This window comes from Protomyctophum bolini, assembly GCF_963924005.1.
Source record: "Protomyctophum bolini genome assembly, chromosome: 7".
In the NCBI taxonomy this organism is placed as follows: domain Eukaryota; kingdom Metazoa; phylum Chordata; class Actinopteri; order Myctophiformes; family Myctophidae; genus Protomyctophum; species Protomyctophum bolini.
This window is the reverse complement of record NC_137868.1, coordinates 44,846,048-44,918,136: the sequence shown is the minus strand read 5'-3', so window position 1 is coordinate 44,918,136 and position 72,089 is coordinate 44,846,048. Positions and strand designations below refer to the sequence as shown.

Below are 72,089 nucleotides of genomic sequence, written 5' to 3'. Positions count from 1 at the left end.
TGAGAGAGAGTGAGTCCCAGGTTGCAGACCTCCATACAAGGCTGAATGCTACAGAGACCAGGCTGGATGCTACAGAGACCAGACTAGATGCTACAGAGACCAGGCTGGAGGCTACAGACGTCCAGGTTGCAGACATGGAGAAAGAAAGTGAAGGTACTTTATTTGAGGGCAGCAGTGGATCAGTGGTAGAGTGGCTGGTAGAACAGATGGGATGGGAACCGAGAGGTTACTGGTTCGATCCCTGTGGGCTCCCCCAGAGTTAGTGTCGAAGTGTCCTTGAGAAAGACATTTCTCCCGATGTACAGGTTGGAGCCTTGCATGGTTTCCTCCTCCATCGATGTGCAGGTTGGAGCCTTGCATGGTTTCCTCCTCCATCGATGTGCAGGTTGGAGCCTTGCATGGTTTCCTCCTCTATCAATGTGCAGGTTGGAGCCTTGCATGGTTTCCTCCTCCATCGATGTGCAGGTTGGAGCCTTGCATGGTTTCCTCCTCCATCGATGTGCAGGTTGGAGCCTTGCATGGTTTCCTCCTCCATCGATGTGCACGTTGGAGCCTTGCATGGTTTCCTCCTCCATCGATGTGCAGGTTGGAGCCTTGCATGGTTTCCTCCTCCATCGATGTGCAGGTTGGAGCCTTGCAACCGAGGTTTGAAACAAATTACGTTTTTATTGGTCAGTGGCACAGAATGAGTTTTAACATACATTTATTTCTCTGTGATCTTGTTTACAGTAATGGCTGCCAAAGTGAGTGAGAGTGAGTCCCAGGTTGCAGACCTCCAGACAAGGCTGAATGCTACAGAGACCAGGCTGGATGCTACAGAGACCAGACTAGATGCTACAGAGACCAGGCTGGAGGCTACAGACGTCCAGGTTGCAGACATGGAGAAAGAAAGTGAAGGTACTTTATTTGGCGGCAGCAGTGGTTCAGTGGTAGAGTGGCTGGTAGAATAGATGGGATGGGAACCGAGAGGTTACTGGTTCGATCCCTGTGGGCTCCCCCAGAGTTAGTGTCGAAGCGTCCTTGAGCAAGAAATTTCTCCCGATGTGAAGGTTGGTGCCTTGCATGGTTTCTTCCTCCATCGATGTGCAGGTTGGAGCCTTGCATGGTTTCCTCCTCCATCGATGTGCAGGTTGGAGCCTTGCATGGTTTCCTCCTCCATCGATGTGCAGGTTGGAGCCTTGCATGGTTTCCTCCTCCATCGATGTGCAGGTTGGAGCCTTGCATGGTTTCCTCCTCCATCGATGTGCAGGTTGGAGCCTTGCATGGTTTCCTCCTCCATCGATGTGCAGGTTGGAGCCTTGCATGGTTTCCTCCTCCATCGATGTGCAGGTTGGAGCCTTGCATGGTTTCCTCCTCCATCGATGTGCAGGTTGGTGCCTTGCATGGTTTCCTCCTCCATCGATGTGCAGGTTGGAGCCTTGCATGGTTTCCTCCTCCATCGATGTGCAGGTTGGAGCCTTGCATGGTTTCCTCCTCCATCGATGTGCAGGTTGGTGCCTTGCATGGTTTCCTCCTCCATCGATGTGCAGGTTGGAGCCTTGCATGGTTTCCTCCTCCATCAAAAAAATGAGCTAAAATAAATAATACTAAAAAAGGTGGCTGTGTAAAATCATAATCGTAATCTTAGTGTTTAACTCATTCTGTGCCACTGACCAATAAAGACGTAATTTGTTTCAAACCTCGGTTGCTAGGCGACCGAGTAAACATGCAGGAAATAAGCGGAAGTTAAATTCAACTTGTCGTCTGCATTCCTTCCTCCAGCAGCTAAATGTTGAAGTTAAAGTCATCTTGTCGTCTGCATTCATTCCTCCAGTAGCTAAATGTTAAAGTTAAAGTCATCTTGTCGTCTGCATTCATTCCTCCAAAGCAAGCTTTATTCATGGGCCATACAGCGCCGTCGCTACGCATATACGCACAAGACAAACTATGTGTAGGGCAACACGCCGAGGGTGGCAGCACAAACATTATTCGTGGGGCAAGTTGGGCAACCAAATCAGCAACGTCCCCCGGCCCAGAACGACAGTCTTGATGTTTCACGCTTACAAAATGTTTCGGTATGTTTCGGGTGAATTTAACATACATTTATTTCTCTGTGATTTTGTTTACAGTAATGGCTGCCAAAGTGAGTGAGAGTGAGTCCCAGCTTGCAGACCTCCAGACAAGGCTGAATGCTACAGAGACCAGACTAGATGCTACAGGGACCAGACTAGATGCTACAGAGACCAGGCTGGAGGCTACAGACGTCCAGGTTGCAGACATGGAGAAAGAAAGTGAAGGTACTTTATTTGGCGGCAGCAGTGGTTCAGTGGTAGAGTGGCTGGTCGAATAGATGGGATGGGAACCGAGAGGTTACTGGTTCGATCCCTGTGGGCTCCCCCAGAGTTAGTGTCGAAGCGTCCTTGAGCAAGAAATTTCTCCCGATGTGAAGGTTGGTGCCTTGCATGGTTTCCTCCTCCATCGATGTGTGAATGAAGCGACGATGGAGGGCTTGTCTGAGTGTCCTCTGAGCGTTCATTAATTCATTTGAGCTCAGAGAATAGACAGTGTGGTAATTTAAGGTCATTTACTGTATTCATCATACAATCCACACATGAGAGAGCACATTAAAATACATGTAATGATTGTGATTATGTAATGACTATTATAAATGATTAAATTGATTTAATGGTACTCTTGTGTCGATTTCAGCTCATGCTGCTCAGCTGTCCGCCGTAGAAACACACCTAACCGCTACTGACAACCAAGTGCAGGATCTGAGGAGTGAGTAGATTTATGCTATAATGATCCGAGTAATAGGTGGTCACTTACAATTTACAATGTAGACACTCTTAATCCAGAGTGATTTACAGTAAACAAGAACACATGATAAATACATCAAATATATAGAAAGTCATCTATAGGACAAGGATATAAGTAAGCTAAGAACCTAACAGTGGAATATCTATATAATGAAACCATGCATTATACATATAGTGCTATGTCTACATAAAATGCTATCTAAGTTACATAAGTTGAGCCTTTGCATACACCTGTAAGGTCAACGAGGCTAGGGCAAGTGCTACGGGCTATAAGATGCAGTCTGAAGAGGTGGATTTTCAGACTACGGCGGAAGATTTCTCCAACCAAATGTTGGTTGGAAAAATGCACCTCAAATGTACTTCAGAGTACATTCTACTACAGATACTAGACTACTCTGAAGTAGCCATAGAATGATTAAGTACTATAGAATACCACTATAGATACTAGAATGTACTCTGAAGTACTGCAGGATACTATATTGACTCTGAAGTGCTGTAAACTAGTGTAGAATACTATATACCAGAATGTACTCTGAAGTACTGTAAAATACTACAGATACTGTACTGCAGGACAATACATTTGATTGGTGCATTATTGAAATAATAATAGTAAACCTATAATATGCTTTTATTAATAGTAAGCGACTTTAAGCAACGGCGGCTACGGCAGTCGGCTATACGGCAACCGGAAATGGATCAGTGCTCGATACATAAACCTGCTCTCCGTCGCAGCCCTTTCTACTATACGGCAGAACCTACACTTACACGTATACTGTATAGTGTCTACAACGCCATGTCATAACCATGATCATTGAAATGATAGCTGCCATACATTTACACCCATTGCACCATCACCTCTCTTATGCTGTGTAATGTGTTGGCATGCTCTGAATGAAGAAATAACACTAGCCTACCATAAATATGTCATATGATTAAGTACTATAGAATACCACTATAGATACTAGAATGTACTCTGAAGTACTACAGGATACTATATTGACTCTGAAGTGCTGTAGACTAGTGTAGAATACTATATACCATAAACCATGTTTATGGTTAATATGGTTGCTTAAAGTCCCTAACGTCTCTGTGTTGACAGACCCGCCGAAGGTGGCGTTCTCTGTTGGCCTCGGCGATGGAACATTTGGACCGTATGGTTCTACCACCACTCTGATCTACAAGAGAGTCATCACAAACGTGGGCAACGCCTACAATCCATCTACAGGTTGGTTAGGATTCATTTATGTTAATTCACTTCATAGAATACATTATAGTTTACTATTTAAACCAATAGACAGGATGAGAGGAGTGACGTTTAATCATGTCATTGGTTGTGAGCTTGTAGATCTGCTATTTCTAACAGTTAATCAATTAATTATACAATATGGTGGGAGGGTTCATTCACACCGTTTTAATCTGCGTTTGTGTGTTTACTCTCTCAGGTATCTTTACATCAGATGTGAAAGGTGTTTATCAGTTCAGAGTCACTGCAGCTGGCATCTCAGCAAGTCATGTGTATATTGCGATGTATAAAAATGATCAGCAACTCTTTCAGAACCATGCATATAATCATCATAATAATTGGGTATATGTGTCTAATGGAATGATCGTAGAGCTGGAGCAGGGAGACACAGTTGACATGCGTTTACCTAATGGGCAGAAGCTCCATGATGGCTCAGGCAACAACCATAATGTGTTCAGTGGTTTTCTGCTCTATGCTATGTAACTCTGTTACTACCATTACATTAACACTGTTACTGTGCCATTACATTAACACTGTTACTGTGCCATTACATTAACACTGTCACTGTACCATTACATTAACACTGTCACTGTACCATTACATTAACACCGTTACTGTACCATGACATTAACACTGTTACTGTACCATTACATTAACACTGTTACTGTACCATTAACACTGTCACTGTACCATTACATTAACACTGTTACTGTACCATTAACACTGTCACTGTACCATTACATTAACCGTTACTACTGGTACCAGTACATTCTATGTAACACCGTTTGTGGTAACGTTACATTAAAGAGAGAGTATTTATACATGTCAATAATAAACACTCTAGAAGACAGTCATGACGTGTTTTTGTCTATAATTACAGTATTGCTGTCGAGAGGAAACTACCTAACTCCATTTGGGAGTTTTTTTATCGTTGTTTGCATGAATTAGAGCTATTGAACACCCTTTACGTCTGTGTGTTGGTTACAAAAATATTAGGCCAATAGAAAGTAGTAGAAAGCACTTCGGACAAAACCTCTTAACTCCATTTGACCCTCAAACTGTCTGCTAAAGCAGCCAACTCCACCAACTCTCAAACTGTCTGCTATAAAGCAGCTAACTCCACCACCTCTCCCACTCTCAAACTGTCTGCTATAAAGCAGCCAACTCTTCTTTTCACCTGGTAATCATTTTTCCATTATGAGTGTGAGAGATTACAGTATGTAGCTGTAGCATGCTGCAAGCTGGATTTCTACTCTACCAGGGAAACTCTATTTAGTAGTATATGATGATATTTATTTGTGGAGACTTCTTTTGAAACCACACTAACAAATCAACAGATTACTTCATTATAATAGAATGTACAGTATTAATTTATTCCCTTTAACATCCAAACCTAGTAGAACAACAAGAACCACAGCGACCTTAATTGACATTTCTTTTAAATTATGTTTTTATTTTGGTCATTGTCCAGTAGGGCTGACCTTCGATTCCGTATTTGATGATCGATTCAAAATCGATTCCCGCGTTTCGAACGTCGACGCTTCGAAACGTCAACGGGGGGGGGGGGGGGTGCGAGTCGCGAGGCGGGGGAGGCGCGCGGCACGCGCGATGCGAGCAGTGACTCTTTGGCTTAAACAACGATATAGCGGAGAGAAAGGCATGCTTGTATTGGTCTCATTTATTTTAAACAATAAGCAACAACAGTTGCAGCCTTCATGAAAGCAGTGACGCACAAATAATTAGGCTTAATAAAACATCCGACCGTAACAAGTCAACTGCCTGAGACAGGCATTACCTCTCCATCAAATAAAAATATATATAATCCAAACTCCTCTGTCAATTGTAAACGAACGGTAACATGAATTAACTTTTCAAGCCTGACACTTGTCAGAAATAAAATCAACCACGGTTGATTTGATTGATCATAAAGTTAATGTGACTGTGAGTGTGTGTATGGGAAAAAATATATAAACTTCACAGATTATAGATCACTTGGAATTATAACAATCTGAGTATTGCCTGAATAATGCCACTAGTGAAATCCCATTTTTTTATCGACATGCGATGCCGATGGAGAAATCCCACATAGTTAAATTTACCTCATAGTCATGCTGCATGCGCTGTTGGTCGATGAAGAATTATAATCCAAGGTTTGTCAATCATATTATGGTTTATGGTTGAAAGTAAACCATAATATTAAAGTAAACTCTAAGAAGAGATCTGCAGACTGCAGTGCAGAATGCATGCAGCTCCGCTTGCTAATTGAGTTGACATTTGCGCAACTTCACTGCATTACAGTAATTAGTTATTTCCCAGCACCTGCTCCAATATAGGCCTAAATCAAACTTTATTTATATAGCACATTTAAAACAATAAAAGCTGACCAAAGTGCTGTAGGCCTACAGGCTGAAACAAGTGGAGCATTGCATCACCATTGGCGCACAAAAAAAAGCATAATTAAAAGACAAAACACAGGCAAATAGTATAGGCAACATAATTACAATAATACGATCAGGTGCAATTAAATGCCAAAGAGAAAAGGTGTTTTGGTTTGGGTCTGTAGGAGCAAAAAAAATCAATTCTTCGGTGCACTGAGCGCACTCACCATGTGAATCCAAGCAGCGCAATGGCTCATCGATAAAAGTTGAGATTTTATAGTGTCATTATTCAGGCAATACTCAACAGATTGTTATAATTCCAAGTGATCTATAATCTGTGAAGTTTATATTTTCATTTTCGTGTAAGTAATGTTTTTATATGACTTATCAAACATGGTAGCCTATATTTAATGTCCACTGAGCTGTGGTGCATGCGCTTGCCTTCCTTGTTAACACGGGGAAAGAGGAGGCGCTGCGAGGCGCAAGCATGGCTCGCGGACCAAATGGGGCCGTCTCGCGGACCAAAAGCGGCCGCTTTTTTTTAATGACTATTCGATTCAAAATTTAAAAATCGATTCCCGTGCGTATCGATTGAACGTCGATTAATCGATTTTTTTGGGTCAGCCCTATTGTCCAGTGCATTTAAACATTTTGCATCATATGGTACATTACATGTTATTATTGTTCTTAAGTCTAACAGGTGTGAATTTATAAAATAAATAAAAGAAAGACAGCTTTTGGGTAAAGAAAGAGTGAGGAGACGCTTTCACATAATTACACTTGTTTGAAAACAGATACAAGGTCAACAATGAGCAAGACACCAAAAATAAAATAAAATAAAAGATAAGGGGTAGAAAGAAACTTGGAGAAAGTAATAGCAACAGTTTATTTCCCTCTTTTTTTAAATAAGCATATTCAGTCCATTTAGTCAAAATCCAGAAGATCTTTTCTTCCTGAGTTCCAAGTGAGTAAGACAGTTATTTTTTCCATTTTGTAAATATCATGAGTTCTCAATCCATTGTTCAACTGTAGGCGGCTGTGGTTGTATAGCCACTTTCTCCCCACCGGGAGGAACAGAATTATGTTTTCATCATTGCGGTGTCAAATATGATTTTTTTTTCCAACTAAATTCTCAACATATTTGAACATGTTGATTCCCATAAAAAAACCTTACAAGCTTTCTCAAGGCAAAATTGAGAGGCTTATTAATAAATGACAGCCAAAAAAAACCAACATGCATATTCAAATGCTGAAATCGCCCCATGGAAGCCCTCAGAAGGGATCTCGCTAGGCAGAATTGGAGCGGTGTACTGAATGAAAGGGACGTAAAGTATAGAACACATTCTTAAATATACTCAGTATTGTATATAATAATTGCCCAATTAGAAAATATAAAGATAAGCCTGAAACTAAACCCTGGATTTTTTTATACTGAATTTATAGATACCGAAATTAGATAGAAAATAAAGTTAACTATTATGAGAGCCAGTAAATAGAATTATTATAACATATAGAAAATAATACCAAAGGACAATATTAAATGGGATCGTAAGGAAAAATAATACCCAATAAGTATTTCCAAAGAAATTCATTGACCAAGAACGAAAAATAGACAGAAATAGACAAAACGGTTTCAACATTTTTCTTTTGTAAATATAGGAACTAAACATGGCAACAAAATACACAAAAAACATGACTATAGGCTTTACTAATCCATGTTCAATATACTTGAGATGTGGAGGAGCAGGACGTCCTCGAAATAGTGGCCAAATTAAAAAATAAATTGATACCAAATTAAATAATGGACAACATTATTAAACCGTTCCCTTGCATTATGCAACTTGGCACCGTCCCTGATGCTATGAAAGTGGCAAAAAGTACCCCGATTTTCAAATCCGGCAATTCAACAGCATTTCACCAACTACAGACCAATTTCTCTGCTACCACAAACTCTCAAAAAATATTAGAAAATACTTTGTCGGTCTGGAATATTTCATCAAAAAAATACAAACTGAAATCTTCAAAACATCACGTGTGGGTGGGGTACCGCAGGGATCAATTCTGGGACCGAAACTATTGATCATGTACATCAATGACCTGTGTACAGTATCAAATATAACAAAATGTTGTCGATCTTAAGCTTGAGTTCTTTGTTTTTGTTAAGTTCAAAGATTTATTGTTGTCGAACCACTGTGGGAGTCAAGATAGCAAAGAGCATTTCTGTTATTAACAAGGCAAAAAAAACACATCCTCAATCCCAAATCACTACATATCCTGTACTGCACCATGATATTACCATACCTCTCCTATTGTGTAAGTAGTATGGGGAAATGCATACATGACAGCAATTCACTCACTTTCCATTCTACAAAAAAAAAAAGAGACGTACGAGTCAGACAATGCGGGATAACCTGAACACACAAAACATTCTCTTCTATAATATTCTCGCACCCTAAAGTTCCCATATCTAGTCGAATTCAAAACAGCCCAAATCAATGAGCAGAGGAAAATATAAATTACTTCCATCCAATGTACAAAACAGATTTTTTTTGACCTAAGAAACCCATTGGACTTTGGGCAGTCGCTGGTCTGAACTACCCTCAAATCAATGGAGCGAGCTGGCTGAGGATGTAGATCTCATCTAAAATAATTATATAGATTATACCACTAGTGTATAGGAGCCATTATGATGGTGCTGGATTATTGGTTGGGTTGGCATATTATTTTTGAACACTTGGTGGCGGGCTTTGGATTTGGCAGCACTGGGTGTGTATTTAGAGGGCACTCCGGTTGCAGTGATTCAGATCACTAGACACAGGGAACCAGGGAGCAAACCGTTCTTAACTTCTTACCAGTAGCAGCAGCACAGCAGCAGCAGAACAGAGACTAACTTGTAAACTAACTATCTACTAATAACATCACTGGTATGTTCATGTCCATGCTCACTTTCAATTCTGATAAATAAATAAATAACACTCAAACTGGATCAAAGACTGGACATCCGTCTATTGCAATATTCTGTGTGTGTATACTGCGTAGGGTCACTCCCATACCTGTGAAGTAACTGCAAAGGGGTCCGCGTCAATATGCCGACGGTCCATTGGTCCGATCGACAACCTACCTCAAACCCTCACCCTAACCCTAACCTCCCCCGGGGCAGACACCTAAACCTAACCCCAACCCTCTCCCGACCCCCAGCGCACCTCGGACCAATGGTCCTTTGGAGCAATGGTCCTTCGGATCATAGGGTGCTTCCCCTGCAAAGGAGAATGGAAACTAGAAAAATGGCAGTTACATTCAAGTAAGAACGGTGTGAACTGTGAAGCAGGTCGGCCACAGTATTGGGCATCAGTCCTGTGAAGCTGGTCGACCACACCATGGTTGATAACTGCACTACCACAGATTCTCTATTGAATGCAGCCTGGAGTCTCAGTCCAAACAAGAGCTGGAACAGAGGCTAAGGTCCTCTACGATCATGGTGGTGGCCCTGGTACAACAGCCAGGCTAAACTGGTGCTCTGCTGCCAGTACAGGCTCTGACATCAGGGACCAAATGGTGCAGGTAGAACACACTGAATTCAGCCAGGTTCAAAAGGAGCTGGACCAGGAGATTGGAGATCTGAAACTACAGTTGACCATCATGACCCCAGATATGTGTGTGCTCCATGAGAAACTGAGTAGGAGAGAAGAGAAGCGATAGGGTTTCTATAATATAGATAATGTTGATCATACCGCTAGTATTATATGGTAGTATTATACAATATGATATTATTGTAGTATATAGATTACCTTTGTACAGTATCAAATATATCAAAATGTGTACTTGCATTATACCACTAGTATTATAAAATGTGATATTATTAGAGTATTATAGATCATACCACTAGTATTATACAGGATATTATTGTAGAATTATTCAACATATTATCTAATTATCCTATAGATTACAATTAATTAATACCATAGTAATTTAACCTCTTTCTATACACATTATTATTAAACTGTTGTTATACCTCCAGTGAGAACATTCCACAGTGACTCTCCTTATTCTCGGTCCTTGATTTGATTCTTTATTTTGAACCTTCAGGTAAAACAGTAAAATAAAATAATAATAAACAATGGTGTAATGCTGCACGGGTTGTATCAAGTCCTCAACCTCAGCTTATCCTCGATAATCGAGAAATTCTCCAAATACTGCACCGTTGCTGAGATGGTTGTCGAAGGTTTGCTGCAGGCCACCATCTCATCTCCTGCTCCAGCTCACCGTCGAGGGCGATGACTTCTGGGCCGTGCTGCTCAAGAGACACTTGCAGAGCCTGGGGAGGAAGAGGGTAATTTTTATTGTGGGGTACATATAGAATAGAACCACAGCCTGGGGAGGAAGAGGGTCATTTTACAGTGGGGTACAGGCAGAGATGGGCAAAATACATTGAAAATGTATTTTGATACAAAATACAAATACTGGGTCAAAGAATGTATCTAAATACAAAATACATCTTCCATCCCAGCGAAATACAAAAAAGTATTTCAAATACGTATTTCAAATACATGTATTTCAAATACCGGTACTGCCCATCTCTGATGGGCAAAAAACATTGAAAATGTATTTTGATACAAAATACAAATACTGGGTCAGAAAATGTATCTAAATACAAAATACATCTTCCATCCCAGCGAAATACAAAAAGGTATTTCAAATACGTATTTCAAATACTGCCCATCTCTGGGTACAGGTTACATATAGAATAGAACCACAGCCTGGGGAGTGGAGGGTTATTTTTACAGTGGGTTGGGGTATAGGTACCACTCATTTGACACGTCACATGCTATTTGAAGCATAATTAAAATGTTTTATATTTGGGAAGTTATAGCGTGCTGAAATAGAAGCCACTGTTCTTGAGTTTAACACATTCTGGGCGGGAACCCCTTTTGGTGTTAGCATTATGCTATGCTTTAGCTATTGAAAAATGATCAGTTCCTAAACAATATAGCACAATATGTAGAATAAAGAATTATCACGTTCTTAAAACTATGTTTTCTCTTTCTACATCCAACCAGGTGAAGAACTTTCAGATTCAGGCTCTTAACCTTTGCAACTTGGTTTTAATGGAAGAGGACTCTGAACATGCATTATTCTATCCTTTGACAAATTGAAATACTATCAAGCTTCCAATGCCAAACGCTCAGTGTGTCTCAATGTGACGCTTGTAGATGGGATTAGTCTTTGAAAGGCTGCATATAGACCCATTCAGAAACGGGTCTCATGGTCGCAGGCAACGCATTTCATGTAGGTGGAGACGACATAATTGCGGTTTAAACTACAGTGAATGGAAAAGTGACTGATGTTAGTCTGCCTCAAACGTTACTCTTTTACCTGCTTTTTACTAACACCAACATTATACAAAGATGCCAAGAACATCGGGATGAACCTGTGTAGTTTATGGCAACATTAGTGGCAACAGTCAAAACAAATAAAAAATAAAAGTCAAAATATCAACCGTGGTGGCTGAGACCAGAGCCATAGAGTAATGGTTGAGACAAAACAGGGAAAGGTCCTGAAACATACATAACAGTCTTACCCAACACCCAATCTTTCTGTTTTAGGAACACAAGGCTGCTGTACTTTATACCTCATATGAGGTATATCTGATTAATATTCTGATTTGAGCAGTTGGTGGAACTCACTCTGCGATTGGACGGCGGTGCGCGGGCAGGTGTTCCTCGTCACCGCCGGAGGGTCTGCCGGGTGTAGCGAAGAGCTCTGTGGCCACGCCCATGACTCTTAAAGGGGGAGGAGTCTTGTAGCTGCAGTACGGCCAATCCCTGATTGTCCTAGTGATTAGGAAGGGGAGGGGGGGACCCAGGCCAGGCCTGACTGGCTGGCTGACCAGAGGCCTGGCCTGTGTGGGTCCCCAATTTTTGAAGGGGGGGGGGGGGGGGGTAGCCTGTAGCCTGGTGTGGTGCTCGGTCCAAATGTGGGGGGGTTGTAGGCTGGTGTGCTGTAGGCTGTTGCTGTGCTGGGCTGAGTAGTTTGTCACAACACCCCCCCCCCCCCCCATAGCACCACCAGTCAATGTTCTGGAGCCGTCGCTGATGTGCACCTCTACACCAGCATGCCTATTAGACGACCATGGGCCAGACAGTATTATGAATGAATGAATGAATGAATGAATGAATGAATTTTTATTTCCGTGTCTTGTCAATTAAGACCCATCCCTTACGGGATTATAAGACACCAACAACATAAATAAACAATATCACGTTCACTTCTCACACAGAAGTTACACAATTGATCAAAACAAAAACAGAAATATACATTATCATAAAATAAAATAATATAATAAATAATACATCACATATAAGTTTTCTTTGTCCTTATGTCCCAAAGCTTTCTCTATATATTCTGCTAATGCAAATATCTTTTGTTCAAAAATCCATCTCAGTCGCTCTGCATCACTTAACCACATCAAATCTATATTTTTACATCTGTTAAATAACTTTTGGCGTAGCTCATGATACAACGGGCAATAGAAAAGAAAATGGAACTCATTCTCAATATCATTTATGTCACAGTAGGTGCAAATACGTTCTTCTTCTGTAACTCCTCTATACCTCCCAGTCTAAAGGTGCAAGGGCAAGATCCCAGAACGAAGTTGGGCACATAGGGATCTTTGTCTTTTGGATAATGGGGCACAGACGTACTTTTCACTAGCATAACAGCTTTTTATCATTTATGTATTAATGTGTTACAATTATTTATTCAGGCTTTGCAGATATATATGAAAACTGAAGTGACCAGGTTCGGCCAATATAATGACGGGGGGGGGGGGGGGGGGGGGCTAGCAGAGTAATATAGTAAGAGAGTGGCCTTGAAGGGATAGTTCAGATTTTTAACTTAAGCTGTATGAAATGCTTTCCATTAATATAGTGGTTGCAACTGTATTAATTGATTGCCCGAGTCCCGTGGTGGGAGTTCTGCTCTGGTTTTGGTCAATATTAAGTAGTTCCGGTCATTTTGTGTGGGGCACTGGGGGCCACGCATTAAAAGTAAATGAATTCACAAAACTAAAAGTAATTTGTATTGTTGTAGACCCATTTCTAAAATATTAGCGCAATTTTCGTTCAACTTTGACCCCTCTATCACATGGAACTATTTTTTTGAGCGTAGTGATATGGACACACGGAACATAGTTCCGTGTGATAGAGGGGTCAAAAATGAACGAAAGTTGCACTAATATTTTAGAAATAGGTCAATGAATTTACTTTTAATGCGTGGCCCCCAGTGCCCCACACAAAATGACCGGAACTACTTAATATTGACCAAAACCAGAGCAGAACTTCCACCACGGGACTCGGGCAATCAATTAATACAGTTGCAAGTTTGCAACCACTATAGTAAGTGCTCACTGCGTTCGCAATGAGACCTAGCAGATCATGTCTGTGTGTCCGTCCGTGTGTCTGTGTGTCACGCTTTTGTGCCCATCTATGGAGCTGCTTTGGGGACTCCTTATATGGTTACGGCTGAGTCATGGTGACATGAGTGTGATGGCGTGGGCCAACTTGTGACCACCACATATTTATGGTGTTTTGAATAAAAAGCAAACACCTTGGAGCAAACCTGTGTGCGGACTCTCTTCTCTTCACTGTATGTACCTTAGTCCAGCACCAGACAGGAACTGGATGTGTGCTAGCCACCTACCTTTTTATACTGGTCCAACTTGTGCCCATATATATGGAACTTAACTTCAAAATAACTTAAATATATGTACGAGCTGCGTTCGCTTCCCGCGTCTTACTGGTGGTAAGTATTTCATACAGCTTAACTTTAAAAAATCGGAATTATTCCTAATTTTTAAACACAGAACTAATAAACAAACAAACAATATTGTCATGGTTGTATTTCAGTTGTCTTAAAACACATCCTTTAAGTATTTGTGTTGAATTGCTGGTTAAAAACAAACAGAATGTTGTAATTCTATAATTACAATTTACAATTTACAATTTAGGCATTTAGCAGACGCTCTTAATCCAGAGCGACTTACATTAAGCAAGAACAAAAGCATGGGAATACATCACATAAAAACATTCATCATGAAACATGCGTAAGCTAAGAAAGTAACAGTGGAATATATTATCTATATAATGAAACTTATATGTATAAACTATACATATATACTACTATGCTATACATATGTACTATGGCGTGCTATGACTATATACAATGCAATTCTAGTGCTGTCTACATAACATGCTATAAGTTTTAAATGCTATCTAAGTCTACAGAAGTGCTATCTAGGGTAGAGTAAGTGCTATGGGCCATGATGGAGTCTGAAAAGGTGGGTTTTCAGACTACGGCGGAAGATTGGGAGTGATGCTGCAGTTCTGACTGCCATGGGAAGTGCATTCCACAGTTTTGGAGCCAGAAGGGAGAAGAGTTTGGGACGTGTGGAGCGTTGTCCCGGCGTTTTTAGTGAGGGTACTTCCAGCTTCCCTGCGTTAGCTGATCTGAGTGCGCGGGAGGGTTTGTAGGGTTCAATCATACTTGCAAGATATGGGGGAGCCATACCTTTGGTTGCTTTGAATGCCAGCATCAGAGTTTTGTATTCTGTGCGGGCAGCGACCGGGAGCCAGTGGAGGGAGCGGAGCAGGGGGGAGACATGTGAGAATTTTGGCTGGTTGAAGACCAAGCGAGCTGCGGCATTTTGGATCAGCTGGAGAGGCTTAAGTGCACATGCTGGTAGGCCAGTAAGGAGGGAGTTACAATAGTCAAGTTTTGACAAGACTGTTGTCTGGATTAGGAGCTGGGCTGATTCCTGGGTGAGGAACGGTCTAATTCGTCGTATGTTATAGAGTGTGAACCTACAGGATCGAGTGACAGCTGTGATGTGAGCTTTGAACGAGAGCTGACTGTCCAGGACAACACCAAGATTCCTGGCTGTTGGGACAGACGTTACCAGGGCGTTGTCTACGGAAATAGTTAACTCCCGCATAGGGCAGGACTTAGCTGGGAAGAAGAGAAGCTCAGTCTTGTCTGGGTTCAGCTTGAGGTGGTTGGAGGACATCCACTGTGAGATGTCAGCCAGGCATGCCGTGATGCGCTCTTCCACCTGAGTGGCAGAAGGGGGGAAGGATAGAAACAGTTGTGTGTCATCGGCGTAGCAGTGATAGGATATATTGTGGGCAGAGATGATAGTGCCAAGGGATTTAGTGTACAGTGAGAAAAGGAGGGGACCAAGTACAGATCCCTGTGGGACCCCAGTTTGGAGGGTTCGGGGGGATGATAACAGACCTTTCCAGGAAACCTGGTAGGTCCGTTCGGTGAGGTAGGAGGAGAACCACTTTAGTGCCGTTCCACCGATGCCTAGATCCGCTAGGGTGTCTAGGAGCAGCTGGTGGTTCACTGTGTCAAATGCTGCCGATAGGTCTAGGAGAATCAGTACTGCAGAGTGGGAAGCAGCTTGGGCAGCATGTAGTGCTTCTGTGACTGCCAGCAGGGCAGTTTCTGTGGAGTGGGCCTTCTTGAATCCGGACTGGTTGGGATCCAGCAGGTTGTTCTGTGAGAGATGGAGAGAGAGCTGGTTGGAGACAACACGTTCAATGGTTTTAGAAATAAATTAGAGGAGTGATACCGGTCTGTAGTTCTTGACATCTGAGGGGTCAAGAGTTGGTTTCTTGAGGAGTGGTGTTACTCTGGCTGACTTGAGGGCAGATGGGACGCCTGAGGTTACTGAGGTGTTGATGATGGAGGTGATGAAGGGGAGCAGATCAGGTGCGATGGTCTGGAAGATTGGAGACGGGACGGGGTCAAGAGGACAAGTGGTAGGTCTAGAGGATGTTACTAGTTGTAAGACCTCGTCTGGGGAAAGAGGAGAGAAGGAGGACATGCATGGTATGTTGGGGTTAGTGTTGGTTGAGTCAGATGCCACTTTATGTGGGAGGGGAGGAAAGGAGCTGCTGATATCATCAACCTTCTTCTCGAAGTAGTTGACAAAAACATCAGCAGTGAGGGATGATGGTTGAGTGGGGGGAGGGGGTTTAAGGAGGGAGGAGAAAGTGGAGAAGAGCTTCCTTGGGTTAGAAGTACAGGATTGGATTTTGGTGTGGTAGAAAGAGGTTTTAGCAGTGGTTAGTGAGAGGGCGAAGGCAGAGAGGAGTGAGTGAAAGTGGGAAAGGTCATCTGGTAGCATTGTCTTAAAACACTATTTACCATATGGTGTGGAGTCTAGCTGTCACTGTGCTATAGCCTATAAATAAAATGTACTTACTTACAAGTGGTTTACTTGTGTTCAACATAAACCTGCAAAACAAAAGAAAAACAATTCGATTTATGTTGTGTCCACTCACTGTCCAACCAAACCAGCTGCACTGCACTCACACCTGAGCTATTTGTACCTAATGCCCACGTCACATCCGGTCTAACGGTTCTAACCACTGTTCTAAAACCTAATCTAAAATGCTTTCCTGGTTTAAAGTTGCCGTTTGTGTGCGGACCCCTGCAAAAATGCTTTATAATAAATGCTGTTTACTTAAAAACAATGAATTTCTAGGACATACTACTACATCTACTTACGCAAGAGAACACAACCAACCCGTGTGGACGGCTATCTGTGGCTTTAGGATTAAACACTTTCTGTCGTTATTGTGTTCATTTATGGAGATTTACGAGAGCCGTATTATATGCCTACAACAAACAAAACATGGCAGGGTTTAACACACTACACATGATGGGAGCGAATGTTTTGTGTTGCATTACGGCCGTTCTCCACCAGGCTGGCCGGTTGTGAGTGATGGGCCAACGGAGCGCCTGTTAAGCCCCGCCCGGGCGTCCCTGCAGAATATAACGAACATTCAGCGTTGCCATGTCTGCTTATTGCAAGCGACATTTGGTTTGTTTTTCCTGTAAAGTCGCCCGAGTAAATATTGTCAGCTTAATTGTGTCTCCAAAACAATATTACAAATGTGTCAATTATTTATTTATTTATTTTTCTAGAAAATTATTTGGATTGGATATACAGTTTTTGTCGCTATTTGTAGCATGTTGTTGTTTTTGTAGACCAGTGGTTCTCAAACCTTTTCATGTCAAGGACCACCCAAAACGCCTGCAGTCTCCGAGGGCCGAGGCTAAGGACCCCCAAATTGACACTCATTAATTAGCCCACAGACCATAATATGGTCTGTGTAAATTAAATTAAACATGCCATGGACCCCCATAAGAGAATATGTTTAATTTAATTTCAATGACCCATATTTAGGATACAGACCCATTGGGAGTCGGGACCCAATGTCTACGGTACGGACCCCCCATTTAATGGCATTTCTATCTCTGGGACCCTTGATTTATTGCGAATGCAATGAGCACTTACTATGAGACCTAGCAGATCATGTCTGTGCGTGCGTGTGTCCCCCCTTTGTGCCCATATATGGAGCTGAGTGATTTGTTTGTGATTGATGCAACACACTCCAATCTCCATATTTGGACGTATAGCTGCTTTGGGGACTCCTTATATGGTTATGGCTGAGTCATGGTGACATATGAGACTTACAAATAAATCTTAAAAGAACCCAAATATGTACGAGCTGCGTTCGCTTCCCGCGTTTGCGCGTCTTACTGGTATTGTAAAATCAATGTCAATTTAACTCTGAGAGTCCATTTGTACACGTTACAGGCCCATAAGGGTCCAATTTGGTTCCTATCCTTTTGAGAACCACTGTAATATAGACCACCCTGTTTGCTTGTTTATCGCCAAACCTGGCAATTGAGCTTCTACACAAGCACAATGTACATGTATAGCTAGTGTTTACACACACACATGATGGAGAGCACAGAAGTAACGTGAGTCTTCCTCTTATCACTTTCTTATTATGTGTTTTGTTTGCATTTATAAATATAGATAAACGTAGAAAAAGAAAGGAAAACAACACGGGAAGCATTCATTATTAACCCGTAACCGAGCAGCAGGAAAGAGCTGTGAGGCTAGTTAGCATGTAGGCTATTGTTCGCATGTTGGCTAATATTCGTGTCAGTCTTTATAGCCATGGTTAAGGGGGAAGGTTGTTAATGTTTAAACTACACGTATCAGACAACAGAAACTATACAGTGAGGTTAGATTATTTTAGCCGCCGAGGCATGAAGGCAAGCTATAACGTTGTGAGTTTGCAGCCATGGTTTGGTTTTATTATTATTATTATTATTATTATTATTATTATTATTATTATTTCACTCATGCACATGATGTTTTCATTTTAAACGCTCTCCGTCTGTGTGGTGTGAACAAAAAAACCCCGACAGTAGCTGCATCTGTCTAAATAGATGAAACAGGTTGGTGTGTGTGTGTGTGTGTGTGTGTGTGTGTGTGAGTGAGACAGTGTGAGAGAGATATGTCTGTGTGGATGTGTTGATAGTTCTTTTGAATGGATGTCATGTCAAATGGATGTTTGTGTAAACCAAACATCCAAGGCATTTATGTATAATCAATATTGTATACTATATGAATGGATGTTTTATTTAATCTATCTATATAGTCTGGTAATCTGGAAGCTCTGGTCCATAGCTCTAATGCTTCTATGATTCTGCCCTGCAGGGCAGAATCATATGGTACGATGCAATTATCGACAAGGACTACGATTCGATTATTGCCATTATCGATTAATTGAACGACCCACCCATACAACATTCGGCAGCAGTGGCTCAGGGGTAGAGTTGCTGGTAGAATCCCCAGTTAAGGCCCCCAGTTAAGGTCTCCAAACACCGGGCGCAAATTCGGATTTTTAAGCGGCGTTTCTCCATCGGTTTTCCGAAAAACGCGGCCGGTGTGCAAGTGCAAGCACCTTTAGTGTCAAAGTGTCCTTGAGCAAGACTCTGAACTGAACCCCTAACACTAGCATGTCTGAAGTAAAATCAGACAGAAGTAGCATGTGCTTAAATTCATATTTAGAAGATGTTTCAGATGTCAAACATTTCTGAGATGGTGATGGATGGTCATGATGATTATGGTCATTGAAGGGGAACCTTCTGAAAGCTTCATGGGCTCAAAGATAATCAACTTCAAAATCTAATGTGCTAAATTGGCCTAATTGCTTCCAATGTGCAGGTTGGTGTCTTGCATGGTTTCCTCCGCCTTCGGATGAAAGTGCTAACATGAATGCACCATTTATATAATCTATGACCTTATGATCTATAATCTTATATAACCCATTTTGGGGCGGGAAGCCCTTTTGGTGTTAGCATTATGCTATGCTTTAGCTTTTGAAAAATAGCAGTTCTACAAGCTCATAGCGCGCCACCGAGTGGCGCGCTATGAGCTTGTAGGTCTGCTATTTTTTTTAAACTGTCAGGATTTAAGACATTTTTAGAATCTTTTTTTTTTTTAATATATTTTTTATCCCACGATTTTGTAACCCATTTTTCACCCCTGTGCCAATCATCTACTGTGATCCTGGGCTCTACACACCCTCCGCCAACCTGGGGAGAGCAACATTTTTAGAATCTGATCTCAGGTCAGAATGGAAAACTGTCAGGATGTAGAAGACATTTTTAGAATCTGATCTCAGGTCAGAATGTGTTCAAGAACCACCATTCGTCTGTGCGTTAGAATCTGATTGCGAACGCAGTGAGCACTTACTATGAGACCTAGCAGATCATGTCTGTCTGTGCGTGCGTGCGTGTGTCCCCCCTTTGTGCCCATATATGGAGCTGAGTGATTTGTTTGTGATTGATGCAACACACTCCATATTTGGACGTATAGCTGCTTTGGGGACTCCTTATATGGTTATGGCTGAGTCATGGTGACATGAGACTTAAAAAAAGAATAACTTAAAAATAAATCTTAAAAGAACCCAAATATGTACGAGCTGCGTTCGCTTCCCGCGTTTGCGCGTCTTACTGGTCTCAGGTCTGTCTCTCTCTCTCTCTCTCTCTCTCTCAGGATGGAGGTGGAGGGCTGGGACTCGGACCTGGAGGAGGACCTGGGCGTGTCCCTGGACGAGCTGCGGCAGCTGATCGAGGAGGCGGTGGAGAAGAGCGAGGTGGTGCAGAAGAAGAAGAAGCAGCTGGACGACCTCCGCCACTGGGTGGAGGAGAAGGAGGAGGAGCACGCCAAGGCCGAGAAGCTGCTGGACGTCACGCAGCAGTGAGAATGAACTCCTTTTCCTTTCTTTCATTCGTTCGTGCCTCGATTCACTCGAGTTCATTCGGTCATTCGTTCATCCTATAATTCACTGAGTTCATTCGTGTGGCGGGGGTGTCTCAGGGGGGGTCGAGTGGCCGGTAGAGTGGCTGGACGGTATAACGGAGATTCCCAGTTGGATCCCGGGCTCCCCCCTAGACTAGAGTTAGTGTCAAAGTGTCCTTGAGCAAGATTGCTCCCGATCATGTGCAGGTTGGTGCCTTGCATGGTTTCCTCCACCATCGGTGTATGTGTGTATGGGTGACTGTAATACACAATCTATGTAAAGCGCCTTGGATAAAGGTGCTTATATACTCAATCACTCACTCAACAAATCAATCATTCCACAACCATGCATGTCAGGCTTTTGTCATCGCTCCGGTTACTTGTCGGCAAAATCACTTCAGAACCGATGGGGCCGATGTTCACGAAATGTGAATTTTAGGGAAGACTGATTCACTCTTGCGTGGAGGAAGGGTCAAGGTCACAATTATGTAATCTGGCCGTCTGGTTGCCGCAAAACAAATGGCACTTCTACAAGCTTACGACGCAGTGCAATGTGATGTGTGTGTTGTGACTCTGTGAGCTCATAGATTGGCTATTTTCCCCAAATAATATGTATTGTAGAGGAAAAACAGTAAAGGGGGATATTATAGAGTTCACTGTACGTCTTTAATTGCCCGGGGTTATTCAATCCAGTTAATGTTATTAATGTTTTAAGATTTTCGTTGTCGTCGGCTAAACAGGGGGAGGGACATTTTTTGACGACGTCTCACTGTTGCGCAACATCGAGGATCGCACAGAACAGGCACTCCCAGGCTGTGGAGCGATGCGATCCGTTTTCACATCAATAAACGTCATCTCTTGGATCAAACTTCGTCTTGGGCATCGGGACGTTACTAATAGAAAGGACAAAGAACTTCGTCCTGGGCCATGGAGGTGTTGACTGCAGTTTGTGTCTCCCCCCCCCCCCCCCCCCCCCCCCCCCCCCCGCAGGTCCATACACGAGTGTGAGAACCTGGTGAAGGCGACATACCGACGCAGCGGCCTGGACTACATCGAGAGCTCCGACGAGGAGGGGGTGGGCTGCGCTCCGGTGTCTGACGTCATCGAGATCGATGACGAGGACGACGACGAGGACGACGACGATGTCATCTGTGGTGAGTTTTGAGTTGTGCCGGTGTGTTGGGAGGCCAGAGTAACCCCGGATCACAGTCACAGACACCCTCCTGGCTAGGCGTAGCCGTGGTCTGGATCACTTACCTGTAGACACCCTCCTGGCTAGGCATAGCCGTGGTCTGGATCACTTACCTGTAGACACCCTCCTGGCTAGGCATAGCCGTGGTCTGGATCACTTACCTGTAGACACCCTCCTGGCTAGGCGTAGCCAGGGACGGATTAACCCCCACAAGGGCCCCTGGGCCGGTAATATTTACAGGGCCCCCCATAGCGCGCGTGAGCGCAACATTTTCATGTTTTTAATCATGTTTTTGACCTAAATTTAACAAAATCTTTGGCCAATGAAGGACCCCAGGAGCCCTTTTCAGGGCGTCAAACCTAGTACTGCGCGGTCCAATTTCCTCGAAGGGCCCCTGAGAGCCAAGGGCCCCTGGGCTACCGCCCCACTGGCCCATTGGCTAATTTGTCCCTGGGCGTAGCCTCGGTCTTCTTTTACAGAGGTCCGCAGGACCCAGTGTTCATTTCGTCGAGTGACCTTTTGGTGTTTTTTTAAGCATTATGTTATACTTTAGCTATTGAGAAATAGTGAAAATGTAGTGGAAATCTTTGAATATATATATATATTATTTCAGAGCGAGTGTTTTCAACTCAAATCTTTGCTTCTAGGGGGTCCCTGGAACAACATATCTTCAGATGGGGGTCGACGGCCTATTGCATATATTTTTTGAGGTCCTTGACATGAAAATGTTTGAGAACGACTGACATAGAAACATGACGTTTTTCAGAAGACTGTCAGGATTTAGAAGACAATTTTGTAGACTCGTCCACGGGTCTAAATGGGTTAAAACTAATCTATGGTGACTAAAACTAAGACTAAATATAATATATTGACAATTTTCAGCAAGTGTAAAATCAAATCGGTCATCACGACAGCATCAAGGCCCGCCAAAATAAATTTTAGTCGACTAAAGTCTTATGATATTTAGCCGACTAAAACTAGACTAACATAATCCCCGCTTACTTCCCTGGCAGTTGGTCATTCCCGCGAACCGTGGAATGTTGCCGTTTTTCCTGCTCTTTGTTTTTCGGTGGTTTTGTCAGCTCTTTAACGTGTCCATTCTCCTGTCTGTCTTTCAGTTGTCCCCCCTAAGGACTCTGGCCCTGTGGAAGACTCAGTGGTGAGAATGTACAGTTGACACACACACACACACACACGCCCGTTCACGCCTCGCCCCGGTACTCCGATGCGCCGCTGTTCTATTTCCAGGCATTGTCGCGCGGTGAAAATGTATTTTTGGTGCTCATGGGTCGGCACTTCAGACTTCCTGGACTACATGTTGTCTCAGTAAGACAGCCCTCCCCCCCCTATCCACAAGGAGGAGCAGTGCACCAAAGCATTATGGGAATTGCAGTGCAGGAAGGAAGTGAGCCCCAGTGTCCATGACATCAGAGACACTGGGCTAACATCTAAAATATCTAAAAGCACATATTACACACATAAGGACCCCCAGGAAAGTGTTCTAAATCTCCTAAACGTATTTAACATATATATTTTTTTGTTGCAAAAAGTGTCCTTTTAATAATGAGTCAAGCTAACTCGCACATAGAAATGCACTCAAGATTAGGGATATTTAGCTACAGCTTGCTGACAATCTTTAATCATGAGGCCACACCCATTCTCATTAATCAGCATAATATATGAACAACCGATCGATTTACTATATACTGTATATCGACATACGATATACTAAATCCTGACAATTTTCAGAAATAGCTATGTTTCTGTATCAGTGGTGCTCAATATTTCATGTCAAGGACCCCTAGAATTATATGTATTTGGCTGCCGACCCCCATCTGAAAATATGTTGTTCCAGGAACCCCCCAAGAAGCAAAAAAATTGAGTTAAAAACGTTTGCTCTGAAAGAATATATTCAAACATTTGGGCCACATTTTCACGATTTTTCTAAAATAGCAGACCTACAAGCTCATAGCACGGCACTCGCAGTGCCGCGCTATGAGCTTGTAGTGACATTTAGTCAATAAATTAAAATTATTCAAAAAACTAAAATCAAATGTTGCTGCCAAAAACAACACTGGCACGCGTGTTCCTTCTCCGCTCTGTTGTCGTGATCGCCACTTTGGAATATTGTTCAACACTGCGACTACACCGTTTTAAAACAGATTTTCATGACGGCTAGTGGCTCTTCAAATGTTAGCGAAAACGAGGCGTGGAGATCTGGAACACGATTGTTTAATCACACAGCATTAAAACGGTTGATATATAGGATTACATTAACGCCAACTGTGTTGTTTGTTTATTTCTGTATGTGTGATCAGTTTAAGGAGGCGTCTTCAGCTCTTCAGAAGACGTCAGAGCAGGTCCAGAAGTTGGTCCAGATGTCCAACATGTGTCCTCCTGCTTCCATGATGATCAGATCGGCCACACACCCAAACGCAGGTTAGCACGCACGCACGCACGCACTCGCATACACATAAACATACACATACAGTCATACACATACACATACACATAACACCTACACATTAAGACTCTGAAAATGTCTTCTCAATATTTCTTTCTGAAAAAAGTAATGTAAAATCAGTCGTGCTCAAACCTTTTCATGTCAAAGACATTATATGCATTTGGCCGCAGACCTGCATATCAACAGATTCTTCTTTTTTTTACCAAGGACCCCCAGAAGCAAAGATTTGAGTTACAAATATTTGCTTTAAAAATATATATATTCTAAGATTTGTATGGTAATGGTACATTTATATAGCGCCTTTTTATCCAAGGCGATTTTTGCATGGATCGTGCATAACATTCACACGATGGTGGAGGCACCAACCTGTACATCGGGAGCAATTAGGGCTTCAGAGTCTGCTTTTTTTTGAATAGCCAACCACGCACACATTTTATATAAATATATATATATCTAAAATCGAAAATGATGAACGGATGCTTTCGCGTTTTTAAATTTTAATGGGTTAAAAGTAAAACAGGGGTGGGCAACTTTGACGATGGAGAGGGCCACGTTGCGTATTACTGTCGTAGCGAAATTAGCCGATCTGCGACGCGTTTTGAGCTTGTAGATCGGCTAATTTTGCTATGTTTGAATTGAAATCCTGAATTGTTTTGCTATTTTTAATTGGAATCCTGAAAAGTAACATTTCTATTTCATTCCATAATATGCTTTGCAGATGCCTTTTAATTATAGTTATGTTAACTTTATTCATGAACTATACATTGGACATAAAAAAGACGCTAACATTTTTAATCCTCATTAAGCTACTAATTATGAAATAAACATATGCGCTGTGAGCCAACGTGAGCCATGATGTCATAGGTTTTGCGGATTCACAGTTTTGCCTGTTTACACGGAGAAGGGATAAAACGGCGTTCTCAAAGATTTCCACTATGGGGAGGTGGTTTCACCTCCTGAAAACACCGTTCCCCCCCCCCTGAGATTTTATTTTTAACTACATTGCAAAAGAAGTATAGCATTACTTTTGACAGTGCAGAAACATAATTGCCTTCCTTGATGTGAGCATCAATGACCATCATCACCTGGGCACAGTCACAGACACACAGCTCCCCTTCTACAGTGCTCTACTACTGAAAGTTACTATCATTTCTCTCTAAAAGCACTTGAATATGATGGAATATGACTAAAGCTCACATTTCACATGGCACACTAGCTCCCCCTTTCAATGAATCTATTCATATCGTCGGGATTAATATCTATATACGATTTATCATCACATGCCTACCTGTGCCTAAACAAAATCAAAATCTTGCTGCCAAAAACACCACTGGTGTGTGTGTGTGTGTCTCGCAGGGCTCTCCTCCGGCCCGGCGGTGTTTCAGACCCAGCCCACGGTGCCCTCCCCCCTGCAGCCCACCAGCGCTCCCAGGGAGGACGAGATGACGGTGAACATGACCATCCTGGGCAAAAAGCGGACCAAGACGTGGCACAGAGGAACGGTGGTCTCCATTCACCCTCACGGTACGCAGAAGCAAAGATCAGAAGGGGCCCACCACCGGTCCCACAACCCCCCCCTCCCCCTCCCCCTCCCCCCCAAGCCTTTTCAGCCCCGAGACAACCCAAAAGATAACATTTTGGTTTCGGCAAACTTCTTAAAAAAAAATCTTTATGAATTAAAGGGACACTTCACCCTTTTTGCAAAAAGATATATGTTAATGACGTTTAGAAGCTTTAGAACACTTTCCTGGGGATCTTTATGTGTGTAATATGTGGTTTTAGATATTTTAGATTGTAGCAGTGAGCCTGTTGTCTCTGATGACACTGGGCTCACTTCCTTCCTGGACTACATGTTGTCTCAGTAAGACAGCTCTCCCCCCTATCCACAAGGAGGAGCGCAGTGCACCAAATAATTATGGGAATTGTAGTCCAGGAAGGTAAAGAGACCAGTGTCCATGACATCAGAGACAACAGGCTCACTGCTACAATCTAAAATATCTAAAACCACATATTACACACATAAATACCCCCAGGAAAGTGATCTAAAGCTTCTAAACGTCATTAACATATATTTTTTTGCAAAAAGGGTGAAGTGTCCCTTTAAAGACCTGAGGCCGATTTTTTTTTTTAAGAAATGTCTTGCTCAAACACGTCAAGCACTCCTAAATTTGTATTGTATATTTGGCATATTTACATATTCTCAAAATCTGCACACATTTTCAAGATTTTTAAAAACAAGAACAAAATGGCAGATCTACACGCTCACAGCGCTGCTAAGAAGTGACACGTGCGAACAAGTGACACACACTGTGAGCTCGTAGATATTCATCTATTTTTTAGCGCCATGGCAAAAAATAAATCATATCCGGGGCTTAAATGGTTACGTTACTCAAAATGATTCATGTTTTTTGTTGTTCAAGGTACCTTAAATTTGCCGTTGTTGTTGTTGTTGTTGGAATGAGTCACGCAACAAAATCCCCCTTATTGCCTCTTCTGTATAGGAGGGGGGATCTTTAAGTACAAGGTCCAATTCCACTTGCCTGTCCTTCCAGGCGGCGGCATCGACAAGTACAAGGTGAAGTTCGACAACAAGGGGAAGAGCCTGCTGTCGGGCAACCACGTGGCGTACGACTACCACCCCACCCTGGAGAGCCTGTACGTGGGCGCCCGGGTGGTGGCCAAGTACAAGGACGGGGTGCAGGTGTGGCTCTATGCCGGCATAGTGGCCGAGATACCCAACAACAAGAACCGCATGAGGTAAGAGGAAGGAAGGAGCTGTGTACGGCTGTTGACGCTGTCGACCTCACACAGGCTGTTGACGCTGTCGACCTCACAGATAGGAGGTTCCTGTGGTTCGATTCCCCGCCCGGGGGGGGGCGTTCTCTCCTCCTTGCGTCATCAGCAGTGTTGTTGTTTTCGTCGACTAAAACTTAAGACGAAAAATGTTTTGTCGACTACCTTTTTTCCACTGACTAAAACGAATGGCAACTAAATGAAAATGAAGCTACGATGACTACAACTAAGACTAAATATGCCGACAATTTCGTCGACGAATAAAAACTAAACTAAAATGTTTAGGAAGGAACCTAGTGGACAAGAGTTCCAGTATAAGTCATTTTACACTTTGGTTGAAAATAGCCGATCTACAAGCCTGCAGCGCGAAGCGTTGTGAGCTTGTAGATCGGCTATTTTCAGCAAGTGTAAAAACACTAATTACGACGGCATCAAGGCCCGCAAAATACATTTTAGTCGACTAAATCAACTGTAGATTTAGCCGACTATCTTCTATGACGTTATGACGTTTAGTCGACTAAAACTACCGGTAGACTAACACCAAGACATTCCAGGTGACTAAAATATGACAAAAACTAAAGTTTCAGTCCAAAGACTGACTAAACCAAAATAGAAATTTGCTGCCAAAAACAACACCATGTGCACCAGTGCCCATACCCTTCTTTTTTAGGCGGGGTTGGCGAAAGGGGCCTTTCTGTTGTGTGGAGTTTGCATGTTCTCCCCGTGTCCCCGAGGGTACATACAAAAAACATGCAGTAATCCTGGTCTCTAAACTGCCTCCCCCCCCCTGGCCAGCACGGGGCTCCTGATGGAAGGGGAAAAGGAACTGGTTGGGAATGGGATAACGTTTCCCTTCTTATACGCGCTACGTCCAACCAGGGAAACTCTCCCCTCTGTCGGGTGAAAAGAAGCGGCTTTGGACGCTCATTCATTGAAGGAAGCATGAGGTTGGCGGAGGGAGTGTTAGAGCCCAGGATTACAAGTTCTGTTTTTTTATATTACTGTAACGTATACAATATACCATTATATAAATATGTATATATACTGTATATATATGAAGCGCAACTGAATTCACTGACTACGTGTGTGTTTCAGGTTCCTGATCTTCTTTGACGACGGTTATGCATCCTACGTGACTCTCCCCGAACTCTACCCAGTCTGCAAACCATGTAAGTGTGCACTGTGCACACACACACACACGCAAAGCCAATGTTTTTCGACCATGCACTCCTTTCTCCATGACACGCTCCAGGCACTTATACGCGCCGAAGGTTCAAATGTCACGTTGCTCGCCGACGTTGCCAGACAGCCGATCGAATCGAGCAAAAAGGGAGGCCACCACCGTAGCCTATATACGTTTAACACATTCTTCCTGTTTTTGATCAATTTGATGGCCCCGGGGCGTTGAGCGTCTCATCGGAGAGGTCGTTGTCCAGGAGTTGATCGAGCGATTAAAAAATATTGGTTAAATTCCATGTCAATCTGAAAAACGGAAAGAGGAGTTGGGGGCGGGAACCCCTTTTGGTGTTTTAAACATTGTTATAATTTAGCTATTGAAAAATAGCAGATCTACAAGCTCATAGCGCGCCACCGAGTGGCGCGCTATGAGCTTGTAGGTCTGCTGTTTTTGAAAAATCGTGAAAATATTTATTTCAGAAAACTGGAGGATTTTAGAAGATTTTTCTTTTTAATTTCGAGGTCAGGCCTAAATGGCTTGATCTATTGGGGGAAAATAAACCTTATCTCTGAATGTTTTCTCTGTCTCCCCATCCCATCTGCCCCCCCTCTCTCTCTCTCTCTCTCTCTCTCTCTCTCTCTCTCTCTCTCTGCCTCCCACACTCTGCCTCTCCCTCTCTCTCTCTCTGCCTCCCATTATCTGCCTCTCTCTCTGCCTCTCCCTCTCTCTCTGCCTCCATCCTCTCTCCCTCCTCATCTCCGTCTCCTCTCTCTCTCTGTCCTCTCTTCTCTCTCTCTCTCTCCCTCCTCCATCTCTCTCTGTCTCTCTCTCTCTGCCTCCCACTCTCTGCCTCCATCTCCCTCTGCCTCCATCCTCTCTCTCTCTCTCTCTCTCTCTCTCTCTCTCTCTCTGTCTCTCTGTCTCTCTGTCTCTCTCTCTCTGCCTCCCACTCTCTGCCTCCATCCTCTCTCTCTCTCTCTCTCTCTCTCTCTCTCTCTCTCTCTCTGTCTCTCTCTCTCTGCCTCCCACTCTCTGCCTCTCCATCTCCCTCTGCCTCCATCCTCTCTCTCTGTGCTCTCTTCTCTCTCTCTCTCTCTCTCTCTCTCTCTCTCTCTCTCTCTCTCTCTCTCTCTCTCTCTCTCTCTCTCTCTCTCTCTCTCTGTGTCCCCCCCCCCCCGCCCTCCGTCTGTGTGTGTGTGTGTGTGTGTCTCCCCCCCCCAGTGAAGAAGACGTGGGAGGACATCGAGGACGCCCCGTGCAGGGACTTCATCCAGGAGTACATCACGGCGTACCCCAGCCGCCCCATGGTGCTGCTCAAAGTGGGCCAGATCATCAAGACGGAGTGGGAGGGCACCTGGTGGCGGAGCAAGGTGGAGGAGGTGGACGGCAGCCTGGTCAAGATCCTCTTCCTGGTACGGGGTAGGGCCTGGCCTGGCCGGGTTTTTCTTTTCTCCCTCCACTACATGGATTTATAACCACTTTTTGGGGCTTACTTACTTACTTACACCTATAGCCCAACTTTGGGCATATAGGCCATGATCAAGAGCTCTCTCTGTCAGGTTGTAAAGGAGCAACTTGGACACTCAGGCATGAAGGGAGCATGAGTTAAGTCCGTTGCTCTCCCCAGGTTGGTGGAGGGTGGTGTGTAGAGCCCAGGATCACAGTAGATGATTGGCACAGGGGTGAACAATGGGTTACAAAATCGTGGGATAAAAAATATATTACAAAAAAAGAGCTCTCCAGACTTCACGGTCCTCCTGGGCCATCTTCTCCATTTTTTTTTGTCGCGGGAACCCCTTTTTTGGTGTTCATATATAAGCATTATGTTATGCTTTAGCTATTGAAAAAATAGCAGATCTACAAGCTCGTAGTGCCACGCTACGCTACGAGCTTGTAGGTCTGCTACTTTTTTGAAAAAAATCGTGAAAGTGTGCCGCAAATCTTTGAATATATATTCTTTCGAAGCGAACGTTTTTAACTCAAATATTTGCTTCTGCGGGGGGGGGGGGGGGTCCCTGGAACAACATATTTTCAGAATGTGGTGGGCGGCCAAATACATACATTTTTGGGGGGTCCTTGACTTGAAATAGTTTGAGGAACGACTGACATAGAAACATGGATTTTTCAGGGGGAAAAAAAGGGTGAAGCGGTCATTACTTATTTTAAGATGAAACGGAATTTAAAGTGATAAAACTAGCAATAGAATACACGTTTTTGAGCATCTTCCAGAAACATGACTGATCTCAGAAATGTCATGTTTTCATCAGCTGGTCGGCCCTAAAACATCATTACATTCTCAGTCTTGAGATTATTTTTCTTGCTTAATTCTTTGCAACTAAAAACCAGTGGTGGAAAGTAACCAAGTATTAGGGATGTGTTAAAAGTGTCCAAAAATGAAAATCGATTAGTACTATAAATCCATATTAACAACAATAAATCGATTTAATCAATTATTCCAATTTGCAATCTGTATAATTGCGAACGCAGTGAGCACTTACTCTGAGACCTAACAGATCATGTCTGTCTGTGTGTCTGTGTGTCCCCCTTTTGTGCCCATATATGGAGCTGAGTGATTTGTTTGTGATTGATGCAACACACTCCATATTTTGACGTATAGCTGCTTTGGGGACTCCTTATATGGTTATGGCTGAGTCATGGTGACATGAGTGTGATGGCGTGGTCCAACGAACAAGTATAACGAGTAAGACGCGCAAATGCGGGAAGCGAACGCAGCTCGTACATATTTGGGTTTTGGACGTATAGCTGCTTTGGGGACTCCTTATATGGTGCCCCTTTTGTGCCCATATATGGAGCTGAGTGGACCTGGCCCCTTTTGTGCCCATATATGGAGCTGAGTGATTGCTGATGCAACACACTCCATATTTGGATAGCGGGACAGACACACACACACACACAGACAGACAGACAGACAGACAGACAGACATGATCTGCTAGGTCTCATAGTAAGTGCTCACTGCGTTCGCAACTACGTTGCGTTCGCTTCCCGCGTTTGCGCGTCTTACTTGTGATAAATGCCCAGGGTGAGCCAGAAAATAGCATCCAGGAGAATGAGACACTGCCAAAGACATCCAGGAGCTTCCAACCAGCCAGTTAGTATTGTGGGAACCAACACATGGGCACCGGTCGCGAGGACGTCCCACATTAATGTAGCAACTTTTGGCTAGTTTGGCTAACGGCCGACGTAATCTACCTAAAACCGTCCGAAATCCTCGCGTGCACGCAAGGCACGCGAGCGCAGTCTTTATGTGCTATAGCTGCATAATATGCGATATTCAGGGTATTGATTAGAGCTTAATTTGACTTGGGTTATATTAAAATAAACGATGATCACATATCATCGGGGACAGATCACTGTGTGACACAGTGCAGAAAGCTATAGCCGGATGTCGTGATCCGTTTTAACCGGAAATGGCATCGCCAGATTCGCTCCATTCGGTCAAAATCACCACCATCAAGGACTGCTGCGTCTAATGTGTCTTGCCCCTTGAAAATGAGGTGTAGTGTGTATATCACGGCATTTTGTATATCGGCATTAAAATGATGAATTATGAATATGAATAGTGCAGGTAGAAGGCACAATCCACTGTTAACCCATTTTGGTATTAGCACTATGTTATACTTTAGCTATTGAAAAATAGCAGATCTACAAGCTCATAGCGCGCCACCGAGTGGCACGCTACGAGCTTGTAGGTCTGCTATTTTAGAAAAATCGAAGAACGACGTGACATTTTTTTAGAATCTGATCTCGGGTCAGAATGGGTTAATCAGACCAGTGTGTGTCTCCAGTATGAAACCTCGTATGAATCTGATCTCGGGTCAGAATGGGTTAATCAGACCAGTGTGTGTCTCCAGTATGAAACCTCGTATGAATCTGATCTCGGGTCAGAATGGGTTTAATTAGGGTGGCCATAAAGGGGGTTTTTAAACACAATGAGAAAGACGCAGGAGCGCAAAGCGCCAACGTGCTGGCCAGATGTATGGAGAACCGGAGATGCTTTGGCAGTCGGCATCGAGGGTCAGATTGGGTTCCCCCCCAACGCACCAACGTCATGTCCACAGGGGTTGTACATGGTGTACAGTACATCAATCTACCTCATGTTACCACACGAGGAGATAATATGATCCTCTGTCTAGTGTCTGGGCTTGGGGAACCACTGCTTCCGAAGCTTGCTTACTTACAGTAGTGTAACTAAGTGCATGTACTCAAGTACGGCACTTAACCCATTTTGGGTGGGAACCCCTTTTGGTGTTGGCATTATGTTATGCTTTAGCTATTGAAAAATAGCAGATCTACAAGCTCATAGTGTGCCACTGAGTGGCTCGCTACGAGCTTGTAGGTCTGCTATTTTTGAAAAATCGAAGAACCACTGACACAGAAACATAGCTTTTTTCAGAGAACTGTCAGGATTTAGAAGATTTATTATAGTATTTTCAATACTTTTACTTCTATAATATTGTACTTCCAAGTTAGAATAATTTTGAAAACCTTTAGTACTAGTTACTTTGTTGTTATATGTTTGATTATTAATACTAAACTACTATACTATTCATTTGAAGCTTGTAGATCTGCTATTTTCAAAAGATTTGTGTCCATTTGAAAACTTGTGAAGCGAGACATTGTGCATAATGAGTACTTTCTTCTGCTTCTACTTTCTAATTCTTCTTGTGTTTATTAGGCATGTAACGATTCACTCACGATACGATTTGTATCACGATATGAGGTTCACGATATTAAAAAAGATATATATTTAAAAGAAAATTTACATTTTATTTTATATAATTTATCTTCCCCCCCCTAAGATTCTTTATTTAACTACATTCACAGACACGCACAGCTCCCCTCTACAGTGCTCTACTGCTGAAAGTGACTATCATTTCTCTCCAAAAGAGAGAACACACTAGCGCCCCTCGATTTTTTCGATTCATATCGTCAGGATTAATATTGATATATATATCGATATACGATATATCGTTACATGCCTAGTGTTTATTGTCATGATTTGTCACGACAAGAGTTGGCTTTGTCCGCGGCGTAAACGTCTTTAAAGAAATACTTTCTGAAAAGTCTGAGGAAAATGAACGCAGATTTATTTATTTAAAGACGGTTACGCCGCGGACAAAGCCAACTCGGATCGTGACAAATCATGACAATGAACACAATGTTTTGGGCCAATCAAATAATTTATAAGAAGGAAAAACAACAAAAAAAGTGTTGTAACCTGCCGTTTTTTTCTACTTTCTAATAATTTGTTTGGCCCAAAACATTGTGTTTATTTTCATGATTTGTCACAACAAGAGTTGGCTTTGTCCGTGGCGTGAACGTCTTTAAATAATTACTTTCTGAAAAGTCTGAGGAAAATGGACAGGGATTTCTTTTCCGGGTCTCTCAAGGGGGCGGGACTGCGACGCTCTATAGAGTATATAATGTCTTGCAGAGAAACGACGAGTTGAAAAAAGGTTCACTTCTCTGGACTCTAACATTACACCTAGCTACATGTTTAAGCATTTATTTCATATTTACATCTATTTCAGCTCTGACACTTATTTCAGCCGTGCTCTAGTAATTGACTAATTTTAAGACTGGTGAAAATCTGGTGAAAATCTGGAATTTGCGCGATGGCAGTCTCTCAGTCAAATGTGGTCACAATAATGATTACTTTCTCCACCGCTCGCTACTGCGGAAATTCCCCAAAAAAAGATAAAAAACGCAAGACCTTCAGCTCAGATTTTGCTACATCAGGCTGCTCATGCTCGTTCGTTGGGCACACAGGGAACGTCACAATGCTCCGACACTACTAAAACGGAGCGGCTTCTTCCTGTTTTTTTTGTTACTCGTATAGGACGACAAGAGGAGCGAGTGGATCTACCGAGGCTCCACCAGACTGGAGCCCATGTACAACCTGAAGACCAACTCGGCCAGCACGCAGGAGAAGAAACTCGCCGGGGCGCTGATGAGAACCAGGCCTAATACCATGGGTAATATACCGCAATTACGCACGCACACACGCACACACACACACACCAGTGCTGATTTTGTCGATTAACCCATTCCGACCCGAGATCAGATTCCAAGAATGTCTTCTACATCCTGACAGTTTTCTGAAAAAGCTATGTTTCTATGTCAGACGTTCTTCAATTTTTCAAAAATAGCAGACCTACAAGCTCGTCTATGAGCTTGTAGATCTGCTATTTTTCAATAGCTAAAGCATAACGTAATGCTAACACCAAAACGGGTTCCCGCCCCCAAAATGGGTTAACCCATTTTAGAAGATGTCTTCTAAATCATGAAACATTTTCTGTAAAAACCTCGTGTTTTCTATATCGGTGGTTCTCAATATTTCATGTCGAGGAGGACCCCACAAATGATATATGTATTAGGCCGCCGACCCCCATCTGAAAATATGTTGTTCCAGGGACCTCCCAGAAGCAAAGATTTGAGTTAAAAAAAGATGTTCGCTCTGGGTGATAAGGGTGTGAAGTTCAGTCACGCGGGAGAGACTCGGAGTAGAGCCGCTGCTCCTTCGCCTGGAAAGGAGCCAGCTTAGGTTGGTTCGGGGCATCTGGTTAGGATGCCTCTCGAGCGTTTCCCTATGAGGTCCTCGATGCACGTCCCACTGGGAGGACACCACCGGGGCAGACCAAGGTGCAGTTGGAGGGAACGTGGCCTTGGAACGTCTCGGAATCCCCCAGGAGGAAGTTATTAATGTTGCTCTGGAGAGGGGAAGTCTGGAGCTCTCTGGTGGAGCTGTTGCCCCCGCGACCCGACTACGGATAAGCGGTTGAAGATGGATGTTCGCTCTGGAAGAATATACTGTATATTCAAAGATTTGAGGCACATTTTCACGATTTTTCGAAAATGGCAGACGTCGAGTGCTGCGCTATGAGCTTGTAGATCTGCTATTTTTCAATAGCTAGTAGATCTGCTATTTTTCAATAGCTAAAGTATTACACAATGCTTAAAACACCAAAAGGGGTTCCTGCCCAGAATGGGTTAAAACTATGACCAATACTGTTCGTCAACTACCTTTTTTCACTGCCGAAAACGAAATAAAAACAAAACTTTGATGACTAAGACTAAATATATTGACAATTTCGTCAAACAAATATAAACTAGACTAAAATATTAGGGAGGGACTAGTGAAAAAGATTTCCAAGGCATTTTATGTTCGGTTACGCTTGGGTGGGAAAAAAAGAGCTGCACCACTCAGTTCACACGGGTGCGATTTATTATCTTTTTATCGTGAAAATGTGGTGCAAATCTTTGAATCTATATTCTTTCAGAGTGGACGTTTTTAACTCAAATCTTTGCTTGGGGGGGGGGGGGGGGGGGGGGGGGGGTCGGCGGCCAAATACATAAAATGTTGGGGGTCCTTGACATGAAATGGTTTGAGAACCACTGACATAGAAACATAGGGTTTTTCAGAAAACTTCTACAAACTTAAGAAGACATTTGTAGAATCGTCCTCGGGTCTAAATGGGTTAAGTAATGTTTCAGTAATATTGGAAATGCGGCATTCAGTGGCAAAATATACAGTTCCGCAATGTTTCACCTGGCAAACAATGTTGCAATTTACACAATGACTAAGCAATCATTCACATGCACTGAAAATCACTAAACGTGTGGGACTACCGCTAGGAAGGACAACGCGTCACGCTGCGACTAGGGTTGGGATTTGTTACGATTTTAACGGTTCCGGATCCTTCCCGGATCCCTCTTTAATGGTTACGGTTCCTAACGGTACCCTTAACGGATCCTAATATTGTTTTTTTCTGACATATGTACATGTTGTCTTTAATGTTCAGATTAATTTAATATGAAGGACCCCTTACCCTAATGGAAACGAGCCATATAAAATCCTCTTAGCAGACCTTGTATTGAACTGTATAGGCTACGTTCCTGTGCTTTTTTTCTGCAAACTGTTTCTAAAGTAATCAATCTATGGAGGTATATATGCGCCTAAACGCAACAGCCACGCGATTAATTTAGAGCCACATCAAAAGCAGTTGAGTTGCGTATAAGTTGTAAAAAAAATAAGTGCAGACAAATTGATTTGGCTCTATAGTTAACGTGATTAATATATCTGACAAATATCATAGAGAAAGACGTCGAGTCATTGGCGTTCTAAATGAACACCATTAACAGCCCTTATGCTCATGTCGCCGCAGAGCAGCGCCAAAAAAATACATCTTTCTAGCGACATCAAAGCTAGCTTTCGACAATACTGTCCCAGTCCCTCTCGCTCCGCGGCGGTCGCTGAATGCACAGAACAGTGGACCCCCCACTCACCCATGTAGCCTGGGGTGACGTCACCCCAGGCTCTGCTCGCTTTGCATGCACAGACACAGCGGAGCTAAATGACGACCGATGAGAACCGTTTGGGGGGGGGGACCGTTAATAAAATAAAAAAAAACGATGGAACCGGCTCCGGATCCGCAATGTCGGAAACCGGGTCTGAAATGGACCCGGTGAGCTTTGTGAGCCTTGTGAGCTTGTAGATCGGCTATTTTCTGCAAGTGTATAAAATCAGTCGGGCATCATCAAGGCCCGCCCAAAATACATTTTAGTCGACTAAATCGACTGTAGATTTAGTCGAGTAAAATCTTATGATATTTAGTCGACTGAAACTGGACTTGCTAAATGGTCTGCCAAAAACAACACATGATTTGAACCCACTTTTTATTTTACATTCCTCATTGCCCCTCTCTCTCTCTCTCTCTCTCTCTCTCTCTCTCTCTCTCTCGGTCTCTCTGTCTCTCTGTCTCTCTCTCTCTGTAGGAGCGTTGAGGAGTAAAGGTCCCGTGGTCCAGTACACCAGCGAGGGTCCCGTACTAGCGTCGCCCTCCAAAGGTCCTCAACCGACGCCCGTCGCCTCGCCGCCCTCCCTCCTCGCCACCCCGCCCTCCCTCGCCCTGCCACCCCCATACCCAACCGCCCTGGCACCCCCACGATTTGAGTAAGTGTTAACCCATTCTGACCTGAGATCAGATTCTAAAAAATGTCTTCTACACATCCTGACAGCTTTCTGAAAAAGCCATGTTTCCATGTCAGTCGTTCTTCGATTTTTCAAAAAAACAGCAGTCCTACAAGCTCGTAGCGCGCCACTCGGTAGCTCTTCCCCATGACCTACGCATCTAAAATATGAACGCTTCTAAAGACTCTTAGCTAGTGATTTGTCCGATTTAGCCTGAACCACTGCTATTGTAATTGTCTCAGCAGTTCATTTAAAGGAGAATTCCATACTAAAAGGCTTTCTTACCTTTCTTTGTAGTTGTTACGTCCCCACCAAAGAGGTCCAGGTGTTATTTTGTGCAAAAGCTCCTTATTGGCTGTTTCCCCTACCATAAGCCCTAAATGAATTGCATTGAATTGAATGGGGCTATGGGGTGTTGTGCTAATTCGCTTATTTCCATCGCTCAAAATTACAATTTCTTTGTATATATCCTCTCTTCAGAATGTAAATAATATCCCAAGCGGCACACTTTACTACTTCTTTCGATGGAAATAAGCGAACTAGCATAACACCCCATAGCCCCATTCAATTCCCATTCAATGCAATGCAATTCATTGAGGGCTTATGGTAGGGGAAATAGCCAATAAGGAGTTTTTGCACAAAAAAACACCTGGACCTCTTTGGTGGGGAAGTAACAACTACAAAGAAAGGTAAGAAAGACAAGAAAGCATTCTAGCATGGAATTCTCCTTTAAGGATGTGATGGAACCACTTCCTGGTTTCTTCAATGGTGGAACCTTGTTCCTCCAATTCCTTGGGTTCCCGATCCCAATCCTACGCTCGTATACTTCAGTGTACTTGCTCAAGGACACCAGGGGGGAACGTTTAAGATGAAACGTTTACAAACAAGAAAACCATATAACGCGTGTGTGTGTGTGTCTGTGTTTCAAGTTACAGCAACAAACACCAGATGGCGAAGAAGAGCACGTCTCCGTTCATTCCGGGGATCGGAGGAACTCACGCGTCCAAAATGCTGCAGATGAGCACCAGTCCCACGATCAGCAGGTCATTATTTCTGTTCATTTGACCGTCGTTGTCGTTTTGTATTGTAAACCCATTCTGACCTGAGATCAGATTCATACGAGGTTTCCACCGGACACACACTGGTCTGATTAAAACCCATTCTGACCTGAGATCAGATTCTAAAAATGTCAGTCGTTATTCGATTTTTCAAAAATCGCAGACCTACAAGCTCGTAGCGCGCCACTCGGTGGCGCGCTACGAGCTTGTAGATGTGCTATTTTTCAATAGCTAAAGCATAACATGATGCTAACATTTAGAATGGCTTAATCTCTGAAATATGGCGACAAAGATCATGTCTTCGCCCCATCTGCGAGTACGTTGACTTCGCCTCGCCAGGCTTTTCCACCACCTCGGAGGACAGCCTGGTCTCCGTTTCAAAAGTCCGTATGATCCTCTCGGGAGCGGATGATATCGTCATACGTCATGTTGTAGTGTCGTTTTGTGTAGTCAGACAGGCAATTTTTCTCAATAAAAGCTCTCGTATAGCCTGTAGCTTTTATTGAGAAAAATTCCTTTGAGGGGAAAAGGAAGTTGCCGCCCCGTTGTTCCTGCCTGTCGACTACAAAACGATACTACGACATGACGTGACGATGTCATCCGCTACCCGACCGGATCATATACCCTAAATGGAATGGTGCCCAGGCTAGAGTACGTATGTCTTTCTTTGTGTAATTCACAATCTAATCGTGCGGTCCGCTGGACCGATGAGCACCATATATTTTGTGCAACGCGCCATCGCGCCACGGAAGTAAATGGTGCATTTATATAGCGCCTTTATCCAAGGCGCTTTACATAGATTGTGCATTACATTCACCCATTCACACACACACACATTCATACACGGATGGAGGGATGGCAGCGGAAACCATGCAAGGCACTAGCTCTGGTCCATAGCCTTCTACTGCTTCAGTATAAGGCTATGGGACTTTCGTTTTAAATCTCAAATGGAAATCAGACCAGCCTCTCCTCTTAAATAAAAATAATGTTTTTCTACTCACCAAAACAAAGGCGGGTCGTGTCATTAGAAAGCCTACTTTCCTTAGTGGACGCACTCTGAGCCCCACAAAAGCAAAAGCGCCCCTCACTTCACACGAGTGTGGTTTTTGTTGCGAACGCAGTGAGCACTTACTATGAGACCTAGCAGATCATGTCTGTGTGTCCGTCCGTGTGTCCGTGTGTCTGTGTGTCACGCTTTTGTGCCCATATATGGAGCTGCTTTGGGGACTCCTTATATGGTTATGGCTGAGTCCTGGTGACATGAGTGTGATGGCGTGGTCCAACTTGTGCCCATATATGGAGCTGCTTTGGGGACTCCTTATATAAATCTTTAAAAAAAAAATATATATGTACGAGCTGCGTTCGCTTCCCGCGTTTGCGCGTCTTACTGGTTATATATAACTAAGCAATACGATTCAGTCGGGTCAACCTGCTCTCTGCCCGGAACCAAACGGAACTAAATGAAACCCTTTCTCTCTCTCTCTCTCTCTCTCTCTCTCTCTCAACCCTCTCCGTAGACCTCCGAGTTCCGCCGTGTCTTCGCTGGGTTCTCCGTCGCCCTCCATCGGCCTCTCCTCCACCACCACCACCACGAGATACATCGTGGTGGCGCCTCCGCCCCAGCTCCTCCCGCCCCCGCCGCCCCCTCCTCCCCCCACTCCCATGGTGCTCCTCGCCCCCCCTCCTCCTCCTCCTCCCCCCGCCGCCGTGCCCCAGGCCATCATGCCCCAGCACAAGACGTACCGCGCGCCCACCGACCGCATCTTCTACATGGCGCACGGCTGCAACGCGGGCTGCCTGAACCGCGTGCGGCCGGCGCGCGCCGACGCCCACCGGGGCTGCAACCCGCTGCTGAAGCCCCTGCTGTACGACTTCAGGCGCATGACGGGCCGGCGCAAGGTCAACCGCAAGGTATGTAGGAGGACCGCCGGTGTTGTTTTTGTTTTGGGTCATAGTCCTCTTGAATAGTTTTCTATTTTTAGTTTTTTTTTGTCTCATTTTAGTCACCCGGAATGTATTGGTGGTGTTGGTCTGGTTTTAGTCGACTAAATGTCATAAGATTTTAGTAGACTGAATCGGTTGATTTAGTCGAACAAAATGCTTTTTGGCGGGCCTTGATGCCGTCGTAATGACTTGCTGAAAATAGCCGATCTACAAGCTGATGTAAAGCTCTGATGTAAAGCTCTGCTGTAAAGCTCTGCTGTAAAGCTCTGCTGTAAAGCTCTGCTGTAAAGCTCTGCTGTAAAGCTCTGATGTAAAGCTCAGATGTAAAGCTCAGATGTAAAGCTCTGCTGTAAAGCTCTGCTGTAAAGCTCTGCTGTAAAGCTCAGATGTAAAGCTCTGATGTAAAGCTCTGATGTAAAGCTCTGATGTAAAGCTCTGCTGTAAAGCTCTGCTGTAAAGCTCTGATGTAAAGCTCTGATGTAAAGCTCTGATGTAAAGCTCTGCTGTAAAGCTCTGCTGTAAAGCTCTGCTGTAAAGCTCTGCTGTAAAGCTCTGCTGTAAAGCTCTGCTGTAAAGCTCTGATGTGAAGCTCTGCTGTAAAGCTCTGATGTAAAGCTCTGATGTAAAGCTCTGCTGTAAAGCTCTGATGTGAAGCTCTGCTGTAAAGCTCTGATGTAAAGCTCTGATGTAAAGCTCTGCTGTAAAGCTCTGATGTGAAGCTCTGATGTAAAGCTCTGCTGTAAAGCTCTGATGTAAAGCTCTGATGTAAAGCTCTGATGTAAAGCTCTGATGTAAAGCTCTGCTGTAAAAGAACGTTCAGAACTCTCAGGATTTTTAGACATTTGTAGAATCGTCCTCACAGTTCTGCCATCGGCTTGAACCAAACTGAACGTCTCTCTCTCGCCCCCTCTCTCTCTCTCTCGCCCCCCCCCCCCCCACCCAGATGTCGTTCCACGTCATCTACAAGGCCCCGTGCGGCCTCTGCCTGCGGAACATGTCGGAGATCCAGAAGTACCTGTTCCAGTCGCGCTGCGACTTCCTCTTCCTGGAGATGTTCTGCCTGGACCCCTACGTGCTGGTGGACCGGCCCTTCCAGCCCCAGCGGCCCTTCTACTACATCTCCGACATCACCGAGGGCAACGAGGACATCCCCCTCAGCTGTGTCAACGAGATCGACCAGACGCCGCCGCCCAGCGTCGTCTACAGTGAGACACACACACACACACACACACACACACACACACACACACACACACACACTAGGGCGTTCACTTCTAGTCATTTTTTACTCGTTGACCAGTTGTTTAACTACCTATTATGTAAAAAATAATAATAATAAAAACTGTGTGTACATTGGTGACTATAACTATAACCAGGGCTGCACATAAGCGGTGCGCTAGCACCGCATGCGTCGTCAAAATTCAAAATGCGCTGTCAATCAAGCGCCGGGGAAGCGCTTCTGCGTACTAACAGCTGGGGGGCGCCTAGAATGATTATTATGACCAGAATACTAGTAAATTCTGTTGGGCGAAAGCATTTTCAACCGACTGCCACTCAAAGTGTGGCTACTGGCCAATCACGGCACGTCTTGCACAAGCGCACTGGCCATTGTGGCCAATCACAGTGTGTCCTTACTCAAAAGGGGGAGGATTCCATGCTGCTTTCTGCTGGGAGGAGGTCGGTTGACAGGAGAAAACTGTCTCCCTCCATTTGCCGCTGTGCTTGTGTTTGTTTTCCGGCTGCTGGAGCAGCATGGTTGCTCGTGTGCGATGCCGTATCTCACAGCCTAGGCACCGGCCCCCGACTTTTTACGGGTACTAAGGTTTTATTTCCGACATGAACATCGTAAAGTCGGGTAGTGTACACTGTTTATTTTTGCACCGAGGAGCCATGTGTGTCTGACTGTCTGACTACGTCAGCTAAAAACTAAAGGGAAGCCTGATGTATGCTTCGCCGTACGATGTGTCGCATGTTAAAAAAAATAGCTGATCTGCAAGCTCACAACGTGTCGCAACACGCTGTGAGCTAGTAGATCGGTTATTTAAATTCAAAATAATAAAAAAATCTAAATATTGCTTTGATGCTCATATTATCCTTAGGAAGTATTAAGTTGTTTTTATTAGAATATGCATTCCATAGGGCTGGACCACACATGGACCTAGATTTTAGGAAATTTAGATTTTTTAAATGGGATGAATCTACAACAAGAGCCATTCTAGGGCTTAATCTAGCTTTGCAATACCCTCCATTGACTCCCCACTCATCAATACCCTCCATTGACTCCCCACTCATCAATACCCTCCATTGACTCCCCACTCATCAATACCCTCCATTGACTCCCCACTCATCAATACCCTCCATTGACTCCCCACTCATCAATACCCTCCATTGACTCCCCACTCATCAATACCCTCCATTGACTCTCCACTCATCAATACCCTCCATTGACTCCCCACTCATCCAATAAATATCGTTTTGCTATAAGTTATTCATCCCTCTTTTATCCATCCCGGCGAGACGGGTCGCCGCATTTTAGGAGCACCAAGAAAACTCCTCCAGGTGCTCCTCTAAATACTAGACCAAAAAAAGTTGTGTGCAGCCCTGACTATAATCTACCTGATCTTGAGGCCTACAAAATAAAATAAAAATGATAATTTTCTTTCTTATCAACTAGTACCAACATTAAAGGTCGACTAGTGTATTTACTAGTCGACTAGTTAAATAGTCGACTAGTTGCTTAACCCATTCTGACCTGAGATCAGATTCATACGAGGTTTTCACTGGACACACACTGGTCTGATTAACCCATTCTGACCTGAGATCAGATTCTAAAAATGTCAGTCGTTCTTCGATTTTTCAAAAATAGCAGACCTACAAGCTCGTAGCGCGCCACTCGGTGGCGCGCTATGAGCTTGTAGATCTGCTATTTTTCAATAGCTAAAGCATAACATGATGCTAACACCAAAACGGGTTCCCGGTCAGAATGGGTTAAAGCCCTAAAACGCGCCCACACACACACACACACACACACACACACGAGGAAATCCCCCTGAGCTGTGTCAACGAGATCAACCAAACACTGCCTCCTAGCGTTCCATACAGTTACACGCACGCACGCACACACACACGTATCAATGAATGATCCGTAACCTTGTACTCTTCGTCTTCTCCTTATTCCTTCTCCTCCTCCTCCTCCTCCTCCTCCTCCAGGTAAGGAGCGTATTCCAGAGAAAGGAGTGCATATAAACACCAGTGCAGACTTCCTGGTTGGATGTGACTGCACCGACGGCTGCATAGACAAGTAAGTCTGCCTCGGTTCACTGTCTTTTTTTCTTTTTTAGTTATATTGTTCTTCGTTTTATAGTGACTCATAGGAATAGACTATGTGACAACCGGGTATAGTCTGGTGACCACCGGAGAGACGGGTGACAGCCGGGAATGTAGACGGCACCCGGGTGAGCATTATGGGTTTGGCGGCGCCCCCAGCCTGTGTCCTCCGTGAGGAGGAAGCCCAACAGCCCTCGGTGAGGCCTTCAGGAGGGCCATTCGAGCAGCAAGCGGAGCACCACCTTCTCGCTCGGGTGGAGTCTGCGGAACCCATATGCCCACCACTCCTGAATGAAGTGTCTGGTGCTGGGACTCTGGTGCAACCCACAGGCCCTGGGCCTGGCGAGAGCATGAGTGGACCTGGTGAGACGTAGGAGGGGCCCGGACAGGAGTCAACCCACAGAGCCTATAGTCCTTCCATGCGCCATAAGCGTACCTCCCAGTCCCGGCAGAGTAGTTCTGGAGTAGTTCCAACATATTGTGTGGCCCTGGTTTTTCCCTAGTGGGACTGATCGAGGGTAGCTACTGGGACGTAAGTCGGGACTTGATCAACCCCGGCTGGGTCGCCTGAGTGAGGGGTATGATGTTGAGAGACCCGAAACCCCGTTGACCTCAGGATACATCACTGAGGACACGTCCCCAGGTGCATCCATGGAATGTATTCTTTTTAGTTTAATATGTGACATCATTTAGTTCTGATGAAACTAAATGCAAAAAGCGGCACTCCAAAGTAAAAGTCTGCTGCCTCAGACGCAATTTCTCTGTGTGCTCTGAAGAAGGCTCTGCCGAAACGCCTCTGCGTTCTCAAATGAACATGAGGCATTGCATTCTGAGCCAGTCTTGCATCTTTTATTTTTGGACTTTTTTCCTATTTACCGGTAGTTAGTTTATGAGTTTAAAGGAGCATTTCATGCTAGAAGGCTTTCTTACCTTTATTTGTAGTTGTTACGTCCCTACCAATGAGGTCCAGGTGTTATTTTGTGCAAAAGCGCATTATTGGCTCCCTTACCATAAGCCCTCAATTAATTGCATTGAATTGAATGGGGGCTATGGGGTGTTGTGCTAATTTGCTAATTTCCATTGCTCAATGCTAAAAAAAAAAAAATTGTATATCTTCTCTTCATAATGTAAATAGTATCCCAAGCAGGGCACTTTACTACTTATTTCGATGGAAATAAGCGAATTAGCACAAAAACCCAACCCCCATTGAGGGCTTATGGTAGGGGAAATAGCCAACAATGCACTTTTGCACAAAACAACACCTGGACCTCTTTGGTGGGGACGTAACGACTACAAATAAAGGTAAAGAAAGCCTTCTAGCATGGAGTTCTCCTTTAAGTTATTTTCAAAGCTGAGCACCCACTGCCTCAACCAAAGGGCAGATTCCAGAGGAAGCGCACCTGCCTTTTCTTTCTTTATCATTTAGTCATGCTCGTGCATTGTGTGTGTGTGTGTGTGTGTGTGTGTGTGTGTGTGTGTGTGTGTGTGCAGGACCAAGTGTTTGTGTCACCAGCTGACGCTGCAGGCGACGGCGTGCACCCCGGGCGCTCAGACCAACTACAGCGCAGGTTACACACAAAAAAGGCTGGAGGAGTGTCTTCCTACTGGGTGAGACGCGCACACACACTCTCTCTCTCTCACACACACACACACACACACACACACAAAAAAGGCTGGAGGAGTGTCTTCCTACTGGGTGAGGCGCACACACACTCTCTCTCTCTCTCTCTCTCACACACACACACAAATGGCTGGAGGAGTGTCTTCCTACTGGTTGAGACGCGCACAGACGCTCTCTCTCTCTCTCACACACACACACACACACAAATGGCTGGAGGAGTGTCTTCCTACTGGGTGAGACGCACACACAGCCTCTCTCTCTCTCACACACACTCACACACAAATGGCTGGAGGAGTGTCTTCCTACTGGGTGAGACGCACACACAGCCTCTCTCTCTCTCTCTCACACACACACACACAAATGGCTGGAGGAGTGTCTTCCTACTGGGTGAGACGCACACACAGCCTCTCTCTCTCTCACACACACTCACACACAAATGGCTGGAGGAGTGTCTTCCTACTGGGTGAGACGCGCACACAGCCTCTCTCTCTCTCACACACACTCACACACAAATGGCTGGAGGAGTGTCTTCCTACTGGGTGAGACGCGCACACACACACACACACACACACAAACACACACGCACACACACACACGGTTCCTCAGTGGGGTTACTAGAGGTGAAACATTACAGTAAAGTTTAAACGACACAGGGTTGATGGAGCTGCTTGACCATTGAGCGATTTAAATCTGCTATAAGCAATAATATGTTATAACATTTGAATTACCTTTTTGGTATTCAGACAGCCAGCAATGGGTGGAACGCTCCCAACAAAATGTATAGTCTCTGTGACACCATATAGGGCGCCGCAATCTGCATTCAAAGATGTTCCTATAGAAGCTTTTGTCGTTGGTTGATTTGCCCGTCTGCTTCCTGATTGCGTCATTGCGTTTTATACCAATGACAAAGCTTCTAGGAACATCTTTGAATGCAGATCGTGGCCCCTATAGATGTGTCACAGAGCCTTTGGGAGCGTTATACCCATTGCTGGCTGTCTGAATACCAAAAAAGGTCATTAAATATAAAGGCTAATAACAAAAGCCATTTTGGGAGGGAACCCCTTTTGGTGTTAGCACTATGCTATGCTTTAGCTATTGAAAAATAGCAGATCTACAAGTTCATAGCGCGCCACCGAGTGGCGCGCTACGAGCTTGTATAGGTCTGCTATTTTTGACTGACATAGAAACATAGCTTTTTTCAGAAAACTGTCAGGATGTAGAATCTGATCTCAGGTCAGAATGGGTTCAGTAGAAAGGCTAATAACAAAAGCTTTAAATCAATTATGTCTCCCCCTCCCCCTCCCCCTCCCCCTCTCCCTCTCCCTCTCCCTCTCCCTCTCCCTCTCCCTCTCCCTCTCCCTCTCCCTCTCCCTCTCCCTCTCCCTCTCCCTCTCCCTCCCCCTCTCCCCCTCCCTCTATCTCTCTCTCTCTCTCTCCCCCTCCCTCCCCCCCCAACCAGCATCTACGAGTGCAACAAGCGGTGCAAGTGCTGCGCGGCCATGTGCACCAACCGCCTCGTTCAGCACGGCCTGCAGGTGCGCCTGCAGCTGTTCAAGACCCAGAACAAGGGCTGGGGCATCCGCTGTCTGGACGACGCCGCCAAGGGCTCCTACATCTGCATCTACGCCGGTACGATACACACACTGCACACACGCTGCCATAATGGCAGACCAAGAAGAGTAATTAATTATACGGAGCGGGATTTTTTATTTTGATTTACAATTCATAGGAGAGCAGTACAGAATATTCAGGATTGCACAAAAAGGTCTGAGGACTCATTTCCATTGTGATCCAAATAAATAAATAAATAGTTACAGTACAGCATGTGATAAGAAGAACATGTGTACTAACGTTACAATACTAATGACATTTACAACCGGCCATCATAGATCAATAAACAAACAGACAATAAATTGATATAAATGGATAAATACAGCACTATACTAACTTGCCCATCAGCCACTTTTTCAACAATTTTTTTTTTAAATGTTCAAAGACTGGGCAAATTGAATTTCCCTTGGGATTTTGTTCCAATCCTCCACCCCTGTATATTTAACCCATTCTGACCTGAGATCAGATTCATACCAGGTTTCCACTGGACACACACTGGTCTGATGAACCCATTCTGACCTGAGATCAGATTCTAAAAATGTCAGTCGTTCTTCGAATTTAAAAAAAATAGCAGACCTACAAGCTCGTATCGCGCCACTCGGTGGCGCGCTATGAGCTTGTAGATCTGCTATTTTTCAATAGGTAAAGCATAACATGATGCTAACACCAAAATGGGTGCCCGGTCAGAATGGGTTAAATGAGCTTCTACCTACCCTATGTCTCAGGTTTGGTGGTTTAATATCAGCTACACTATAGCCCTTGTGTTCAAACTATGGAACTGGTTAACACAATCAGTAACCTTTTTATATATAATATTTTGGGCATTGTTCTTTTAAAATGTTATAGACCATAATGAGTCTCAGTTGTATTCTGCCTTCCACTGGGAGCCAATTTAATTCTATAAAATGGTTAGCGCCCAATGTGGGTTCTTGGGGAGAGATAAAGGACTATACCCTCATTAGTTTAGTTTGTGATGTCTGTAGTTTATCTTTGGTATTTTTTAGATAAGCTGCTGTACCAGGTTAGGCAGGTGTAATCATGCGGAGATAATCGCATGATGAAAAGATCCTCTGCGATGGGAGCTGTTTTTTCAGTGACCACGTGATTTCCTTTTTTGACTGTTTACTGTACAAGAACAGTCAAACGGTGACTTGCATGTTTGTGCAAGGGGTGCCAAATCTCCTCTCCCAAAAATTGGGAACCAGTGATCTAAATTCTCCCTCTCTCTCCCTTCCGTTCTCTCTCTCTGTCTCTCTCCCCTCTCCCCCCCTCCCTCCCTCTCTCTCTCTCTCTCTCCAGGCAAGATCCTGACGGACGACTTCGCCGACAAGGAGGGCCTGGAGATGGGCGACGAGTACTTTGCCAACCTGGACCACATCGAGAGCGTGGAGAACTTCAAGGAGGGCTACGAGAGCGAGGCGCACTGCTCCGACAGCGAGGGCAGCGGCGTGGACATGTCCCGCATGAAGATCCAGCCGTCCGGCGGCGGCGGCGGCAACAACGCCGGCGCGCGGCCGCAAGGGAAGAGGGACGGCAAGGGCAAAGGTGAGGGAGCGTACAGGCACAGGCTTTAGTTTAGGACATGGGTTTTCAACAGGTGGTCCGTTGTGGACCACTGGTGGTCCATGGAGGTATTGCATGTGGTCCCTGACCATGCATTTAGTAATGTATAGGATTTGTTTTAAATGTTCTTTCCACTAGTTGAGAAACCGTCAACTAGTGACCTGTGATGAGTCCATCCATGTACGGTAGTCATTCACTGCGAAGTTCCAAGTTCAAGGAATTCAACAGAAAAAGGGAGTTAGAATCTCAAGAAGGGGGAAGTGCACCGGATTGTCTGGTTGAGTCATTATTATTATTAGGACATTTTACCAGTAGTAGTCAACGGTTGAGAAACAGTGGGATATGTATACACATGGCATGCATAGCAAGTGTTAACTTACAAAAGAAGCACTAATCTTAGCCCATATCCCCAGTTCCCCACCCAACACAATAGTGGTCCCCAGGTTGATTCGAAGTCAGGGTGGTGGTCCCTGGTTCACAATCAGTTGAAAACCCCGTGGTTTAGGACATACTATTGGGCCGACCGTCGTTACACCGACAACCTACCTGACCGTAACCCATTCTGACCTGAGATCAGATTCTAAAAATGTCTTCTACATCCTGACAGTTTTCCATTCTGACCCGAGATCAGATTCCAAAAAAAGTCTTCTACTTCCTGACAGTTGTCTGAAAAAGCTATGTTTCTATGTCAGTCGTTCTTCGATTTTTCAAAAAAATAGCAGACCTACAAGCTCGTAGCGCGCCACCGAGAGCTTGTAGATCTGCTATTTTTCAATGGCTAAAGCATAATGTAATGCTAACACCAAAAGGGGGTTCCCGACCTAAAATGGGTTAAAAGGACAACTTTAGTTTTTTTTTAGGTTGTTATTAGATAAAGTAAAAGATTTTTTTTCATGTGCTGCTTTCTTTTGTTTTAGGGATTTTAGCTGTTTTTGACAGGGGGGCATTCGAGCATGGGGCTGAATATGTATTTCTTTACAAAATGTTACAAAAAGTGATTTTCTTTTTTTATTATTTACTATAGTCCTACTAGATCCCAGGAAATTACATCTGGCCACAAAAGATCACAAGATCTACTGAATGTGTCAAACTGACATATTGAGCCTGTTACAGTGTGGCTTCCCCCCCTGTATAGGCTATATCTTCATATTCAGTAGATCCTGTGAACTTTTGTGGCCAGATGTAATTTCTTGGGGTCTAGTAGGACTATAGTAAATAGCCCCCCCTGTCAAAAACAGCTAAAACTAAAGAAAGCAGCAAATGAAAAAGAAAATTAACACTCATCTTTTACTTTCTCTAATAACAACCTAAAACATGAACCGTGGTTGAAAAAAACAAAAAACTAAAGTTGTCCTTTAACCCATTTTGGTGTCAGCATTATGTCATGCTTTAGCTATTGAAAAATGGCAGATCTACAAGCTCATAGCGGCACGCTACGAGTGGCGCGCTACGAGCTTGTATAGGTCGAACGACTGACATAGTAGAAGACATTTTTTTAGAATCTTGATCTCAGGTCAGAATCGGTTAACCCGCAAGCACGGGAGAGCAGCGCATGTGTGACCGTTGGTTTCCGGCATGTCGGTCCTTTGGTGTGTCTAATCTGTGTGTGTCCCTCCCTCCTGTCCTCTGGTGTGTCTGTCCCTCCCGTCCTCTCGTCTGTCTGTCCTCTCGTCTGTCTGTCCTCTCGTCTGTCTGTCCTCCAGGCGACTCTTCGAAGGACAGCAACGACGAGGACGACAAGGACTCCAAGAGCGACGAGGAGAGCGACGGCTCGGACCACACCTTCGGACTGAACAAGGACAACTACTTCAACTCCAGCTCCGTGTGGAGGAGTTACACCACGCGCAGACAGGCAAAGGGTATAAATGACTACAATGGCCATTTTTCACTAAGTCACAGTAATATCCAGCAGAACCTTTTTTGTATTGACTCGTATAACATTGACTTAATTCTCCACTTCTTATTGTTATGAAACCTCACGAGATCCAATGAATGGCCGGAGATCGCCGTCCTCGTGTGCTTATTTATTTCCATCCACAAACGGGATCCTCCTGAGCTTCTCTCAAAAAGGGTCCACTTGAAGATAATTAACTGGCTTAAACAACATCAAAGAAAAATTATAAAAACACGATTCCTTTGCTAATTTACGGTTGCAAAGTTTACTTAATTTACGGTTACAAAGTTTACGGTCAAAAAACTGTGTCGTTCCACTGTTGTATCAGCTCAACTCAACTTTCTCTTTTATCTGACGTCACTGGACAATCTCACATGCGCAGTACCTGTTATATCGCTCAAAATAACACGGTATATTTAGAAATGTACAATAAAGTATTGCAATAAACAATACCTAATATTAGTAAACAACCACAATACCAAAATGCAACTACTGATAATAATAATAATAACAATAACACTATCACCTTGAGAAAACACAATTATAATAAACAAAAAATGCAGTAATATTGTAAATCACTCAAAATGTGCTTACGGTCAGTTTTGGCTCCTACAATGACATGGTTTATTTAGTTTTGTGTTGTTGTTTGTATTACCCCCTTTTGTGCCAGAGAAACAAATACGTTTCCAATACAAGAAATAAATGTTTTCCGAATCGGCGATATCGGCCGATAACCGATTTTACGTGGCAGATACATCGGTGATAAGACACGGCCTCCACTGCCCGACGCTGTGTTTTTGAAGGATTATCAAATAATAAATGCTCTCAAATAACGTCTGCGGACACAAACGGGAGCACAAAAGGTTAACACTGTGATAGTCAGAAGAAGAAGAAATGTACCCATTTGGTGTTTTAATCGTTACGTTATACTTTAGCTATTGGAAAGTAGCAGACCTACAAGCTCATAGCACGCCACCGAGTGGCGCGCTCGCTATGAGCTTGATTGTAAAATCGCGCTCGATTGTAAAATCAATGTTAATTTAACTCTGAGAGTGTACATTTGTACGCTCTCAGAGTCACAGGCCAACAAGGGTCGATTTGGTTCCTAACTGTCATTTAGCTGGGTACCCCCTGGAACTCCCCCAAGGACCCCCTGGGGGTCCCCGGACCCCACTTTGGGAACCATTGCCCTAATTGCTCCCGATGTGCAGGTCGGTGACTTGCATGGTTTCCTCCGCCATCGGTGTGTCCAAATGGGTGAATGTAATGCACAATAAACATAGAGTTATTATACAATAGAGAAGACACCCAGAGGAAATCCTGAAGCGCAATGGACATAGTGGCCGAAGAAGGTATTGCAGTTTGGTAAGGTTTGGTCCTCAAACACATGAACGCGCACTAGGCTCCGTCCACTCTGCCGGTCGTCGCGCGTTCATGTGTTTGAGGACAATCCATCCAGAATGCACACTGTTCCTAAACCGGAAGGAGGAGTGGATTCGCCTCGTGCGCTTCTGAGCAACTCAATGCAAGTGGACGGGAGGAGAACTTGGGTGTCTTCTCTATTGTATATATACTCTAAGACAATAAAGCACCTTGGATAAAAGCTCTATATATATTTTTTTTTAAATGCAGCATTTACCCTGGAATGTAGAATAATTTGTACATTCCAGTCCAGTGTTTCCATGAGAAAAAAAAAAAAAAAGAATCGTTTGATGGAGAAAGAAAAGCCGGTGATGGTGACTGTGTCTCTGTCGGTCGGTCCTCAACAGGCAGCCAGGACAGTAAAGAAGGACCGCCGTCGACAGGGGGTCCCGACGACCGGAAGCCCCCCGTGGTGCCAGAGGAGACCGGGAAGAGCAAAGTGGCCTCATGGCTGACCAGCCAGGGTCTGAAGAAGGTGACGACTCTCTCTCAGTCCTTCCCGTTTGTCTTCAGCCCAAATTCCAATGCACACTTAGCCTCGCTTAGCGATACTGATATCACTGCGTGCGATATTAGTCTGGTCCCTCTCAGCAATTTCTTTTTTTTTCTCCCGCCCCATGTTTGCATACTGGGTTGGTTGTAGTCTTGTTCAAGACGAAATCTCGTCGTCTCGTCACCGCTTCGGCCGTGAAGTCCCCCCACAATTGAGAGGGGCCAGACTCAATCTGCCTGGGGCGATATGCATTGATTGGGGAACAGACTTAATCTGCCCGGGGCGATATGCATTGATTGGGGAACAGACTTAATCTGCCTGGGGCGATATGCATTGATTGGGGAACAGACTTAATCTGCCTGGGGCGATATGCACTGAGAGGGGCCAGACTTAATCTGCCTGGGGCGATATGCACTGAGAGGGGCCAGACTTCATCTGCCTGGGGCGATATGCATTGAGATTTATGTGGCCTACTCAGTTGAAGTCTGCTCATAACTGCAATTTGATTTACGTTCAGACACTGACATTATGTAGGTCAGATCTAGCTTGTAGATCTGCTATTTTCAGCATGCAACCAAGTGTAAAATCAACCGTTGCGACGCGGCCATCAAGTCCCTCTAAAATGTATTTTTTCTCGACAATATCTCATGACATTTAGTTGACTAAAACTAGACCAACACTTAACACATTTCAGATGACGAACAAATTACTGAAAAGAAATGACATTTTATTCAAAAGACTATGAATAATAAAATAATAATTGATCCTCTTCTTTTATGCGTTCCAGGAGGGTGGAGAAGACAAGAGGTATGTTTGACTCATGTTATAAATAATGTGATGTGTACTGTATTCCCTTCAATCTATTGATTTATTTGATTGTTGCCGTCCATAAGAAGAACGTAACACATATTTCAGACTGAATCACATCTAGATTCCAAATCACTTTATTGTGCCCATTTTGGGCGGGAACCCCCTTTTGGTGTTTTAAGTATTATCTTATACTTTAGCTATTGAAAAATAGCAGATCTACAAGCTTTGAGCTTGTAGGTCTGCTATTTTTTTTTAATCGTGAAAATGTGTCGCAAATCTTTGAATATATATTCTTTCAGAGTGAACGTTTTTAACTCACTTTGCTTCTGGGGGGCGTCCCTGGAACAACATATGGGCTTCTTTTAAAGCAGGGGTAACCAACCAGGGGTTTGCGAGCTACCAGTCGATCGCGGGAACGTTTCCAGTCGATCGCGAAGTGTCCGACCCATTTGAATAATGTCAGTGCCGCTCGTCACATGCAAATTAATTTTGAGCAGAGCGCTGTGGCTCTGAGTTTGAGAATAGACCCCATCGTCCAAGGGTGTGTGTGCGTGTGTGGTGGGGGGGTGGTATCTTAGCAACACTGAATGATCTGTCCCATTGGTGTGTGCTCGTATCATGAGCCAATGGCTGCAGCTCTGAGCTTCCCAGACCCAGGTTCATATCAAGGTTCACAACAAGCCGTAAAGAGAACTGACAGGTCAGCCACAGGGCTGCTACCATATTAGCAGCTGTGAGCGCTCTTCTCTTCTCGTGAAGAAAGCAGGACAGAGTTGTCAAATAAATCCCGCCGTCATTCATACTGTATTTATTCTCCGACCCGACATTAAAATACGGAACAACGTGCGTTCATTACGGGCTCGTGACAGGCTGCAGACACTTGAGTTGGGACTACTAGCCGATAGCGCCCTGCTCCTTCAGTTTTCGTTGTTCGTTGTTATAATATATTTTATTATTGGGATTTGATCATTGATGCAAATTCTAAACATATGGATGCAGCTGCAGAAGTTGTGTTGCTTAACACATTTTGTACATAATACGTCCTGAAACGTCATAAGGATTGGAACCGAGAGGTGCCTTAGACGTCTGTGGACGTCCTAGCGACGTCCAAACGACGCGGGGCGAGATAATAATATTCAGAATAATTACTTCTTTTTTTTTTGGCATTTCGCTTTTCGCTTGCCGTATGCTAACGCTCTGTACAACTATTAGCTTGTCATTGACTCCCATGTTAGCGCGGCGGAAAGAATGACTCGTATCTCCTCATCCAGGGCGCTCTCCGTGGTGATGAATGGATCGATATGCTGGCGCTGCGTTTCTGCTCCTCATCCGTCTCTCCCGCAAAATATGAACTCTTTTTGGAGCGTATATAAATATATTAACTCATAGAATGCTGAAAGCGTTTTTAAACGTTTTATTATAGCCAAGCGCAAGAAGCGCATAACGTTTTTATACGTTTTATGGTCCAAAAAACGTATTTTTATTGATTACTATAGTTCAACTATATTTGCGCCCGGACAACTCATAATGTAACACCGATCGGCTCTAAAAAGAGTTAAAACCCCCCCCTGCTGAAAAGAGGTGTTGGTCTGAGAAGCGTCTGGCACCGCCTATTGGTTGGTCTATGCGAGGACGTACGACGTAATGGATACGGCCGTCCGGCATAGACCAACGCAGATGTCAGGGGATCTAAAATGGATGGGACAATGCTCTTGTTTGTGTGAATACACTCGATTCCCCCTCCCCTCCTGTTTCTACATGGTTTCTCCCGAGGGAGAATGGTGGGGGGGGGGGGTCTCTTCCTCTTGGATCGCATTGGCAGTTCCCCCCCCACTCCCGAGTCCCCCTGCACTCTCATTCTCGGAACAAGATACAACGCGATTTGCTCTCTGCCCGTATATAAACCTGCAACGATCGGCATTTGATTTCATAACGTAACGTTTGCCAGACACATGTGGAGTTAGTCATGGACAGATTGCACATCATTATCGAGGGCCCGCCATGATACGTTGGTCGCTGATCGCAAGCCGTACTGCTGCTGCGCTGCTGGCATCCAACCATCCAATCCATCCCCCTTTCTCGTTACAACAGGCTATTATAAACTCACCGTCGAGCAGCCTGCCCTGCACCTAATGTGATAAAATGAACGGCAGGACAAAATCGGATCGATTATTATCTGTCTATCAGCAACATACGGGTGTTTGTCTTGCAACGACAGGTGGTGCTTTCTCGTTTTTTTTCTTCCAAATACGTTGACGTGCTGCTTCTGCTGACTGCTGCTGCCGCATCCATCTCGTTGTTTTTCTTGTTTTATTCCCAAACATGTCCAGACACAATCCGATCCAGTCTCGCGTCTCACCTTATAGATACGCGAGACTGGATCGATGAGGTTAGTGGTATGTCTGGACATGTTTGGAGCGGCACACGACAATCGACAATAATGTTGATTATGCAAGATCATTTCCTCAAAGCCTAGTTGCCCCCCCCCCCCCCCCCCCCCCGTTACTGCGATTGTTTGTAGCTCGAATCACAGAATGAGTTCAATGAGCGTAGGGAGAGGGCACATATGGGGCTACGATTGAAGAAAGTTTCCAAGTCCGTTTTATGATCAGATAATGTGCATCAAGACTCTCTGCTTTCATAAGAAAAAAACTAATACTGTAATTGCGAATGCAATGAGCACTTACTATGAGACCTAGCAGATCACGTCTGTCTGTCTGTCTGTCTGTCTGTCTGTCTGTGTGTGTGTGTGTGTGTGTGTGTGTGTCTGTCTGTCCCGCTTACTGTATATGTGGACCTGGCCCTTTTGTGCCCATATATGGAGCTGAGTGATTTGTGAGTCATGGTGACATGAGTGTGATGGCGTGGTCCTGCTTTGGGGACTCCTTATATGGTTATGGCTGAGTCATGGTGACATGAGTGTGATGGCGTCTTTTGTGACCATATATGGAGCTGGCGTGGTCCAAGCACTAACTATGACACCCTGCAGATCATGTCTGTAATTTATTCTAATTGTTATTGCAATTTACGATCTGCGTTCGCCTTCCGCGTTCGCGCGTCTTACTCGTAATAATAAAAATCACACCCCTGTGAAGTGAGCAGTGCAATGTTGTGAAGTGAGCAGTGCAACATTGCACTGCTCACTTCACTGGGGTGTGATTTCTATTATTATTACAGTATTAGTATTTTTCTTATGAAAGCAGAGAGTATTCTGTTTCATACGGTATATAGTATGTACATGTTGCTATAGGCCTTATTTTGTGAATATTTAGTTGTTAGGTCCATGCTCTCTAAAATTATCTTTTTCAGAGAACTTTAGAGATGGCATGGGCCTGAATAACTATTATTCACAAAATAAGGCCTATAGCGACATGTACATACTATATACCGTATGAAACAGTCGACTCTCTGCTTTCATAAGAAAAATACTAATACTGTAATAATAATAAAAATCACACCCCTGTGAAGTGAGCAGTGCAATTGCACTGCTCACTTCACAGGGGTGTGATTTTTCTGGGTGGTATTTTTCTTATGAAAGCAGAGAGTCTACTGTTTCATACGGTATATAGTATGTACATGTCGCTATAGGCCTTATTTTGTGAATAATAGTTCTTCGGGTCCATGCCTTCTCTAAAGTTCTCTGGTGGGCGCAAGCTGCATTCAATAGCCAATTAGTGACAAACTGTATATGTGTACAATGTGTACTGTTTTCCTCCTAAAAGTAGACATTCAGGGCTTTCATTCGGTATATGGTTTGTATAGGATATTATTTGTGCTCAATTTTATATCGGTCTTTTGAACTAAAAAAACTGAACTGAAATGTCTGTCAACTTCAGGCCTCCATATCTCTGTTGTTTTTTTTCACAAGCAGCGTGCAGGCAAAAGCAGGTGTTAGAAAAAGGTCAATATCTCCAGAATGGAAGATGGTAGAATCATAATTTTTTTTTAAAATTGAAGTGGACAAGTTGGGCTTTCTTTTTATTTATGCGATTGTGATTCTCGCTATAAGAGGCCCCTCGCTGTGGGCCCCCCAAAAAGTTCAAAAAGCCCATGTTAAGCCTTCAGCACCAGTAAGCCTTGGTCCGCTAGAACCTGTAGCAGTCTATGTGTTAAGATGATCGGAGATTGTGATGGCACTTTGTCAGTCAACTTTTTTAAGAAAGTATTTCCGGTTCATGGCTTTCAAAATAGAAGCGATCACTACTCTGGCGATTACTCTGGCGCAAGCAGCGCCTTTATTTTGATGCAGTTCCGGTACTAAATGTGTTAAAGGAATGCATAGTTGCGTTCTCCTCAACTGCTGCGCAGCAACAACAAAAATATAAAAATGAGAAAAATATACTGAATATACCAGTCTGCAATGCAAACTAATAGGCGAGTGCACTCCAGGGCATATGCAAAGGGAAAGAATGACTTCTGTCCGTGACAATAATCAATGCTACAGTTTGAATTCTGTACACATGCACACATAGAGCAAAAAATATGATAAATATGAAATATGAAAACTTGTTGAAGTACAACACATGAGTCAAGTAGCTGCTTTTGTATCAAACCCTTTCCTCTTTACTGAGCCTACTGTCATTGAACTGCTGTCCGATAAAATGCAGGATGTGTTTGCATTAACTTCAGATATTTAAATGGAGATTATTGGATTAGTAAGTGACTGTCACCTGCAGGTCAGAGCTAAAGAGAAGGAATTTTGGTCTCTTGTGAGCAGAGAAGTATCCTCTGATTGTGTCGTGTGCACTGAAGCTGCATGCCTATACTTTGGTTCCACGTACTTATGTGAAATGGCCTTTTCACAAATGAAAATAATAAAATCCAAGTTTAGAACTCGTATGACTGACTCACATCTTAATGACACCCTCAGACTGGCAATCACTAAATATGAACCAGATTTCAAAACGCTTGCAGATAAAGTGCAGTCACAGCAGTCTCATTAAAGGTGGGCTGACCCTGAGAGTATGTCACCATATCTGTGCAAATAATGGTCATGTTATGCCTATGTCATTTGAACATCTGCCAATGTGAATATTCATTGAAATGAGAAACAAAATATCTCTAATACTAATTATTTCTAATTTGTCTTAATATTATTTGACATTGATAATATAACTTACTATAAGTATTTATTCTAATTTAAGCTTTAGTCTTTGTGTGGATGTGTGCACATGCATTGAGCCTGTCAGAAATAGCAAAAAAACAAGTGTTTTTTCTAACACGTTTTAGTGGTAGATCTTGGCTTACAATTGGGAATAAAATGGGCTCTTGGGCTTGAAAAGGTTGGTTACCACTGTTTTAAAGGAATGTTATGAGTTTGTTGAGCACGCCTCTATTTTTGAATATGTAAAGAAAAAATTTATAATAATAATAATTTGAAGATCTTCCCAAACAAACTAGGGATGCCAGAGTTCAAGTATGTTACTAATACAGCACACATGCAGTGGTTTTACATTTATCCCCTGGTCTAGGGGGACACCTACTGGTTGACAAGTGCTACTGCACCAAAGTCAAAGCTCAATAATTTATCCTTTGCTCAAACATGTCGAGATGCTGGCGGAACGCTGCGTTCGAATGCCGCTTAGGATATAAAAGTTACAGATTGAAGCTTTAATGTGGGTAATGAACTGTGTGTGTGTGTGTGTGTGTGTGTGTGTGTGTGTGTGTGTGTGTGTGTGTGTGTGCGCAGCAGTAGTGAGTTGGTGAAGAAACAGGAAGTGATGACGCTATCGGACAGCGATGATGTTCAGACCATCAGCTCTGGATCAGACGTTCCTCTTCCTCCTAAACACAACAAGCCCTCCCACGGTGAGGAAGGGTCCCAGGGGGGCAGTCTGGGGGTGGGCTGCATATATGTGACCGTTTCTGACTGAGGCTAACTAAAGGTGGCCTTACACACACAAGCCGATTTATTTATTTTTTTCAATCTGAAATCTGATAGCACCACACACTACAGAATAATCAGGCCGATCGCGCTGTGAGCGGCCCCCCGAGAAGATCGGAGGGATTACGATTGGATCTTTTATACACTCACGCTAGGCGATAATTTATGCCCGAGAATCGCTCCCGATTGTTTTTAAATGTCTGAATGTGAAAGCAGGGAATCGTACCTTCAAATTGACATATTGGTTGTTCAGTTTAACCCACCGGTTTGGGAGATATGGCTTATAGAGTATAATGTCTTGCAGAGAAACGGCGAGTTGAGAAAACAGGCTTGAAAGGTTCACTTCTGTGGACTCTAACGTTACACCTAGCTACATGTTTAAGCATTTATTTTATGTCGATTTCAGCTCTTGACACCTATTTTATACATGCTCTAGTATGTGAAGAGTCTGTCTGAAGAGTCTGTTTACTCATTTTGGATAAAAAATATATATAAATCAGTTTTTCTCCTCCTAAACACATTTGATGACGACCAGCTTTTTTATATTGCTATATTAAACTATTTATTTAACCTTCGGTTATAATCATAATAATAATAAAACAATAACTATATAGTGTGTTTACAAAACTAACTTTTTTATTTATTACAATTGTTTGTGGATGGTTGGTAGTTCATATGTCACTGAATACGTTTTTAAATGTGATCTTTTGTTACGTTTTTAGTACTACTCAATCCTGCACTTGACATTGGCATTTTCACAAAAAAATATAAACTAATAAAAACGAGTAAATCCCTTCTAAAGACGAATTAAAACTGAATTAGAAAAATATATTATATTCAAAATAAACTATTCTAACCTTCCCTCCCTCCCCATCAGTGACCAATAAGAAGCAGGTATAGCGGTGAAGTCTGCGAATAAAAACTAGACTAAAATGTTAGGAAGGGACAAGAAATCCAGTACGAGTCATTTCACACTTGGTTGCATAGTCGACCTAGCCGACCTAGCTTGTAGATCTGCTATTTTCAGCAAGTGTAAAAAAATCAGCCATTGCGACGGCATCGAGGCCTGACAAAAAATACATTTTAGTCGACTAAATCATCTGTAGATTTAGTCGACTAAAATCTAATGATATTTTCGTCGACTAAAACTAGACTAACACCAGGACATTCCAGGTGACTAAAACGTGACTAAAACAAAATGAAAGCCATTCAAGAGACTATGGGGGCTGTATTTTGCGTGTCTTAAGTACCAGGTCTTATTACTTAACTTAAGACCTGGAGGCGTGGGTCAATGCTCTTTGGCCACTCGGAATAGTCAAATGGCATTTGATCGCACCTCCAGGTCTTAACCCATTTTGGGGCGGGGAACCCCTTTTGGTGTCAGCATTACGTCACGCTTTAGCTATTCAAAAATAGCAGATCTACAAGCTCGTAGCGCGCCACTCGGTGGCGCGCTACGAGCTTGTAGGTCTGCTATTTTTGAAAAATCGATGAACGACTGACATATAGAAACATTAGCTTTTTCAGAAAACTGTCATTTTCAAAAAGACATTTTTTTTAGAATCTGATCTCAGGTCAGAATGGGTTAAGTTAAGTAATAAGATCTGGTACTTAAGACACGCAAAATACAACCCTGTGACTTAAAAACTAAAATGTGCTGCCAAAAAAAAAAAACGATTCTAACCTTCCCTCCCTCCCTCTCTCTCTCTCTCTCTCTCTCTCTCTCTCCCCCAATCAGTGGCCAACAAGAAGCAGCTGCCAAAAAAAACCGATTCTAACCTTCCCTCCCTCTCTCTCTCCCCAATCAGTGGCCAACAAGAAGCAGCTGCCAAAAAAAAACCGATTCTAACCTTCCCTCCCTCTCTCTCTCTCTCCCCAATCAGTGGCCAACAAGAAGCAGGTGGCGGTCAAGTCCACGCGAGGCTTCGCCCTGAAGAGCCACGGCGTGCTGGTGAAGTCCGGGGTCCCCGGGGGGGTCCCCGGGGGCTCTGCGGCCGCCAAGGCCGCCGCCGCTCAGGGTCAGACCGGAGGAGGGGGCCCCGACGGCCCCAGGAACACCCGGCAGTTCTTCGACGGCGAGGAGTCCTGTTACATCATCGACGCCAAGCTGGAGGGCAACCTGGGCCGATACCTCAACGTTGGTTCAACTTTATATATATAATATATATATATTAAAAAAATATATGGAGTTAAGAGGTTTCCGCCCACCAAAAAGGGTTATATATACTGTCGCCACAGCTGCCTGTCTGGCGGAAACCTCTTATCTCCATATTTTTTTATCTTTTTGTGTTTCTTTGTGAATTTAACCCATTTTGGGGCGAGAACCCCTTTTGGTGTTTTTTTTTCTTTTTTTTTTTCTTCATGTTTTAAAAAGAAATGTTTTATAATTATATTATTACATTATAATTTTTTTATGTTTTATAAAATAAAGGCTTTCACCTTTATTTCATATTTTTTATGGAGGGATAATGGAAAATGGGGAGGGGGAGGGGGGGGGGGTGACATGCAGTAAAGGCCGTCGGGATCGGGAGTCGAACCCGCGGCACACTGCCAGACTGGATTAATAGCAGCCAAGGTGCCTAGGACCGCTGAGCCACGGCCCAGCCCCCCTTTTGGTGTTTTAAGCATTATGTTATGCTTTAGCTGTTGGAAATTTAGCAGATCTACAAGCATTCGGGGCCGTGCTACGAGCTTGTAGGTCTGCTATTTTTTTGAAAAATCATGAAAATGTGGCGCAAATCTTTGAATATATATTATTTCAGAGCATTTTTAGCTCAAATCTTTGCTTCTGGGGGGGGTGTCCCTGGAACAACACATTTTCAGATGGCGGGTCCTCGGCCAAATACAGGTTAAGGTATTTGGTTAAAGGTTAAGCACCACTGACATAGAAACATAGGTTTTTCAGAACCTTTTTAATCGACCGCAGTCCAAAATGGGTCAAAGGGCCACTTCACTTTTCTGGACCTATAGAGGTTTCCACTTGAAAGAGATGATTTTCATATTCAGCTCAACGCCGGTTGCCATTTGATCACATTTGGAGACGTTAACTTATATATTTATCACGGTCTCTCTCTCTCTCTCTCCAAATCTCCTCTTCCTCCCACCTCTCTTCTCTCTATCTCTCCGTCTCTCCTCTTCATCTCTGTCCTGTCCGTGCCTCCATCTTGTCTCTCTCTCTCTCTCTCTCTCATTGCAGCATAGCTGCAGTCCCAACCTGTTTGTCCAGAACGTGTTCGTGGACACCCATGACCTGCGTTTCCCCTGGGTCGCGTTCTTCGCCAGCAAGTGAGTTACATCATCTTCCACTGATTAACTTCCCCCCCAGCTGTTCTCACCGTTCGTTATCCGTGACAATAATTGAATTACAGCTAACGGGGTAACATGCTGTTGAATCATATCGGGGGCAGGGTTCCGGTCGAAACGGTGCCCTCTTGTCAGTCTGTCCTCACACTGCTACACTGTGGGACCCCCCCCCCAGGGGTCATTGAGGCAGTTCCAGGGGGTCCCCAGCTAAATGATAGTTTGGAACCAAATGGAGCCTTATGGGCAGATAGAAATGTCATTAAATGGGGTTCCGTAGACTAATGCATGTCAAACTGGGGGGCTCCTTGACGATAAAACGGGTTGAGAATCACTGCTAGAGGCGTAAAAATGTTCTCTTATTAATGGGGGTCCCTTGCATCAGCTAATTAGTGTCAATTCGGGGGTCCTTGACATGAAAAGGTTTGGGAAACCAGTGCACCAGTGTTGATTTCGTCAATTAAAACTATGACGAAAAAATGCCCGTCGACAAAAACTAAACTATGTCGACAGGAAAAGATAATGCATGTGATTACATTTTAGTATTAATACAATCCATTGATCTCAGTGTTTTTACGTGCATTTAACTCTGCGTGTGTGTGTGTGTGTGTGTGTGTGTGTGTGTGTGTGTGTGTGTGTGTGTGTGTGTGTGTGTGTGTGTGTGTGTGTGTGTGTGTGTGTGTGTGTGTGTGTGTGTGTGTGTGTGTGTGTGTGTGTGTGTGTGTGTGTGTGTGTGTGTGTGTGTGTGTGTGTGTGTGTGTGTGTGTGTGTGTGTGTGTGTGTGTGTGTGTGTGTGTGTGTGTGTGTGTGTGTGTGTGTGTGTGTGTGTGTGTGTGTGTGTGTGTGTGTGTGTGTGTGTGTGTGTGTGTGTGTGTGTGTGTGTGTGTGTGTGTGTGTGTGTGTGTGTGTGTGTGTGTGTGTGTGTGTGTGTGTGTGTGTGTGTGTGTGTGTGTGTGTGTGTGTGTGTGTGTGTGTGTGTGTGTGTGTGTGTGTGTGTGCGTGCGTGCGTGCGTGCGTGTGTCTCCAGGCGAATCCGAGCAGGCACAGAGCTGACGTGGGATTATAACTACGAGGTTGGCAGCGTGGAGGGCAAAGAGCTTCTCTGCTGCTGTGGATCCACGGAATGTAGAGGACGACTTCTGTAACCAAAGGCACTACTAGACTCTCTCTCTCTCTCTCTCTCTCTCTCTCTCCTCTTGTCTAGCTCCTCTCTGACCATTTATCTGCATTCACAACACATGCAGATGGCTAGTTATGGAGGCTGAAATATTATAGTCGCGCCACGTCGCTAATCGGACTGTAGACAATGACCCGCACGTGGTGGTAGAGGAAACGTGGGAAGGTTATCAGCTGGCTATATAACCGAAGCAAGGAAATCTCTCTCTCTCTCTCCCCTCCCTCTCTCTCAGCATTGTTACTGTGGTCCGTACGAGGCAGTGGTCCGTTAGGGAGGTTTGGAATATGAAATATTTCTTGACCCACTGGGACCATGAATTTAACCACTTCACTGTCGAGAGGTTCTGCGCAATTGGATATTTGTGAAGTTTTTTTTGTTTTGTTTTATGTCTCTCAATGCCGTCTTTGTCTATCTGGTATCTTTTTTTAGTTTATTTTGTATTTGTATGTGTATATATGAAACTTTCTATTTAGGGTAGGAAACATATTATGATGTATCAAAATGTTAACCCATTCTGAACGGGAACCCATTTTTGGTGTTGGCATCATGTTATGCCTTAGCTATTGAAAAATAGCAGATCTACAAGGTCGTAGCGCGCCACCGAGTGGTCGCGCTACGAGCTTGTAGATCTGCTATTTTTTTGAAAAATCGAAGAACGACTTGACATTTTTTTAGAATCTGATCTCAGGTCAGAATGGGTTATAATCAGACCAGTGTGTGTGTGTCCAGTGGAAACCTCGTATGAATCTGATCTCGGGTCAGAATGGGTTAAAGGAAGGAAAGCAGGTAGTTGAGGGCCACATGTTCCCCCTGGGGGGGCCCCCGTGGTAGTTGAGGGCCACAGGTATGGCTGAGAGTCTCACCCTATGTTTTAACAGATCGAGACCTTAGAAACCCACGGCGAAGTGTCGCTTAATCGCCCCCAAAAGATTAATTATGTTTATCTTTTCGGCCGACGTTCCCCCGCCCACTTTTCCGACTCATCGCCTGCTATCGACCAAATTGACAAATAATGCACTTCCGAAAAATTTGTCTGACTGTCGCCCGTAGTAGTTAAAAAACGTACTGTTCATCTTCTCTCCAGTCAGTCCAATTTGAGCCTATACAGTATGTCCTCCCGTTAACGGGCCACCGTTCTGTTCACCAAGATGTTATCCCAGCGTGTCTATGCTTTGATACTAACTCTGTTAGTAAAAAAAAACATACTAAGGCCTTTTTTTTTTTCTTCTTTTCTTCGGTTATAGTCTAATTTCAAAGGAACTTTGTTATGTGTTGTTCTGCCTCAATTCCTTTTTGTTTGTTCATTTATTGTTATTAAAAATGTAATTTTACTACTACGCCCGTGTTTTCCTCCCTGAATCAAACACGATAACGATGATTACTATCATTATTGAGCTTTAACCGTCTCACACAAAATATCGCTAAAGGAGTTTGCACACTACTGCATTTTTTCAGATTTAGGTCCTTTGCAGACTGGTGCGTTTTTCGAAAAATTCCGAAATTCGTTCCGATATCCCTGTCCGAAAGCGCAGCGGACCTTTAAACTGATGTAATTCATGTTACGTTACGCTCTCCGTATACTAGGGTCGTCCTTGGACCCAGTCCTCTCCGAAACCCTTCCATATAAATCTGGCCTGCAGCTGCATCTTCCACACACTTGCATATAGCTTTACCTCACTTTAATGTCCTTTTTAACGCTTTGGGGGAGTTGACCGCATAAGCCCAGGTATCTGTATGTCATTGTCTTTCTTTCTTTCGTCGACGTCTCCTGTTGCGTGTCATTTAGTGGTGGATGGACCGGGAGCTGTTATACTTGTAGCCGGGTTGACTCCGTTTTCTTGGTATTTATTTAGCCAAAAGACCAGCCCTACGCCTGGCACACTGTCTCCTTCCTCCTAGCCTGGGGTCCACCTATGCTTTCTATGGCAGGATCCGCCGGGAGAATCTAAACGCAGCTGTGCGACATGAGACTAATTAGTTGGATCGACAGAGAGAGCGAGAGTGTGCGTCAATTTAACAAAGGTGCAGACGATCAGAAATCAGCAGAGTGTGATCGACGTTTGCGCTACTCTATGCCGAATTGAAGTGGAGAGACTTTTTTTCTCTCTCCCTGGAAATAAAAACGTCTGGGTTTCCGAGGCTACCTTCCTCCCCATGATCCTCAATAACCACTTGAACCCCCCCCCCCCCCCCCCCCCAGCATCCATGTTTTCTGGGAACATCAGCCGAAAAAACGGCAGATCTACACGCTCGTGACTTGTGCTTCAATCCGCAAACATTTCTCTTTTCGCCCACCTAAACAAAATGGTTTCTACAAGAGAGCTTGTAGATCCACTATATATCTTCTCGCTATTTTTTAGAAATGGAGGAGCTGCTATGGCTATAAGTTTATTATTTCTTTCTGAAATGACACTTCTGCATGCTCAATTTACAGTGCAGTTGATTAATTTAGCCTGTTTATCCGCGGACTTCACACGACTGTGATCTTTGTCTTATTATAGGCTGCTAATTTCGAATGATACAAGCATAGCAAAGTCGATAATTGAATATGAATTATAACGGTATAAGTTCTGACTAATCAATAATGCATGATTGATTGTGATCAACCTCATTAGCCCAATCTGATCACCTGGTAGAAAAAGTCCTGGTCTAGATTTCGATGAAGCTCTTAAAGGAGAATTCCATGCTAGAAGGCTTTCTTACTTTCTTTTATTTGTAGTCGTTACGTCCCCACCAAAGAGGTCCAGGTGTTGTTTTGTGCAAAAGCGCATTATTGGCCATTTCCCCTAATATAAGCTCTCAATGAATTGAATGGGGCATTGGGGTGTTGTGCTAATTTGCTTATTTGCTCAAAAATATTTTTCTTAGCGGCACACTGTACTACTTATTTCGATGGAAATAAGCAAATTAGCACAAAAACCCAACGCCCCATTTGAGGGCTTATATTGGGGGAAATAGCGAATAATCCACTTTTGAACAAAATCACACCTGGACCTCTTTGGTGGAGACGTAACAAACCGACTACAAATAAACGTAAGAAAGCCTTCTAGCATGGAATTCTCCTTTAAATGCTGAGGTAAAGAAAAACTGCACATCTGCTTATTTTAGAATTCCTCCATCTATATTCTGCCATTGGGGAGGGTAGCCTATCTTTACACGCACACGGAATATTACGTTACCACTTTCTTGCAGATGGTACATTATTTTAGCCACTTGAACCCTAGCGCCACTATTCTGGGGGGGGGGGGGGGGGGGGGGGGATATTCGCCAAGAATAGCAGATCTACAAGCTCAACCAAGTGTGAAGAGATTTGGTGTTGAGGGAGAGGGGAAAAAAGGAGTTAAAAACAAAAGTATAGGGTTTAATTAGTTAAGCTTGAACCAACTATGATCTTTTTGGGGAATTGACTTCATGATGTCCACAAAGTGGATGTCCCGAAACCTTCTACCGCTGAACGCTATATTTAATTGGGCCAGATTGTATGACCAGTTTCAAACCGACGTCACTATGTTTTTTTTTTTTCTTTTTTGGACGAGTCATTCTAAGTTCTGACGGACACAATTGGTCGTGTTTGCAGTTGGGTGACGAGGGTCGTATATTAACGACGCCTACAGTATAGTAATAAATAAAACAAACCTAAAGCATAAAACATCAAAGTAATAGCGCAAATAGCAGTGAATAAGGCAAACCTGGAGCTGTGCCTTAACACCATCCATAGAGGCTGCCTATCTTAGGTGCAATAGTGGGAGTTTATTCGAAGCTGTCGGGGCCGCAGAGGCAGAATGCCGTGTACGTTGGTTAGCCTTTTCAGCGGGGTGCGGAACTATATATGTATTTCATTATATAGATATTCCACTGTTACTTTCTTAGCTTACGCATGTTTCATGATAAAAAAAATTATGTGATGTATTCCCATGCTTTTTTTGTTCTTGCTTAATGTAAGTCGCTCTGGATTAAGAGCGTCTGCTAAATGCAGTAGCATCTTCCGCCCCCAAAAGCGTTATTCTATACAACAGGTCGTTTCGAGGAAGCAATCCGATTGGTTGAAACGGCTTCTAGCCGTGGATCAAACCAGCACCGTTCACCACCTGATCAAAAACAAATAATTCAGCTTCTCTGTTTTCCCAGAGCGCTAGCAAACTCGGTGGCTTTAGGCCTAGCTAGTTTATTGGGACATTTGTGGTCGTAGTGACTACATCTGTTAGTTTTAAGGGTAATTGTTGTAGAATTGCAACATTACACTTGAGGGTGTGTTTCAACGTGATTATTGCCACTTCAGTGCTTGCGGAACTACTTCGTTCCTGAACGCATCCCTGTCGTGGCAATATAGTCACGTTAAAGCCACACCCTCTCGCGTATAATATTGCTTAACTCTCTCCTGCTGAGATCCCTCACTGTCAAGTGGGGAAAAGGTTGTGTGCATCGGAGAACACGTCGGCTGCACCCCAACCCAGTAAAGGGTCAGCAGCAGTGCAGTCACACAAAGTACTACAGTATTGCATGACAAAACAAAACTCCCTAAAAAAAATTCCATTCCATAGATTCCAGAGAGGATTGAGTGTATATATGTGCCCCAATGTGGCACACGTGTGTGTGTGTGTGTGTGTGTGTGTGTGTGTGGCTCGGCAATCCCAGATCAATCTTCCGATCCGGTGTGCTGGCTGGCTGTCTTGTCTTGTCTTGTCTGTCTGTCTGAGACGGCAACGTGATCGGACGGGACGTCGCTTCCTTCCAAACTCGTCATGAAACCTTAACCGACTGGCACACTTTTTTTTTTCCCCCAACATAGCAGAGGAGAGGTCCTTTGGCATCGCACGGCGGGCCTTCGAAACATAAGCACCGAGACGGATCAGAGGGAAGGGAGGGAGAGACGAGGAATTAACCCATTCGGAACGGGGAGGAGGAACCCCCTTTTGGTGTTTATTGTAGCGTTATGTTATTCTTTAGCTATTGGGGGGGGGGGGAAATGGCAGACCTATACAAGCTGTATATGTCTGCAGATCTTTTGAATATAATATTCTCTTTCAGAGCAAACGTTTTAAGTCAGATCTTTTTTGCTTCTGGGGGGAGTTGCTGGAACAACATATTTTCAGATTGGGGGGGGGGGTCGGCGACCAATTACATATATTTTTGAGGGTACTGACATACTGTTAGAAACATGGGTTTTTCAGAAAACTGTCAGGATTTTAGAAGCCATTTTTCTTTTTTGAATCTTCCTCTGGTCTAAATGGGTTAAGAGACCACTACCGGCCACCGCAACCACCACAGCTAACAAGATCCTGCATAGTCTTTACTTTCAGGCCTCTTGAAATCCAAGTACTCCTTAAAGGTGATGTATAAATATAAATGTGTGAAGACTCGAGAGAGAAGATGGCTTGCCTTACAGGAAAAAAAGACCACCACCAGCAGGGGGCAGGAGATAACGTATTTACCGTCTCCTCTCTTCATCTTTCTCTCCTGTTCCCTTCATTATCTCTCTCAGTCCCCGGAGGTCCTGACCAACAACTTATTAATAGTATCTGTCTTAATACCGTCGCTCTCTCTCCTACTGTAACTCCTCTCCTTCCATCTCCACTCCTCTCTCCTCTTATTTCTGTCCTCTGTGTCTCTGATACTTTCCCCCTCGTCTCTCTTTCTGTCTGTCTGTCTGCCTCTCCGTCTTGTTTGTCTGTTTTTCTCACAACTGTCCTCTCTAGCTCTCTGTGTCCTTTCTTCACCTCTTCTTCTACCCGCTGTCGCTTCCTACACATTCCACCTCTTCTCTCCATCACCAACTCTCTCTCCCTCTCTCTTCCTGTGTCTGTCTCTCTTTGTGTGTGACTGTCTCCTCTCTTGTCTTGTCTCAGAGTCTGTCTCATCTCTCTCTACATCTCGATTATATAGTCTCTGTACTGTCCCTGTGCCCGTCCGTCCGTCCGTCTGTCGATCCCCGAGTCCTCCTCCTGTCTCTGCGTCTCTCTCTTGTCGCTGTCCGTCTGCCTGTGTGCGTCTCTGTCCCTCTCCGTCGGTCTGTCTCTCTCCGTTATGGGGAAGACGAAGTTGTCTTCGGTGCTGAAGAGTTTCCTGGACGGTCTGTGCCTCTGCCTGTCAGTGAGTATCTTCACATAATAACAACATGCCTATAATGCCGATACTAACAGTGCTGCGTACTACTTGCTACTATCACAACTTTACTTCAAGGTTTATATATATATATATATATATATATATATATATATATATATATATATATACATACATACAATGAATACAACCACAGTATGCATTGCATAGTCCATCATGTCATTATATGCCAGTAAATGAAAACACCATATGTTTTGGAGAAACGACACAAAAAAAGCGCAAAAATAAAACTGATCGCAAAAACACGACATTCCAATGCATGGCGTTGTGAGCTTGTATAGATGGGAGATATCTGTTACCGTTTGTTGTACGATGATGATTAACTTAAGTGGAACCAGCCACGACCTCTTAATAATCTGAATTGTGGGCTTTTTTTTTTTCATGGGACTAGACCGCGTAAAACATGGATCCAAATAATTCACCATGGCATGTGAAATGTGTGTTATACGTCATGCCTTTCACAGTGGTAGTGGAATAGCTATACTAATTCCACTAACTTACGATAACGGTAATGATACAAAAAAAATAACACTAGTGATAATGCATAATGCACAATACATAATCATAATTGTAGCTCAATCAATCTCTTCTCATGTACACACAAACTATATTGTAGTATATTATATTAGCATTATTCCTGCATTCTGTCCTGAAGTATCAACAACAACCCCACACTGCGTGTGTGTGTGTGTGTGTGTGTGTGTGTGTGTGTGTATGTGTGTGTGTGTGTGTGTGTGTGTGTGTGTGTGTGTGTGTGTGCACGATGCTCTAGTTTCGACTTACTTCATGCTGCTCCCAATGTGCTGTGTTCTCTCCAACCATGCATGCACGCGTGCGCACACACTCTCTCTCACACACACACACACACACACACACACACCTCCTCACATGTAGAAGTCGCTTGTTCAGCACTGTTGGGTGTGTGATATTAATACCAGGCTGACAGCTGATGGGAACAGACTGACACAGCCACGCACACTCACGCACACACACACACACACACACACACACACACACACACACACACACTGCACACACACAGCTGTAGATCTGTATGGGCCGATGAGAGACGGGGTTCTCGTCGACTTGTGAAACGTTCACCAGCGGCGGCCATCCGAGTCCCGTTCCAACTTCAAAAGGTCTCTCTACTATAGTACCCGCCGCCGTCCCCAAACCAGAGTCTGTGAACTTGATCCCACTCACTTTAGAGAGTCTCTCTCGAACGTAAACATTTTCACCTATAACCTCCAAGCCCAACGATGCCAGGGTTAATGGGGGGGGGGGGGGGGGGGGGTGCACTTGACAAGTAACACAGCTCAGTGGCCTTGTGGTTATATAGAGTGTCCGCCCGCCCGCCCCTGGGACTGGGGAGGTCGGGAGGTTAGATCCCCGCGGCCGCGGGGTCATGTATACACCAAAGACTCTGAGAAATGGACCGCTTGGCACTCGGCGTCAAGGGTTGGATTGCGGGGAAGTCCCCCAAGACATGCTATAATATAGCGTCAGGGCCAGTGTTGATTTCGTCAACTAAAACTTGAGACGAGAAATGTCCGTCGACTACCTTTTTGACTGATTAAAACTGAATGAACTAAATAAAAACAAACTATGATGACTATAACTATAAGACTAAATATACTGACAATTTCGTCAACAAATAAAAACTATAGACAAGAATGTTATGAAGGGACTATAGTGGACAAGAGATCCAGTATAAGTCATTTTTACAATTGGCTGCATGCTGAACATATAGCCGATCTACAAGCTCACAACGCGTCGCGGGCTTGTAGATCGGCTTTTTCAGCGAAAAGTGAAGAAAAAAAAAAGTAATTACGACGGCATCAAAGCCCACCAAAATACATTGTGTTCGACTAAATCGACTGTAGATTTAGTCGACTAAAACTAAATAAACTATTCCAAACTATGCCAAAAACAACACTGCAGGGTCAGGGTGTGCTTACATGTCCAGGGGGGGTGTATGTAGGGGGTGATGGTCTCCTATAGCTGCCCTGTGGGCCTCATGGCTCTGCAAGGCTTACGTAGCCTACTTGACAAGGACAGTCTGCCCAGAGGGCACACTATAACTCTGTTCTTTGCATTCTTTGTATGGCGACAACGGGGTGGTTTCGTCGTCGGCATCTGTTTGTGTATACGTCTGGAAACTCCCGTCTGTCCGTCTGTCCGTCTGTCTATGCACACCAAACTGCTGGGAATTTCTGACGGATATACATTTTTGATTCATTATTTACAGAAATTTTAATGTCGCATTTTGATTGAAAATAATTGCTTCCCAGGTCAAATTTTGCCTGACGTTTTTCACATCTGCTCTTTATAGCGCCACCGGGAGGCCGACATATGTAAAACACATTTGCTATTATTACTCCTTCAGATTTTATCCCAATTTCACGCAAATCGGTACACACATGCTCTCCATGGTCATGTGATCAAGACGGGTTTGTTTGATTTCTCATAATCCACCTTCATTGCCTACGATTGGCTTCTAAACCTTTCAGGAGTAGCCCGCTTTGTACCCGTGTTGTACAAATTGCCACAACTCCTCAACGCAGCGTCCGATTGCGGTGAAACTGTGCATGCAGCCACTTGACAGTTTTCAAATCAGCCTCATGGTGGCGCTACAACAGGCCAAGCGACGTCTC

General features: G+C 44.0%; 2 protein-coding genes across 2 annotated transcripts in view; both read left to right on the top strand.

The window, feature by feature from the left end:
* The first annotated feature begins 18,185 nt into the window (after positions 1 to 18,185).
* LOC308318483 (histone-lysine N-methyltransferase SETDB1-B-like) lies at positions 18,186 to 64,651 on the top strand. The gene is made up of 25 exons (XM_080768054.1): positions 18,186 to 18,251; positions 20,344 to 20,547; positions 21,580 to 21,743; positions 22,900 to 22,940; positions 24,100 to 24,220; positions 25,602 to 25,769; positions 26,747 to 27,002; positions 28,134 to 28,207; positions 29,437 to 29,627; positions 34,077 to 34,212; positions 37,013 to 37,190; positions 38,138 to 38,251; positions 39,784 to 40,177; positions 41,154 to 41,415; positions 43,421 to 43,511; positions 45,029 to 45,145; positions 46,618 to 46,787; positions 48,069 to 48,314; positions 50,036 to 50,191; positions 51,996 to 52,123; positions 52,929 to 52,948; positions 58,641 to 58,759; positions 60,719 to 60,972; positions 62,032 to 62,120; positions 63,163 to 64,651. Exons 1-25 carry the CDS (start codon positions 18,229 to 18,231, stop codon positions 63,278 to 63,280), a joined length of 3,834 nt encoding a protein of 1,277 aa, XP_080624180.1. The 5' UTR covers positions 18,186 to 18,228; the 3' UTR covers positions 63,281 to 64,651.
* A 4,312-nt stretch (positions 64,652 to 68,963) lies between these two features.
* LOC308318746 (dual specificity protein kinase CLK2-like) overlaps positions 68,964 to 72,089 on the top strand; it is a gene marked incomplete at its 3' end in the record, with an annotated part of 43,996 nt that continues 40,870 nt past the window's right edge. The window contains exon 1 of the mRNA XM_080768372.1: positions 68,964 to 69,402. Coding sequence (XP_080624498.1) covers positions 69,337 to 69,402 — 66 coding nt within the window. The 5' untranslated portion in view covers positions 68,964 to 69,336. The remainder of the gene's footprint in view (positions 69,403 to 72,089) is intronic.

Bases quoted from the DNA above. Each gene is read 5' to 3' on its own strand.
- LOC308318483 (XM_080768054.1), top strand. From the start codon at position 18,229: ATGATGGAGAGCACAGAAGTAAC. The intron at 34,213-37,012 runs GTAATATACCGC...CTCTCTCTGTAG, and splicing joins AACCAGGCCTAATACCATGG to GAGCGTTGAGGAGTAAAGGT. The intron at 40,178-41,153 runs GTATGTAGGAGG...CCCCCCACCCAG, and splicing joins GGCGCAAGGTCAACCGCAAG to ATGTCGTTCCACGTCATCTA.